This window comes from Mytilus galloprovincialis, chromosome 14, assembly GCF_965363235.1.
Source record: "Mytilus galloprovincialis chromosome 14, xbMytGall1.hap1.1, whole genome shotgun sequence".
Taxonomy (NCBI): Eukaryota; Metazoa; Mollusca; class Bivalvia; order Mytilida; family Mytilidae; genus Mytilus; species Mytilus galloprovincialis.
In genome coordinates this window covers 40,217,078-40,282,687 of record NC_134851.1, presented here as the reverse complement: position 1 = coordinate 40,282,687, position 65,610 = coordinate 40,217,078, and the positions used below count along the sequence as shown (strand labels likewise).

The 65,610-nt window shown below is 31.5% G+C and overlaps 3 long non-coding RNA genes across 4 annotated transcripts in view; 1 reads left to right on the top strand and 2 right to left on the bottom strand.

The window, feature by feature from the left end:
* The first annotated feature begins 20,410 nt into the window (after positions 1-20,410).
* Positions 20,411-51,148, top strand: LOC143058247 (uncharacterized). Of its 2 annotated transcripts, none has more exons than XR_012972969.1 (3): positions 20,411-20,542; positions 49,618-49,826; positions 50,828-51,148. It is a non-coding gene; the product is annotated as an uncharacterized LOC143058247 (long non-coding RNA). The 2 variants fall into 2 exon arrangements; XR_012972968.1 differs by lacking the exon at positions 20,411-20,542 and adding an exon at positions 25,624-25,845.
* On the bottom strand, positions 21,797-33,273 carry LOC143058248 (uncharacterized). Its single transcript, XR_012972970.1, has 3 exons — positions 32,074-33,273; positions 27,747-27,833; positions 21,797-22,148 (listed from the first exon to the last, which is right to left on the bottom strand). It is a non-coding gene; the product is annotated as an uncharacterized LOC143058248 (long non-coding RNA).
* A 14,275-nt stretch (positions 51,149-65,423) lies between the features above and the next one.
* The window catches only part of LOC143058842 (uncharacterized), a 1,937-nt gene continuing 1,750 nt past the window's right edge, over positions 65,424-65,610 (bottom strand). Inside the window, exon 3 of the long non-coding RNA XR_012973252.1 lies at positions 65,424-65,610. This exon is cut by the window's right edge and continues 162 nt beyond it. This is a non-coding gene — a long non-coding RNA (uncharacterized LOC143058842).

Below are 65,610 nucleotides of genomic sequence, written 5' to 3'. Positions count from 1 at the left end.
TAATCCAAAACTAAATCCCAGCCTCCCCTTTGTTATAAGGGGCATTGTGGTACAATTGTAGAGAGATCCATACAATTACACACAAGTTATTGTCTTGAAACTAGAAAAATGCTTGTTTTTGGCCCCTTTTTGGCCCTTAATTCCTAACTTGGAATCCATGACCCATTAAATGAATCCAAACCTTCTACTTGTGGTTTTAAACATTGTGGTACAATGTCAGAGCAATTGAAATACTTATACACAAGTTATTATCCTTAAAATATAAAACGCTGGTTTTGGGCCCCCTTTATGCCCTTAATTCCTAAACAGTTGGGAACATCATCCCCAAAATCGATCCCAACCTTCTTTTTGTGGTATTGAATCTTCTGAAAAAAAAATCATAAAGATCTATACACTTAAACTTATTATCCTGAATATAAGTCTACTTTGATCAGTTTTAGTTAAAATATTATGGGGTAAAAACTATTACAATTGGTGCATTTTATAGATATTTTGGGAGCATTTTTTACTAACTTCCCATTATTTGCCAGGATAAAATTTTTTACTTGTCTTAGAACTGATATGCACCTTTAAAAAAATCCTAAAAGTTAAAAAAAATAAATATGATCTTGAGAGAAAACACCTACTAAGTACATGTACTACATGCAAGTTATCTAATACATCTGTTGCATGAACCTCTCTGGCAACCTGCCAAAAGGTAAAAAATTCTCAAAATGCATTTTTTTTTTTATGATGTTCTTTGTAAAATATAACAATATAATGTTATATTTAAGAGATATATCAACTATCCGGACCTTTAAAAAGTACCTAAATATATATATGGTGATTTGTTTTGCATTTGTTTTTAATAATTCACAAATATGCAAATAAGGCTGTTAAAAGGAAAATAGTGTGAATTAACAAAAAAATATTTTTTGTATCTTCACTTCTAAATACCCAAAGATTTTGAAATATACATAATGTTGCCAAGATGTAACTACCAATTTGGACGAAATTTGAGATTTTGCATGGTTTTATGGCAGACAGCTGGCTCTTAAGTTTAGTTGTAATAATTTCACCAATATGAGTGGTTTGTTGATACAAAAAATGTTCTAAATATGCAATAAAAAAGAACAACTGACATCAACACAAACAAGTAAATAGTTGCCTCATCAATTGATTGAATCATACGTTGTGTGCATGCCTCAACTCACCAGGCCAGCGATAATACTTCGAGATCTTAAAATTGCAGACAAATCGTCAAATTATGTCACTTTACCGATTATAACATCCAATCTACGATTTTTACATAGTTAGTGTTGATTTATGTTTCGGGTAAAGTATGCATACCAGTAGACGGTACGCCTTCCGATGCACTCGGTCAAGTATCTGCTGGGATTCATACGATTCGAATGGCTGGTGATTATAGGCATAGCAGGAGACGCTTACCCTTCCGATGCCTACGATCTAGCACATGTTGGAGTTCATACAATTTGCATGATGGCTAATATAGGCATAGCAGTAGACGCTAAGCCTTCCAATGTACTCAGTCTAGCACCTTTTTGAGTTCATACGATTTGCATGGCGGGTAATTTACGCAGAGCAGGAGACGTTTGGCCTTCCGATGCAATCGGTCTTCACCAGTTGGAGTTTATTCAATTCGCATGGCAGGTAATATATGCATTAGAGGAGACGTTTAGCCTTTCGATGCACTCGGTCTTCACCTGCTTGGGTTCTTACCATTTGCTTGGCGCGTTATATATGCATAGCAGAAGACGTTTAACCCTCCGATGCACACAGTCTAGCACCTGTTGGAGTTCATACGATTTGCATGGCAGGTTATATAGGCATAGCAGGAGAAACTTAGTTTTCCGATGCACAAAGTCTAGCACCGGGTTGAAGTCATGCGATTCACATAGCGGGTAATGTACGCATAGCAGATGACGCTTCGCTTACGCTTCCGATGCCTACGGTCTAGCACCTGTTGGGGTTCATACACTCGGATGGCGGGTAATATAGGTATAGCAGGAGACGCTTTGCGTTCCGATGCACTCGGTAAAGTATATGTTAGGGTTCATACAATTCGGATGGCGGGTTATAACTCATATAGGCATAGAAGGAGACGATTAGCTTTATGATGCACAAAGTTTAGCACTTGTTGGCGTTTATATGATTCGCATGGTGGGTAATATGCACAAGGTCTTCACCATTACTTGCATGGTTCATTCGATTACCTTAGTTTTTATTTAATTGATTTGTATCTTTGTATCAATGATAATTTTTTGAATGGATTTATGACATCTGGATATCGGTTAAATTGTATACAGATTATTTCAATGGGAGCAAATCTTAAATACTTGTGAAACAAAATGTTGCATGATTATTGACAAATCACTATTTGCAGCACGAAATTTGAAGAAGTAATGGCAGGATATGACTTTGTATTGTGTAATACCCTGTCTTGCAAACTCATGCGTGTCATGCTTTACTGCACATTTGAAGTAAACAAAACTGTAAGACAATCCTGTTGAAGATTGGACTAGGCTCTATAAACTCGTTCGATTAATGTTTTTCATATCAACATATAGTTCATTTAGGTCAAAGATCGTAATGTTAAAGAAAGCTGGTAAATTTAAAAGGTGACTATAAGCGGATATATGCAACATGTCAGAATGTTGGTGCAAGATATTATGTGTCTGTGTCAATGTAAAAACGGATCTGTGTATACATGTGTGTACATTTTAACGTTATTTTCTGATTTGATTATTCACTATTAACAATGTGAAAGTTCTATCAAAAACAAGATCATATTGGGCCAGAGTATTATAATGTGCATTTCATCCAACGACAAACAAAATATTTCCAGGTCGCAAACATAACAATTTGGATATTTTTTCAAACAACAATATCATTGGGGTTTACTTTCAGATCATAAATGTAGGAATCAACAAACAATATCATAGGGAATGCTAAATTTCTAAAATCAGTTTATTGCCTTGTGATATGCCTTCGTGTCCATTTAAGCAATCAATGATTACAATAAGATTGCTTCTAGATCATAAATCAAAGAAATTAAATGTCTTTTAAAACATACAATATCATAGGGGATGCTAATTTTGTATAATCAGTTTATTGTCTTTCAATATACCATCATGTGCATTTTATTGTCTTTCAATGTACCATCATGTGCATTTTATTGTCTTTCAATATACCATCATGTGCATTTAATTGTCTTTCAATATGCCATCATGTGCATTTAAACAATCAACGAGCAAAATAAGATTGCTTCTAGATCATAAACTTAAAACTTTATATGTCTTTTCAAACACAATATCATAGGGAATGCTAATTTTGTATAATCAGTGTATTGTCGCTCAATATACCATAATGTGCATTTAATTGTCTTTCAATATGCCACCATTTGCATTAAAGCAATCACCGAACAAAATAAGTTTACTGCCAGATCATAAATTTTAAACTTAAAATGTCTTATATAGGCATCATTTTAAAACTTAAAATGTTTTTTCAAACATACAATATCATAGGGGATGCTAATTTTGTATAAAACCAGTGTATTGTCTCTCAATATGGTATCATGTGCATTTACGCAATCACCGAACAAAATAAGTTTACCCTCAGATCATAAATTTAAAACTTAAAATGTCTTTTCAAACACACGGTATCATAGGGGGCTGTTCTTGTATCAGTGAGAATATAGATTAAACATGGAAAAGATGTTTATCTTATTTTTCAACTAAGAAAATTTCCCTTCTCATCAATTATCTTTAGTTATTAACTTTTATTTATAATTTACAATAATAAAGGTTATAGAGAAAATCATTAGAGGCATGATACAGTTTTAATTAAATAAACATGACTGTTTTGACAATATCAATAAATAACAATAAGACCTTGATGATTAGTGTTTTATTTATTTTTAGATGGTCCCATCTATTTGTCAGCATGTTGTATCCACATGCACATTATGGACTATTTTTTTGTTTGTTTTGCAATGCTCTCTAGCTGTGTGATTCATATACTCTCCTTTTGTTTTAGCACCACTGGAAACTTTTGAATAGTCTGGAATACTAAAAAAATATAATGGTCTTCTCGATGACTTCTAATATCAATGTGATACAATCACAAGTATCACAAATATTCTGTCCATAGGTCGTTCTCACGATATAATATTTCGGACTATAAAGTGAATCGGTAGGTGTTTATGTACCTTCAAACGTCCTAAATACTCAAAATGAGTTACAGCTTTAAAGTCAATTTAAGGATCTGAAATTATGTTGAAAAATAAATTGTCAGAAATTTCTGTTTCATTTGATTGAGAACTGTTCAACCATTTATCAAAAACGTAGAAGATCATAAAAAGGGGTGGTACATTTTATTTTCTATTTTGTAAATATTAGGCTCACTGCGACATCTTGAATAGTCCTTACTGTTTTACCCATGCGCCAGATTTTTGTTTAATCAGTCTGATTATTATTATCATAGGGGTAAATTCAGTAAATAATTAAAATAAGAGTCATCTGGGACCGCAAATTTTAGGGAGAGCTATCTATGAGTTTTTGATTGGTAGATAATCTTTGTAATAAATATTTTTTAATAGGCTGATCAAAACTACAGTTAAAAAATGAACGGTAAATGCACTTATTTATTATGCCCAACCTACGATAGTAGAGGGGCATTATGTTTTCTGGTCTGTGGCTCCGTTCGTTCGTTCGTTCGTCCCGCTTCAGGTTAAAGTTTTTGGTCGAGGTAGTTTTTGATGAGGTTGAAGTCCAGTCAACTTGAAACTTAGTATATAAGTTCCTTATTATATGATCTTTCTAATTTTAATGTCAAATTAGAGTTCTGACCCCCAATTTCACGGTCCACTGAACATAGAAAATGATAGTGCGAGTGGGGCATCCATGTACTGGGGACACATTCTTGTTTTACTACTGTTATGAAAAGTAATGGGGATCAGTAAAGAAATTTATTGCAAATCTACAGTGTTTGTAAACAAGGTCATGTTAATGCAAAAACATAACATTTGACTCGCCGTTTTGTACTTTAATGACTGGTAAACCACAGCTGATGATTTCTAAAGGTAAAGTAAGAAATAGTTCATGCAAGGTATACTTTATTGTAGGTTTAAGATGGGTAGGCGTTATAATCATGATTATATTTTTGCCCGAGCGATAGTGTAGAGTAATTGCTACTCACGTTTAAACTGCAATAAAGTATAGCTTGCATCAATTATTTCGATTCTGATTAGGACAATTAAGGTAATTTATATGTCTGATGTGTAAAAGTGTAGAGCCTGTGTAGGCTGTTCCATGAACGTCCCTTTTTTGTATGTAAACAAGCAAAAGACTGGCAACGTAATTTTTCAGAGGTAGGAGTTTTGAACAGCCAGCATGAACGGTTTTCGTATCTAGGACAAATATGTCAATTACAAATTAAAAAACATTACAGTCATGATAAAATTAATTAACAACATGTGCATTCTTTAAGAGTTTGGTTTTTAGGTTAAAGAAACATATTAAATGCATGCCAATTTGATAAATTCATTTTTATGCAGTAGTCAATATACGCATGCGCAAACGAATTCTATTAGATTTAGAGCATGGGTTTCTTCACAAAGCGAAAGCAGCACGTCATATTAGAATCAGGTATACATTTTTTTTCAAAACATAGATTTGTTTTTAAGTCAATTGAATATTGTTTACTGAATTTAACCCATCTCAAATAAATAGATATTCGCACTTTCTGATTATTACTAAACTGACACTATTTGTGATTTCTGAATATAGACTGACCTACCAAATATAACTAGCGTATTTATTTATGTACATGTAGTCGTAAAAAATTGGTTCAGACCCGACTGACGATATAATTTATTCAAATTGTCAGTGCACAACGTTTTACTATATAATCGTATTTCAGATTGAGCATAATGTATAGGTAGTGAATACTTGAAGAATCGACAGAACTGTTGAACAAATGTTTAACCCTTGTTTTACTTTCAATGTTAACATTCGTTTCCTTTAACTAGATGAACACGCCTAAATCATGAGCAACCTATCACTCGTTGAGAGGCTCAACTAAAGGTTTGATGAATAATGATTTAATGAGGTCAAATAATTAGCTTGGAAGTTAATTATTCATTAGCGATGTTTCTTTGCTTTTTTTTTTTGACAAAACTGAACCAAACAGGCTTCCTAAAACAAATTTTTATTTTACTTTGTCACTTTCATTAATGATAAAAAAAATTCTATATCACATGATCAAGTACCGGCAAAGTTAACTTTGAAATTATAAGAATGTTATTTTAGAAATGTTTTATTCAAACACGGCAATACAAAACAATATATTACACAACGTACTATTGGTTCAAATACAATAAAGATGTTTCTCTGTTTTTGCGTGTATTTGTCTCTATAACCCAGACCTTAAACTTTTACTATAAAAAATCACTATATTCTTAACCAAGTATATCGGCCGATTATTTAGATTCGGCATGTATGATCAAAATGATCTGCAACTTATAATCGGTTATTGCATAACGCGCATTTACTATTTAGATTAAATCAATTTCAATTTAAAGAAATGAAGAGCTTTTCTACTTTTCAATTCAGAGGAACAGAAAGTGCCTATTATCATACACAATTCAGACAGTTCTCTTTTTGTGAAGTGTTTTCAAAACACCATATTTATTTACAGGGTATTAGCAAACTCTTAACACTAAGTTTTGCAAATTTTTTTCTTTGTTTAGGTATTTGAAGGTCCTTGTGAACTTCCTGTGTGTAAATTGAACGAAATTTGTCAACCAAAGGAGCCAGTGGATATATGTGTTCCGTTGTTCGCACCGTATGGTGAATTTGAAAAACGTAAGTAAAATGAGAAATTCGAGCACTTATAATATAAGTTCCATCTACTTCTCTATCAATAGTATTGACACATTTGAGACTTCACTTTTGCATAACTATTCGTCATTCTCATTCTGTGGTTGAATAAAAAAAGGATTACAGACTGTTTCAATTTAAAAATATCAATCTCCGATATAAGCTAATTATTTGATATATACGGCTTTTGTTAAAGAAGGCTAAATATACTAAACAGAGGAACAAGTGATCAGTATGCTTGAATTTCTCATTTCCAACTTATTTGTGGTATTTGAAGATAAATTTTGAGCAAGTTATCGGCATCCCTATCGGAGCAAACTGTGCGCCTCTTTGACGACTTCTTCTTATTTGCATATCAGTCGGAAGTCCTCCTGATACTTGTCAAAACAATAAAGTGTCGCCAGGGCAGAGATTCCCATTGATACATTTTAAAGATCAATCTTTTTATCTCTCTTTGGAGTTTTTTCGGATATTTTTTGTGCATATAGCACAATTTACTGCTTAATGAATTTTTTTCTATAAATTAAAAAAATACAATTATCTCGAAGCTCCATACCATATCTAAAGTAAAAAACATAATGATCCCAAATTTGGCATACCATTTAACTTTTTAAGCCCATAAAACAATTGTAAAAAAATCATTTTCATCAACGTGGCCTTTTTTCTTCTCTTACAACGAAAAGCTTATACAAGATGAGATAAGGTAGCTATATAATCAGGTTAAAATCCACCATTTTCTACATACGAAATTGCCTGGTTTTGCAATCTTAATAAAGACTTTGCGTTTAGAATTTCCCTTGGAGTTCTGTATTTTTTTTTTTTTTTTATCTTTTACTTAATATTTCTATGTAGAAATAATTATCTAATGCGAAAAATCGGCATTGTAGAAAAAAGAATAGTTATACCATGTATACTTCGTTTCATTATTTTTTTTAACTGTTCTAATTCTAAATCTGACATTAACACAGTGATGACTGCTGTACCAATAATTTGACAATTTTACCTATAATGTTTGTTTTGTTTACTCATCGTTGTAAATATAATTAAATTTGATACGACTGTCATAAAAATGAAAGGTTTAGAGGTATAACACCAGGTTCCATCTATCATTTTCTACATTTGAAATGTATGTACCAAGTCAGGAATATGACAGTTGTTTAATGTGTTTTATCATTTGATTTTGCAATTTGATTCGGGACTTTCCGTTTTGAATTTTCCTCGGAGTTGAGTATTTTTGTGATTTTAGCTTTTATCTTTCCTGAAAAAAAACCTAACAGCTATAAGTTGATCATTTGTTTCAGGCATTTTGATAATGACGGTCGACAATGGTGGCATGTTGGGTGATTGGAGTGAGACAGAACTTTGTTCAGAAGGACACTTCGCTATAGGATACGTAATGAAGGTTAGCCAAGTATTCATTTAGTATATATGATAATTAAGATTAAAAGTCGAGTTTAATGTTTCGATATTGCACTTATATTTTTTTATGACTTGTGATCGAATCACTTGCTAGAATCTAGTTTTAACAGCGTTTTACTTCTGTTGCCTTTATTTATAGTGGGAGATATTATGGACATAATTGTGCAAATCGTGATCCAAGCATAAAATTGGGTATAAAGGTTGACTAAATGATACTTAAAAAAAATCCGCTGCTGGCCAGAAAAATAAATCATTTTTTCAAGATGGCTACCACACATTTCGGAAATGGCGTCATTACAAATTGACAATAATTCGTTTATCCTTTAAAAGGTGTGTTATATGTAAATTTTAATGTTAGATTTGATAAAAAGTAAATGTTCCTAAATTACGACTAGAAAATACATTAATGAAACTAAAGGTGACTTCCGCTTTCAAAATGCCGGCAAAAAAGTAAAAAATTTCAATTTTTATACTTTCAAGCAACTTCACATGGGATGTAAATCCGTGAAAGATGTGCTATAGGTATAATCCAATGTACGTTATGATAAAAAGTTTACAAAAATTCCTAAGTACGACAAAACAACACATAAATAAAGAAAATAGTGACTTCCGGTTCCAAAATGGCGGTAAATACGTAGAAAATATTTTTATAATTTCCATTAATTTGTTAAGTTTAAATGCCTAGTTTGGTTAGAAAGTCAGGTTGCTTATTTCATAATTATCTGATAGTTGCCTATACCACAACCCGTACAAGGAAGGCCAGAACGGTAGCATCTACAGTTACCAACACAGCTGGTATTTCGCCTCCGCATTTCAAACTTTTCTGACACGAGGATGCAACGGCAATCAAAGAAGTCCATTTTGGTTTCCAACTGTCATTGATTCTTTCTTTCATCCAACCCCAGTGTTCATGACTTGGAACACGTACCTGTCGAATACATGAATCAGGTTGAGCCCAAACAACTCCTCCTTGATATACTTCTCTTTTTATGTGCTCTGAAGGAAGCCATCAAAAGTCGTTATTCCTTCCATAACCTATCCACAATTTGTTTTATCTAATTTTACGATTGCTGCAATTCTTGATACTATTACATCTGTGGCAGTACTACCTAAAATTACATTTTACAACACTTTTCATAATCATACCGAACATGGACAAACATTCGTGTATCTGCTTTTCATGATTACAAGGTGATAGATAGGAAGTATCTTTATTGAAATTGCAAAGAAAATTTTAACTATGAGTAACACACACATTTTTATTAGCCTCTTAAGAAGCAATTATCTCAGCAATAAACTTGAACAATTTCGTTTTGTTGTCATCTTCACAGAGAAAACTACTCCATACCTTTGGTGTTCTACCAGAACCAACACCTTTTCATTTGGCACAAGAACCTTGCCTTTGTCTTGTCACAGCCTTTAAATTATTCATTTAGTAAACATCAAATACAATGTCTACTTTTGAATACTTATCGATGCAAGATTTTATATTAGGCATATGGACTGTTTGAAAAGTACAAAATAAGAAGAAGTTCTTAATGTATAATTGAACGCCAGGAATTAAACTGTACCAGTCTTTTAAATCATTGAACGTCACAGAGTCATGACATAATTATATATTCTGAGTTTAGCTTTCATAATCTGAAATTAACAAATTTTAAGCAAAATACAAGTCATTTCAATGTGCAATCCACCAAACATGACGATACACTTATAATTTCCTTACAAATCAGGCCATTCCCACTGAATTTGATTAGGTGTTTTCGAAAGTGGCTGATCTGCAGTTACAATTGATGTTTCTCCGGGATTAACCACATTTGAGAATTGCCTGGTAGTGCATACAAATCGCTCTTGATGTCTATAAATAGTTTGCACATGCGCAAAAGTTTGAAACATATGTGTATCATAACCTTGAAAAATGTTATTAAACCAATTCATAATATCATTAGAAATCCAAAAACACTAAATATATAGTAAATAGTTCAAATGTTTTTTAAAGAATTTTGTTACATTTTCGCGCATGCGCAAATACTGGATATGTCAAACATTCCTTTTTAATAAATATGTGATGTAAGGAAGGTAGCCACCAAACCTGGTAATTGTTTTTACTAAAAGAAGTTTCAAGAAAAGTTTTCCAGAAAAATCAGTATTTTCCAACTAAAGAAAACAGCCATTTTAACAAATGGCCGTGGCCATCTTAAAAAAATATTTTTTTTAATGGCCAGCAGTTATTTCTTACATAGTATATAATAATGGTGCTTTGTGGTAATTTTCATGCTTGTATCATCATTTGTACAATCCCTCGATTTTGCTTGCTAATATCTTCCACTATTATAGATCAAGAGTTGAACATAAAAAAATCTAAAATCTTCCATCAACACCAAAGTTTCCAACAAGAAGGATAACCTGAACATGTTGAGAAATGACAATTTCACATGAAGCTCTTGGCACCAAAGAAAAAAAAACAACCAAACCATGTCATAACGTTTAAAATAAGCTACATGTTACATTCAAATTGAACATGTAATGGTAAAAATTAGGATTATGTGTATCATGAGATAAGTAATTTAAACGTTTCGAATATCCTTATTGGTGGAAATTGCACAACAATATGTTTTTTTAAGAAAATACCCGAATGAAGTCTGTTGGTCGTTATACTATGTATGTTTTGTTTGAAATATGCCGTATGTCATTGTTTTTCTATTTCTCATAAGGCTTGCTAGATCATGCAAATACCGTTAAGAGTGTACAACATATCGCAAAATGAACGACGTTGCTACTAAACCAATTATTACTATGAAATAATGTTAATCAGAGAAAGCAGTTGTTAAAACAAAAGTCCGAAATAGGATTTGTTTGTATATTCATGTGTTTTACTATGGTTAAATTCAAACTTCTTAGGAAACGTTACAATATAGTTTGTGTTTCAAAAACTGCGGATGATTACAAACAAACAAAACAAATCTTACAACTGCGTAGTATGCTGTTCAAACCGAAAGTGTTTTTTATTGTTATTATTTTTTTTATCAAAAGATTGAAAAAAATCAAGGTGGTGGAGATGATACTTCACTAAACGCCATTCGTCTATACTGTGCTAATCCGGATTGGACACACGCTAACAACAGTATGACAATCATGGGACAAGATTCAAGGTTCGGATTCTGGAGAGACGTAGCAATGTGTTCTTATGGTGAAGTTATGGTGTCTTATTCTCTTCAGTTTGAAAGATTGGTAAAATACATTTTGTAATATATATTTTTTAAATTTAGGTTTTCAAATTCTACTTTATTTTAATATCATATATATTTTTTTAAAATTCGTTGCAATAAATATAACTAATCTTGCTTGATTTTGTTTTTTGTCATTTGACGACAATTCTCTTCGATTGCAATAAAGTTTGAAATAAATCTAGGCGTGTCTTTATAATATATTCGTTCGTTTGATTATCTTCATAAAAAGGTTTATATTTTAAAACAAGCTAATTTTTAATATATTTTGTTATAATATATTTATCTTACCTATAATTGTTATATACGTTTGTTTATTTTTTCCAATATTTTGATGGCGTATTTTCTTCCAGTATAATACAACACAACTTATATTTCTTCATAAGGGAATAATTTTCTAAAAGGGATTAATGTCGGGTAGCAATTACATTTTATTTATTAGTAGATTGAATGAATATAGATATAGGAAGGTGTGGTATGAGTGCCAATGAGACAACTCTCCATCCAAGCAACAATTTATAAATGTAGACCATTAGAGTACAAGGTACGGCCTTCAACACGGAGCATTGGCTCATACCGTACACGAAGCAATAAAGGGCCCAAAAAATATACTAGTGTAAAACCGTTCAAACGGGAAAACCAACAGTCTATAATCTATATAAAAACGAGAAAACCACGTAAATAGACGACAACCACTGAACATCAAATTTCTGACTGAGGACAGGTGCAAACAATTGATTTGTGAAAAAAAATCAGTTATTGATACTAGTACCTACCCTTTTGATGTCTTCTATAAAACAACGTAAAATAATTAAATAGATACAAGTATTACTTTTGTACGTCAGACACACGTTTCATCTTCATGCGAATGATATCAAGATATAACTGATCAAAGGGAGAACGATATTATTTTGTAACAATTTAGAATATGCGTATGGACCTGTTATCGCTTTCATAAATAATAAACATTTTTTACAGTTTAACGGAGATAACACTGCTGCAAATTATGTTAGATTTAAATGTAGAAACATCAACAGTGCGAGTTTCGGTACAACATTGGGAACAAGTGGATTATGGGGCGACTACGGTGCATGGAGTGAGTATTGTGCTGTGGGGTCAGCTATCTGTGGCCTAAAAGTAAGGATACAGCTTCCCCAGGGAGTGAGTATTGATGACACTGCTCTCAACGATGTTCAATTCTTTTGTTGCAAGAATTAATCTAAACTTGATCATTTAATTCAAATATTTTTCTTTAATTTTGTGCTAAAGTAAAATAGAAAATTCGTGTGTTTACATACATAATTTGAAATTTGTATTTTATTAACCTTGTAGTTTTTCTTGAACATTTCAATTTTACGAATTAAATGACGCATATTTCTGGATCTAATTGTTTTGTTTATTTTCTTAATCTGTGTCCCTATATTCAATTACAACATAGTAAAGACAGAGGAGCTTCATTTCTTAATCTTCATTCTTTTAAGCCAATTTTTAACAATTTTTTTCTGGTATGCTAATTTTTCTATATTTTTTGTCTTATTCTATATTTTTTGTCTTATTCTATATTTTTTTAAAACTGCACAATTTCCCCATCATCCTACATTCTGTTAACCCTATCCACACCCTCATAAAATATGGACACAAATTTTACACTGTTGTATAACCATTACATATAATTACATACTTGGTATTAATTTTGATGTACAAGACGTTTTTGTCATACAATGTTTCATCAGTGATATTGATGCAAAATTCGAACAAACCATACAAACTTTATATAAACAAATCATTTCAAGCTTTCAGTTTACAAAAATGACATGTACGAGCCAAAACAGATACAGGTATAATATGTTACAATGTGAAATACAGTTTCAGAAATCAATAATCTGCTTAAGAAATCACCTGGGTTGAGCAAAAACCTGTGTAATAAAGCCATTAATTTTAGATTCCTCTGAAGTGAACCTCATAAAGATGGAACATGTATTTAAAGACAACCTGTCGTATCAGACAGCTATTTTGCTTTCATTTTTGTTCTCTTTAAACGGCATTCACAGTTGTATAAGCTGAGTTTTTTTTAGATAGCGATAAATTACTGGAATTAAAATAGGACGTTAAAGCTTTTTTTTTCTAAATCATCAAATCTCAAATTTATAATTCATAGATTTTTTGTGAATGAAATATATGCTATTGATACATAAATGTAATAGATATATTCAATAACATAACATAATAATATTGTCTCTGGCTTCCTTGTCGTGGTAAATAAACTCATCATAGATACAAGGATTGAAATTTTAATTTAAGACGCACGCTTCGTCTACAAAAGACTCGTCAGGGAATCTCGGATCACATCATTCAAAGTGGATTTTCGAAACAAAAGTGCACATTAAGTTGAAATGAATGCACGTCATTAAGTGGTTATTGTTTTATCTTTTTTTTTTAAATTAACTATGCAGCATACTAGTAAATACAACCGCAACGAAGAAGGTGACAATACAATAAATTGACGTAATCAAAATGGCAATTTATGTATAATTTTGTGGATTTAAAATTAATTAACTAAGATTGTCAGTTTTCAGATTTTATCTTTCTTAAACAAAAAATGCATTTAACTTTTATATATCTAGTGGATGCTAGGCATTAAAACTTTAGAAATAACACAGGTAAGTCTGTACACAGAGTAGTTTTTGTGGTGAAAATACGGCCATATTTGTCCATTTGTTATGATGAACCTTAAGGGAAGAAAGTCACCTCACCCCACTGGTAAAACGCCCCACTTTTTAAACAGCACGATCTGTTTTTTTTTAAATTGCTCCACTCTTTTTTAGGGAGCTTAGTCTCATTCATATACCATTTGAATTGTATGGGAGAAAAGGTGGATGAGTTTTGAGTAAAAATCTAAAAACTAGGACCCCCCCTCCCCAAAAAAAAGAAAAGAAAAAAAAAGAAGAGTAACGACAATGCAGGATAACATTTTCATCATAGCCCCTAAAACCCTTGAAAATCCAAGTGGTAACTACCTTACCAACTCACCACACTTATCATGCTTATGCAATTTTGGATTAAATCCAGTTAAATATCTAGGTTTAAAATTAGCAGGGGCCCACTTGCCCCTAAAATTTGGAGTGGGCTTCTAAAACTTCTGCTCTTCTTTTATAGAACTATATAAATTGTGTAAAAAATATAAGATGTGGGTCACTATGCCTACAATTGAACTTCAATCCCTAATTATACTCCTGCCAAAAGTCATGACAGTGCCAACTCGCCTGGAATACAACATTAATATATGTTATAAAGGTCTGTCAACTTGCCCTACTTTAAAAAATGAAAACTTATCTACCCAGGTTTTAAAATAAATGTGACTGTCACTACGAGTCAGTAAAACTGCATTTGCAACCGTCAAATCCACAATTGACGATGACAACTCTTCAACTACAGTACTGTTATTCCGATTCTACTGCATAACAAAAAGATATAATACGATGGAGTTTGAAAAAATGTATAAATCTGACATACAAAAAAAAAAATCTGTGAAACTTCATGAATCATTTTCGCGCAAAGACGTCATGGCTAAATGTGACTTCATACTTAATTCCGCTCCGCTGATTTTTAATGACATTAAAGGTTTAAAACTTTGAACATTGTTAAAAATCACAGTTATACAGACTTAAGGTGAGACTACCATCATGTTTGTGTCCACATGTGTTGTTGAAATTACAGATTTTTCAACTTTTTAAGACACATGAGACAGGGCCATTTGTGTAGTTAAGACACATCTAGTTTCTCCATTGGTTGTATTAACTTCCTTGACTTCAATCCATTGCTTTTTTATATTTCAAGTTAAATATTAGTAAAAAAAATGTATAAGCTAGTTCTTTACAAAACTCTTTGAATACTTAGGCCAACCATAAAAATATGTTTATTCGCAGTTTTTCCGACTGTATCTTTAGACTGAAGGGTCGGTAGGTAGGATTTTTTTTTTTATTTTACCAGCCAAAGAATGACGAAAGATACCAAAGGGACAGTCAAACTCATAAATCCAAAAACAAACTGACAACGCCATGGCTAAAAATGAAAAAGACAAACAAACAACAGCACACACGACACAACATAGAAAACTAAAGAATAAACAACACGAACCCCACCAAAAAACTAGTGGTGATCTCAGGTGCTCAGGAAGGGAAAGCAGATCCTGCTGCACATGCGGCACCCGTCGTGTTGTTTATGTGATAACAAATCCGGTAAATAGTCTAATTCGGTAGGTCACACTCATGAAAGTGAAGGGGATTGTAGTTACGACGTAAGGAACATATCCGATATCATTTGTGAAACGGTTATTCCATAACGGTCAACCAACTCGTGATGGCGTCTGTAAAATTTACGAAGGGATGATTTCAACTTCACCATTTGGAACTCTTGGTTTAATAGCTTCCTTGCCAAAGAGTTTAAACAAGCAGTTACACAAACCAAGTTTCTTTTTAAGAAAAAAAAACTATTTTAAAACAACAAACACTGAAAACCAAGATGAAACGAACCGGTATTGTCAAATAAAAAACCCCTTTATCCAATTTATGACATAAGATATGGTATTATTAAATACTGAAACACTGAATCACTAGAACTGTTTCAAAGAAATATATTCACTGGCATATATATATGCTTCTTAACTTGAATTTTTTCATGAGTAGAGTATATTCATAAGATAATAAAGATTTATAAGACAATGTATTAATAAAGAGTGTATTTTTAATTTAAAAAAAAATCAGTCATTGAATCATCCTCAATTGAAAATAAAAAGGCAACTTAAAAAAGAAGACTGTTTTTATGTTTCTAACACTATTTAATTATATGTAATAAGGTTATATTTTGAAAGATATGTAGATGCCAGGCTTAAATGAAAAAAAAAAAGAGCACTAGTTTGGAGATCTACACATTAATAAAAGTTAAAATTCAACTCTCCCGTAAATCCATATATATTAAAGCTTATGTGCAAATACAAATGTGAATTATGATGTACTAGAATATAAATAAATGTGGTGTATTTACTATCTTTTAATTGGTTTAAAATATTAGTTTTATTTTCAATGTTGTCAGTTTTTATTGCGCTACGCCTGGTTTGATGTTGTGTATTCACACGCCAACATGTACGTTGTTATTGTTAATATTAATAATAAAAAAGTTCTTTGACCCTTATTTTTGATAGAAATTTATTTATTATGAATGGCAATGATTTATTTTGAATTTATTGAACCATGAAATTCGCGAATTATTTAATGTGCATAGTCATAATTTTTTTTTATAGTTCAATAAATTCATATTAAATAAATGCAATTCATTAAACATTGTTAAATAAATTGATAGAAAACTACAGAAAGAACTTATATTCATATTATAATGCATAACACATATTATCAATGCATAACATATTTCAAAACATGTACAACATTCAAATTACTCTGCGACATAAAACATCTCCAGGTACATGACGTCATACCAATTGATGCAAACTATATAGCTGCACGCAGCAATAATAGTTGTGGCGATAAAAAATCGTCATTTGAGAAAGAATTTGGCGAAAGAAATATATATAAAACGATTTATTTTCCTCCATCTTGTTTATTTTTTTTTCGAGTTTCTCGGAATTTACCCAATCAGACAATACTCGGAATTCACCTTGAGCTCAGAAAATCAATAATCAGCTGATTGCATTTTAAAGCTATCGACAACAGAGGACTCATTAATAAAGGTGTTGATTGACAAAATGATATGGTTAAATGGCTTCCGCTAAATGTCACATACAGAAATTATTGACCACTTTGCGACACACGTGTTTTAAGCAAAGTTTTGACGTCTCCTCTCTTTTTAAAGACAGTTTAGAAAAGAAAGCTGAATTTAAACTTTAATTATCCTTTGACTTTAATATCATGAGGTAATTGAGTAGGGAGACTACTTTAAAGTTGTTTGAGTGACACACGTCTTTCAAGCATAGTTTTACGTCTCAACTTTTTCATTTATAATTGTTTACGATGGTCAAAAAAAAAAAAGAAAACTGTCGTTATGACGAAATATATCCAAACGGTTGGAAACAACCCCTCGAATAAGAGTAACTCCTCAATGTCATGATTACACATGCAAGGAAGGATCAATTTCATGTGATAAAAGCTTTTGTTTTGTTGTAAAAACCACTTCATAGTACAAAAGGGCACATCAGCATTTTTCTTTTAAAGAAACTTTCCCTACAAACTATACTGGTATTATTATTATATGATAAACAAAAACATTAATTTGTTATATTCCAGGACTTATATCTTCTTTATTATTATAAATGTATACAGCCCCCTCATTTACAAAAGTTGTTTAAAAAACTATGACTATTTTTCCCTTTTAAGTTAAAAAAAATTTCTGATGTTTAAAAGTAAATGTTAAGTGTTTATTCATTAAAATGTAGACTCTAAAATAAGTTTGAGAGAATAATCATAGAAACAATGGGACAAAATCATCTTATTTGAGGGAGGGATGGGGTAGAAAAAAGGTAAATTTTAAACGAAAAATATGTTTATGTTACTTGGCGATAAAAAAAAATAACGTGGCGAAAGAGGTGGCGAAAAAAATTATTGACCCAGGGGAAACCCTGGCTGCACGTTATTTCATAATTTACAAAAGAGGGACGAAAGATACCAGAGGGACAGTCAAACTCATAAATCCTAAATAAACTAACAACACCATGGCTACAAATTAAAAAGACAAACAGAGAAACAATAGTACACATGACACAACATAGAAAATTGAAGAATAAGCAACACGAACCCCACCAAAAACTAGGGGTGATCTAAGGTGATCCGGAAGGGTAAGCAGATCCTGTTCCACATGTGGCACCCGTCGTTTTGCTTATGTGCATAACGTGCAACCTTAAAATATGAATAGAGGAAAATTCTACACGGAAAGTTCAAAACCAAATCTCAAAATTCAAAATCTCAAACACATCAAACGAATAGATAACATATTATTGACTTGGTACACACATTTTCTGGTGTAGAACATGATAGATTAAACCTGGTTTTAAAGCTAGCTAAACCTCTCTCTTGTATAACAGTCTGATAAAATTACCTTATATTGACAACGATGTGTCACAAAACAAACAGACAAAATAGGTAAGAGTGTCGACAATTGGGCTACAGCAGTCAACATTGTGTTGTAATATTAATCACAAACAAATATGTAACAAAGAAGCACAAAATGGGTATTCTAACATTTATAAATTCCAGAAAGTCCGTCTTGTTAAAAAATGTCAATTGTGGATTTTGAGTTGAATATTAGCCAACAAAAGAAAAGATTTGGGATGACAATCATAAAATTTAAACGTGTTTTCAAGAACATATCTTAAAAAACGTAGATGCAAAGTGAAATTAATGTGATATATATTTTGCTTGATCCTACAAGCTGTCTCTGATCATGGTATTTGTGAAACCAACCGCTTTTTAAAGGGAAGTTGATCTAGTGTGTTTCTGAAGGGTACATGTAAGCAGTTCGAGCTTTAGCAGTGCCCCATGTTTTGTTGTCAAAAGGAAGTAAATTACATTATATACAAATAGCTGTTTGGGTTAACCTTATAATCAATGGGATGCATGTGTTTGTTTTGATAAACACCTTCAGTGAGTTTAAGAATTTTCTTTTCCCTATTTGATTATAGTTAATCGCGTTTTAAAACATTGTTTTAAATTAGTCGTGTTGATATTAAATCAATAACAGAGCTTTAAAAGCAAAAACAATGACGGGTTTTTGTCCTTATTTTTGAAATTCAAGCGATTTGGAATTCGGCGGAAACAAGTTCTCAAAACAATTTGAATGATACTGAACCGCTTTGCATTACTATTTAAGTTTGATTTTTTTTTGTCTTGATGTGAAATACTGGTAATAAAAAAACAAACCCGAAGAACATTTGGAGTTCATGTACTTTTCCAGATATCTGTGCAGATTTTTACGGTCATCGATTTTTCTAAAGGTAAACCCAATATCCTTTGTAAACAAGGTATTAAATAAAACTGGAAATCAACATCAATTCTAGAAAACCTCCATTTCTTCTTACCTCTTAATTTCATGGTGTTAGTTCAATTATTTTTTAATTTGATGTAATTACCTTTTTTTTCTGTTTAGTTGGTTTTTTTCATATTCAACCTATTAATTATGTTTTACATACATATTGTGCATTATAACTTACCTTAGGAAATAAATTGCAAAACTTGATAGTATGGCTTAACCTTTTCATGATTTGTAAACATGAAAACTTAGAAACTAAGCTTACTCCATGCATGCATGGACGAAGGTAACTAACGTTAACTTAGTCCATGCATGCATGGACTAACACAACAGACTTAGTCCATGCATGCATGCACTAACACAACAGACTTAGTCCATGCATGCATGCACTAAGGCAACTAACCCTAACTTAGTCCATGCTTGCATGGACTAACACAACAGACTTAGTCCATGCATGTATGGACGAAGGCAACCAAGGCTAACTTAGTCCATGCTTGCATGGACGAAGGCAACTAAAATTAACTTTTTTAAAGTTTAAAAAATTTATAAATGCAAAATATTTCAAAAAAATCAAATTTTTCAAAATTAAAAAAAAAAAAAAATATTTTAAAAAATTTTTCTTTTAAAATTTAATTCTTATAAAAATAAATGAAAAAAACATGAAAAATTTACAAAATTATTTTTTTCTCCAAAATGCTGAAAAAAGTTAAAATTCCATTTTTTTTTTCAAAATTAAACAAAAAGAAGAAAAAAATGGTTAATTATCACTGTGTATTATCACCACCGGATATAGGTACCCTTGCATATAGGTATAAATGCCACATGAGAATATTCACGTCTGCCAAAAGATTAGAATGTGTTCACATTTTATTTAAATGATAAAAACTCTTCCCTGAACAGATCAGTTGGAGCTGAAAATTTGTTTAACATAACCTGGACAGTAGCTGCAATTAGTTCCTGAAAGTTCCTAATCATTTAGTAGTGGTAAGTGTTATTTTAGTTTATTGTTATTATATCTGTAATAAACATGTTTAATCAGTTTAATTAATTAATGAGGTCTGGAGCTGGCATGTCAGTTAACTGCTAGTAGTCTGTTGTTATTTATGTATTATTGTCATTTTATTAATTTCTTTTGTTACATCTTTTGACATCGGACTCGGGACTTCTCTTGAACTGAATTTTAATGTGCGTATTGTTATTCTTTTACTTTTCTACGTTGGCTAGAGGTATAGGGAGAGGGTTTAGATCTCATAAACATGTTTAACCCCGCTGCAATTTTGCGCCTGTCCCAAGTCAGGAGCCTCTGGCCTTTGTTAGTCTTGTATGATTTTAAATTTTAGTTTCTTGTGTATAATTCAGAGTTTAGTATGACATCCATTATCACTGTACTATTATGCATATTTTAGGGGCCAGCTGAAGGACACCTACGGGTGCGGGAATTCTCGCTACATTGAAGACCCATTGGTTGCCTTCGGCTGTTGTTTTCTCTTGTCGCTTTGACATATTCACCATTTCCTTTCTCAATTTTATTTGTTGCACTATGATTTTTGCCTTTGTCTCAATAGCAGCTAACTTTTTGTATATATTGTACATGTACATGCAAGTCTTCAAAACATCAACCCAAAAATGTAAGATCTGTAAGTTTGCTTTCGCAATTTTTTTGTTCTTCCCATGCCGGAATTCTAACCCATGTTACTGAGATATTGTGACACCAAATCTGTACAATTTTTAAACACCAGAGAAGAGCAGATGATTTAAACACTTTTGTGTAATCCAGCATTATATAAGATGTTTTTGTGTCTAATGTTATAGTGCAGTTTGAGCACTCAAAAACATGTTCATTATGTCAACTGGTTGTGTTTGGTTGCTGTCTGCCATATTAAATGGATTTCCTTTTTTTTTGTTTTTTTGCTTAAATTTGTCTATTAGCTTTCTCTTTTGAAATTAAAAGAAAACAGTTCACAAATTAGGTGTGCTGGGCTTATTTTAATTAACCTTCATCAGAAACATACAAACAAAAATTTGACAGCAAATGATGTAGATACCATTATCTTGGGACTTAATAAGCCCATGTATAACAATCTTTAAATTAAGGCTTTTGCTTATTGTTGAAGACTTCAGGTGACCTGTACTTGTTTACATCAGTGCCATATTATAATGGGCTAGTAGTTGTCTCAATTGCAATCATTCCATGTATCCTTGCTTTTGTATCATTTAAAGACTTCAATTCTTAAATCATTTAAGTTAACACATTTTAATTTCAAAACATTCAACAGATATTTCCAAATAACAAATTTTGTAAACAACAGATATAATTGGTAACTGGTAATTATTTTACAGTCAATATGTTTTTATATTTATCAAGAGGCATCATAATCATGTTCATTAAATTCTTTCCTTGTCAGACTGTTACTGATCTCAAAACCAGTGAAAATTGCAAGTAGCTTTTAGTTTCTAGTAGTACTATTTTGATAAGATGTGTAATTTTTCGTCATTTCTTTTGATGTTCTGTTATAATCAGTCAGACTATTTCACCAAGATGTTTTCAAATTCTCCTAGTACTTCAAAGTGCTCTTTTTTCAATAATAATCTGAAATACACAAAATCAACAGGTTAGTAACTTCATAATGTACAAACTTTAACATGTCAGATTAATATGATTAAGAAAATGATGTGCAGCGCAGCCTTGTTATTTGACTGACCAGTTGGTGCATGTTTGGACACAATATTCAAGCTTGATAGATTGTCTGTATTTGGATTTTGATCAAAATTAGGAGAAAAAAAATCCCCCCTCCCCCAATTTTTTTCAACCCCCTTTCAGTAATTACCCCAAAACTTAATCCCATCCTTTTCCTTTGTGGTATGGTACTTTGCAGTACAATTTTAAAGAAATCCATACACTTAAACACAAAATATTGTCTGGAAATTAGAAAAATGCTTGTTTTTGACCCCCTATTTCCTGAACGTTTGAGGCTATTACCCCTTTAAACAATTCCAGTCTACCCTTTGTGATATGGAACCTTGAAGAACAATTTCAGAGAGATTAGTACACTGGCACACAAGTTAATGTCTGGAAACTACAAAAATGCTTCTTTTTTGCCCCTAATTTCTAAACTGTTGATACCATCACCCCAAAAATCAACCCAACCTTCCTTTTTGGTATTAAACCTTGTGTAAAATTTCATGGATATCCATTCGCTTAAACTATATAATTATCCGGAAACCATATGTGTCGACATACATCGCTAACAACAACATCATACCATAATATGACTCAATTTTATTCTTCGAACTTATAAAGATCAGGACGCTGTTTTTTACTTTTTAATTGTTTAACATTTTACAATGGGGGGCTTTTATTTATAGCTTATTACAATATATATGGTAATTATTTTTGCTAAAGGCTGAAAGCAAACCACTGAACTGTCATTGTTCATAAAGATAGTTTTCATGGGCAATCTTAGCACATCTCTTCATTTTTACATGATGATCATTTTGAAAATCAGTCATTGTTATTTGTGGAAACCCTTCTTGGAATTTAGTGAAACTTGAATATATAAGCATTACCATTTTTATGATAAAAAAAATTCAAAATATTTTCATTTCCTGTATCTACATGATCTAATTAATAAAGGATTTTAGTATTTTTGCAGTTAACATTAATCTGTAGCTTCTTTCTAGGGTTTAATATAAAACAAAGAGTGCACACGCTGAAATGTCTCGCCTTCTTTTGTAGTCCTTAAAATAAAGCTTTATTACAATTGAAACATAACCTTAACATTAACCTAAAAAACTAAAAATTGACCACTAAACCATGAAAATGAGGCCAAGGACAGGCAAGGTGAGATGAACCATACAAGGCACACATCTATACAGCTAATAATTCTTCCATACAACTAATATATTTCCATACACCTAATATAGTTATTATAGCAGTAGACTTATTGCATATATTATTAGATAAAAAGACAAAAACTCAAAAACTTAACTTTGACCACTGACCATGAAAATGAGGTCAAGGGCAGATGACACATACCAGCTAGAAATGTACACCTAACAATCATTCTGTTATTATTTCCATACACCAAATATATTAGACCTATTGCAAATAGTATATGAAAAACAGAAAAAAAAACACAAAAACTCAACTATAATCACTGAACCATGGAAATGAGGTCAAGGTCAGATGACACCTGCCAGTTGGACATGTACACCTTATAGTCCTCCATACACCAAATATACTAGACATATTGCTTTTAGTATCTGAGATATGGACTTGACGGTCACCAAAACTTAACATGTTCACTGATCCATGAAAGGAGGTCGAGGTCAAGTGAAAACTGTATGACAGCCATGAGGACCTTGCAAGGTACTCACATACCAAATATAGTTATCCTATTACTTATAATAAGAGAGAATTTCACTTTAAAACCCAGATGCTCCGCAGGGCACAGCTTTATAGGACCACAGAGGTCGAACCCTGAACAGTTGGGGCAAGTATGGACACAACATTTAAGCTTGATACAGCTCTGAATTTGGATTGTGATTAAATAATTGACACAAGATAGGTTTCTGACACAGAATGAATGTGGTCTAAGAACTTACACTTAATAAACTGTTATCACAGAGATATGTATCCCCTTTTTGTAATTTTGATTATGCAATGTTGAAATTAAATAGCAATATTTTAACATGTAAGTTATGCAAATATTCATGTAATTTTGATAATGCAATGTTGAAATTAAATAGCAATATTTTAACATGTAAGTTATGCAAATATTCAAAGTCTATGAACAATGACTGAAGGTACATGGCTAAACAATCTCCATGGAATGAGATGTGCCAATGATAAATATAATACAACTGCATACCAATTACCATTGACTCATAATAAGTAGTTCCCTTTAAACGAACCTAAACACAAACATTAACTTTTAAACTATGTAAAAGTTTCAAAGTCAATGAACCATGATCAGGGGTGGGGCTATATAATCTCCATGAAAACAACACTTTCAAATGACAATAAATTTGCATACCAAATATCATTGACTTAACATTAGCAGTTCATCTTAAACTGATATTATCACAAACTAATACATGTAAACTAAGCAAAAGTTTCAAAGTCAATAGACCATGACTGAGGGGGCAGGGCCAAATATTCTCCATGGAAATGAGATGTGCTAATGTTTATAAAACTGAACACCAATTAACATTGGCCTACCACTAATGGTTCCCCTTGAACTGACCTTATCACAAACTAATACATATTAACTTAGCAAAATTATCAAAGTCTATAGACCATGACTAAGGAGGCGGAGTCAAAAAATCTCCATGAAAATGAGATATGCCAATGCTTATACAACTGCATACCAAATATCATTGACCTACCACTAGTGGTTCACCATAAATTGACCTAATCACACACTAATACATTGTTGATGCTGTCGCCGCGGGGAACACCATACCTATGTCTCATTTTTTTACTCCGTCAAGGCGAGAAAAAAACTTATAAATTTTAAATTGGACATTTACCTATTATGGTCAAATATCCAAAATATAAATACATGGTTAGATTCAGCATATCATCATGATCATAGAACCCCAAGAATTCAATTTTTGATGAAATCAAATAATGTGCAATTTTAGTCCCTTTAGACCTCAAGCATGTCAATGTGGATCAATTTGATAACCAGGCCCAAATATTAAAATTCTAAATACACGGTTAGATTCAGCATATTAAAGAACCCCATTTTTGTTGAAATCAAACAAAGTTTAATTTGAACCCCGATTTGGACAAAGTCCATAATCAAAAATCTAAGTACATGTTAAGATTCAGCATCAAAGAAGTCCAAGAATTCAACTTTTGTTAAAATCAAACAAAGTTTAATTTTGGACCCTTTGTACCTTAATGTAGATTAATTTGAAAACAGGACCAAAAATTAAAAATCTAAGGGTGCTATAAACAGTTTCGTATAAAAAACTAGGGGTAATTCCCCCGACTAAAAATAGACTTGGAGGGAAGTCCCTTTTTATCAACATAATTGGTATAAAAGTATCATGTTTTTTATATTTAATTGTAAAATTAAGTTAATTAGCTTCAATTAAAACAGGTTGAATGATTAAAATAATTTTTAAAAATTAGATTAAATACACATGTTTTAAGGGGAGACAAACTGTAAACATCCTGTTTTTTTGGCAGTGAAAAGTGCAAAACTTATTTGCACCCACTGTATCTCTTTTCGAAGCAGGCGAACGTAGCCTGAAGCATAAATTTTTAGAAAGACCAGGTAAAAACCTATGAAATTCATACTGTTTTGAATATGAAAAATGTGCATGTATCATGTCTGCATGGGTGTGCACATGGCCTGATTTCATGTTTTTTATGCATAGATTAGGCAATGTTTTTCCCATTGTCTCTGGATAAAACTTTTTGGTACTATTAAAAGTACAATTTATTTTTATTTCATTATAAACTAGAGAAAATTCTGATTCTAATGATATAGTTTTATACAAGTATATTCATTAACATTAACACCACTAAGGGTCAATTATAGATGGTCCCTCAAAATATGACGTCATAGAAAACAAGAATGTGTCCCCAGTACACGAATGCCCCACTCGCACTACCATTTTCTATGTTCAGTGGACCGTGAAATTGGGGTAAACCCTCTAATTTGGCATTAAAATTTAAAAGATCATATCATAGGGAACATGTATACTAAGTTTCAAGTTGATTGGACTTCAACTTCATCAAAAACTACCTCGACCAAAAACTTTAACCTGAAGCGGGACAGACGGACGAACAGACGAACGAACGAACAGACGGACGGACGCACAGACCAGAAAACATAATGCCCCTCTACTATCGTAGGTGGGGCATAAAAACTGTTGATTGCACCCTAAATACATGGTTAGATTTGACATATATACAAGAACCCAAATAATTCATTTTTTGATGAAATCAAACAAAGTTTAATTTTGGACCCTTTGGACCCTCATTCCTTAACTGTTTGGGACCAAAACTCCCAAAATCAATAACAACCTTCCTTTTGTGGTCATAAACTTTGTGTTAAAATTTCATAGATTTCTATTCACTTATACTATTAAAGTTATGTGCAAAAACCAAGAAAAATGCTTATTTGGGCCCTTTTTGGCCCCTAACTCCTAATCTGTTGGGACCAAAACTCCCAAAATCAATTTGAAACTTCCTTTTCTAGTCTTTAACCTTGTGTTTAAATTTAATAGGTTTCTATTTACTTATACTAGTTATAGTGTGAAAACCAAATGTCTTCAGATGACAACGACGACGCCAACCTCATACCAATATACGACCAAAATTTTGAATTTTTGCAGTCGTATAAAAATCTTAACTTTTTTTTCAAGTAGACACTCAACCATGAAAATTAGGTCAAGGATATTAGACATGTGACTGAGAGAAACTTGGTAACCTGAGGCATTTTGGTATATATTCAAAGTATGAAGCATCCAGGTCTTCATCCTTCTAAAATATAAAGCTTTTAAGAATTCAGCTAACTCCGCTGCTGGCCCCCAGAACATTATATATATGTCAAGCTTTCTGCAACAAAAGTTGCAGACTCGACAATAAGATGATGTGGTATAATAGTCTATTTTCACATTATCAACTTTTGACTTGGATTCTATGTTTTTTCAACAGGTTTTAATACCTTCTCTGTGGTAAGATATCTTGGTACTCTGTCACTACAAACACCCGAAAGAAGTAAATTCAAAAATATAAATGGTGCAATTTTGGCGGAAGGTTTACTGTTTTCTGATGATTTAGTCATGTATAGAAAACATAATGGCATATGCATTAAACAGTTAACTTTCCTCAAATTTGTTCCGATTAAAGTGGGTACATGTAAATAGGAAATTTGTCTATTGCCAATGACACAATATCCACCTTGAATGACATGGACATCAAATAACTGATACCATGGATACTGTGTCATACTTTCACAGATTTCTATGAAACTTTGCAGATGCTTTTATGATTGCATTTTTAGTTGTGCTAATGTTGATGGTATGTTTTAATATACATGTACTGCCCACTTTAAACAAATTTTATTGTTTCACATACAGTTATTACCATCTTACCCAATACATTTGATGCATACTCGAGGTACATGTATTAATACAAATATAAACATTACTTTAAATTTATGTTTACCTTCATTTGATATCCTTAATCTTCAGTCAAACTTTCCGACTGACCTCAACCATTTTTTTGTCAACAGAGGAAATTTACCTCCTTTATCTACAATAAAATTCTAATTAAAACTAGACCTTACAAAAAACTCTGTGGCTAATTTATTAAATAATTAGGAGTTGACTGACAATTTCAACCATTCATGATACTTATTTGATGATCTTTTCTTGTTGGTCATTTTTGCGACTTAAACTAAAATTTCTCTCCATCTATATGTTATTTGTTTAGATGACATCAAGTGATGGCTATAATCATTCATTTATAGGTCTAGGTTAGCTTTTAAGGGCATACGATACAGTTACAGAGGAGGTAATGACGTTGCTAATGCAAAATGTTATTTTCGCGACATCAAACTTTAACATACCAGAGAAAAATGCATTTTTCGACTGATTTTTATCATTCAAACTGAATTTATTTGAAAACGAGTTCATGGAACCCCATTTTTCAAAACAGCAATTTGTTTGACTTTCAATTTGCAGGGAGATTATGTGACCCAAATTTGATAAAACTTTAAATAAAGGATTTTTTTTAATTTTGATAAACATAAAGCCAAAAATGACATATTTTTCCTAAATTCATGAACATTTGATAAATACGAGTTATTTCGGAATAAAAAATGCATAATTTTTTAGGATACTTATAAAATACAGAAATTACCGATTATTTAAAATCATAAGAAACCTCAAATTAAAAAAAAATATGCATATGTTTTTTATAACTAAATGGTTAGTTTTCATTAAACAACTTATGTACATATACTTTTTTCTGATGAAAATTCTTTAATTTGTCCACATTTAGAAGAAGAGTACTTATTTTTAATTGCTTGCTGCCAGCAAGCAATTTGCCGACATATTTTCAGTATGCATAGTGACCCGAGCGTAACCCTCCTCGTAAAAATCTGGTGACCACAATACGCATGGATCTGTCATTGAAATAAACAAATATCTGATTATACATGTTAAACACGTGCTCAATACCCATGCTTTTTGTGATTTGTTTACTATAAGGTGACAATTGGTTAAACTCGGCTTCAAATCACGGCATTTAATGAGCAGCCATATTTGTTCAATCATAACAAACAGAGAGAGAAAAAAAATGGCGATTAATATATGATATATTTGTGAAAATAATGATAAAATCCTGCACATAGGACTAAGTTTATGAATGTATACATCCATTGGTTCAAGAATTGGACAAACATTATTTTTCACCACTCACTCGTTTCATATGACTTTAACAAACTAGTGTCGCTCACCTTGGTCTATGTGAATATTAAACAAAGGACACAGATGGATTCATGACAAAATTGTGTTTTGGTGATAGTAATGTGTTTGTAGATCTTACTTTACTAAACATTCTTGCTGCTTACAATTATCTGTATCTGTAATGAACTACGTCCAGTTAGTTTCAGTGGAAAATTATAGTGAAAATTTACAAATTTTAAGAAAAATGGTTACAATTTGACTATAAAGGGCAATAACTCCTTAGGAGGTCAATTGACCATTTTGGTCATATTGACTTAATTGTAAATCTTACTCAGCTGAACAATATTGCTGTTTACAGTTTATCTCTATCATGTCTATAATAATATTCAAGATAATAACCAAAAACAGCAAAATTTCCTTAAAATTACCAATTCAAGGGCAGCAACCTAACAACTGGTTGTCCGATTCTATCATTCATCTTAAAAAATTCTGGGCAGATAGATGTTGACCTGAATAATAATTAAACCCCATGTCAGATTTGCTCTAAATGCTTTGGTTTTTGAGTTATAAGCCAAAAACTGCATTTTACCCCTATGTTCTATTTTTTGCCGTAGCAGACATCTTGGTTTGCCCGGTCACAAAACACAATTTTTAAACTAGATAGCCTAATAATGATTCTGGCTGTGTTTGGTAAAATTTGGCCCAGTAGTTTCAGAGGAGAAGATTTTTGTAAAAGTTAACTAAGATTTACGAAAAATGGTTAAAAATTGACTATAAAGGGCAATAACTCCTAAAGGGTCAACTGACCATTTTGGTCCTGTTGACTTATTTGTAAATCTTATTTTGCTGAACATTTTTGCTGTTTACAGTTTATCTCTATCCATAATAATATTCAAGATAATATCCAAAAACAGCAAAATTTCCTTAAAATTACCAATTCAGGGGCAGCAACCCAACAACAGGTTGTCCCATTCATCTTTAAATTTCAGGGCAGATAGATCTTGACCTGATAAATAATTTTACAACTTGTCAGATTTGCTCTAAATGCTTTGGTTTTTGAGTTATAAGCCAAAAACTGCATTTTACCCCTATGTTCTATTTTTAGCCATGGCGGCCATCTTGGTTGGTTAGCCGGGTCAAAAAACACAAATTTTAAACTAGATACTAAATGATGATTGTGGCCAAGTTTGGTTTAATTTGGCCCAGTAGTTTCAGAGAAGAAGATTTTTGTAAAAGATCATGGAGATTTACGAAAAATGGTTAAAAATTGACTATAAAGGGCAATAACTCCTAAAGGGGTCAACTGACCATTTTGGTCCTGTTGACTTATTTGTAAATCTTATTTTGCTGAACATTTTTGCTGTTTACAGTTTATCTCTATCCATAATAATATTCAAGATAATATCCAAAAACAGCAAAATTTCCTTAAAATTACCAATTCAGGGGCAGCAACCCAACAACAGGTTGTCCCATTCATCTTTAAATTTCAGGGCAGATAGATCTTGACCTGATAAATAATTTTACAACTTGTCAGATTTGCTCTAAATGCTTTGGTTTTTGAGTTATAAGCCAAAAACTGCATTTTACACCTATGTTCTATTTTTAGCCATGGCGGCCATCTTGGTTGGTTAGCCGGGTCAAAAAACACAAATTTTAAACTAGATACTAAATGATGATTGTGGCCAAGTTTGGTTTAATTTGGCCCAGTAGTTTCAGAGAAGAAGATTTTTGTAAAAGATCATGGAGATTTACGAAAAATGGTTAAAAATTGACTATAAAGGGCAATAACTCCTAAAGGGGTCAACTGACCATCTTGGTCGTGTTGACTTATTTGTAAATCTTACTTTGTTGAACATTATTGTTGTTTACAGTTTATCTCCATCTATAATAATATTCAAGATAATAACCAAAAACAGTAAAATTTCCTTAAAATTACCAATTTAGGGGCAGCAACCCAACAATGGGTTGTCTGATTCATCTGAAAATTTCAGGGCAGATAGATCTTGACCTGATTAACAATTTTACCCCATGTCAGATTTGCTCTAAATGCTTTGGTTTTTGAGTTATAAGCCAAAAACTGCATTTTACCCCTATGTTCTATTTTTAGCCATGGCGGCCATCTTGGTTGGTTGGCCGGGTAAAAAAACAAAAATTTTAAACTAGATACATCAATGATGATTGTGGCCAAGTTTGGTTTAATTTGGCCCAGTAGTTTCAGAGGAGAAGATTTTTGTAAAAGTTAACGACGACTGACGACGGACGCCAAGTGATGAGAAAAGCTCACTTGGCCTTTTAGACCAGGTGAGCTAAAAACAATTTGTGTTTATCTTTTATAACAAAAAAATTATGTCTTTTCTTCGAAAAAAGAAAATACGGCCACATATCTGAATTTTGAGCAAATATACAAAATTTCGACCTCATTTTTCTCAAAAAGTAGCACATGAAGGTATATTTTTTTATTACATTTTTGATTTAATCAGGTAAAAAATAGCCTATGCAAATTTTCACGAACTTGTAAATACAGGATCAAAACTGTACGGTGTGCCCTTAAGAGAAATTCAGCCAATTGTGTAAGGACAAGGATAAAATATTGATTATTAGAACATGCTTTCAGTAACTGCTAAATCTCAGATTTGTATTTCATGTGTTTTTGTTTTAGGATTTTTTATTGTGCTTTGACTTTGTATTGATCTTAGAATTAAGCCCTTTTCAAATGGTTTATATAGTTTGCTAGTTGGAATGTTGCACCACTGTCATAGGTTAGAAGGAGGGTTTCGTGCCAGCAACCATTTTTAATGTTTTACAAACTCCATGTGTCTGTCTCAATTCAGGAGCTTGTAATTCAGTAGTTTGTTGCTGTATATCATAACAGTTTATCGTTCAATGTTTTGTTAATAAATCAGGCCCTAAGTTGTTCACTGGTAATTTCAAGTCCTTGATGTTGTATAGCTCATTGTTGAAGGATGTACAGTTACCTATGGTTGTTAATTTTTGTCTCACTGGTCTCTCATGGAGAGTTGTTTCATTTACAATCATACCACATCTTCTTATTTTTACAAAACATTTAAATAAGTATACTTCACCTTAGAAGCTGCAAACAAACTGGTACAGTCCAAGTTCCTTTTCTCTTTGTTTCTTCAACATCATTTGTATGAATGTATCTGCAACATCTACAAGGAAAAATTGTTTCTGTAAAAATGATAAACGTACTTCAATCTTATACTTAATAAAAAAAAAATGGGGTCACCGTTCACAACCTGCCTTCGAAAGAAGCATACATTTTTGTAAAGGTACCTTTTTTCTGTTGAACTAATAGCAGAAATAGAGGTACATGTAATACCGAAATAAGAGAACTTAATTACAGAAATCGCTCAAATTTTACAATAGTTTAGTTTAAGAACAGCTTAATTGAAAATAATAATAAAAAAAAAGGTCACGGATGAGTTCCAAAAATGGCATTTTTATACCAAAGGGAGATAATTTTGAGCAATTTTAATGATATCTACATTTTACAATTCATCTGAGGCCATCAAAAATTGATTTTTTAAAATTATTTTTGTACCATATGATAAAGTAACAACTCTTGCACGTTAAAGACACCCTTGTAGATTTCGAAAAAGAGTAGGCTAATGCTGCTACAAGGCAGCACTCGCACCCGCAAAGTGGAAAGGGATTGATATAAGTTGTAAAACTTGTTTCCCAATCCACTATAAATAAATATGTTTAAACTAAAGTAACAACTACTTAAGGTAACAAATAAAAGAAGTAGGTAAGGTTCCGATTTTGGCCTCACATTTCAAATTCATCTAACGAAAGATTTTGGACACTTTTTAAACTCTTAACTGTCTATTTCAATTGATTCAATTAGTTAATGTGAAAGATTTTGACTGACTTAGTCATTAAAAACGCTCAGATTCAAGCTTTCGTATGAAAAATCTATTGAATTTGCCAAAAAATGTCACTTTTCTGATGGTTTTTGTCAAAAAATGAAAGTGGCCGCATCTGTGTTCATCAACCTTTACATGTATATATATATTATGTATTATCATTAAATACAATTAAAGAACCTTAGTGAGCACACTTACATACCCCACGTCCCCACATTGTCATTGGAGAAATTAAATTAGTGTAAGAAAAAAAAATTGTATAAGAAAAATTAATTTCCTGCCAATATGCACATCTAAATAGTATGTCCTTATTATCTACAAAATTTCATGAAATTCTGTTGTGTGGTTTCAGAGGAGTTGAGATGACAAACTGTTGCAGAAGTACATTGAAGCAAATAAGTAACTCCTAGAAAAAAAATTGAATCACAATTTCCCGTCGATATGCAGAACTACATCGTATGTCCTTAATATCTGAAAAGGTTTCGTGAAATTCTGTTGTGTGGTTTGAGAGGAGTTGCCATAACAAACTGTTGCAGTAAAACATTGAAGTAAATAAGTTCAAAGGGGCGTAACTCCTAGGAAAAAAATTGAATCGCAATTTCCTGTTGATATGCACAACTACATAGTATGTCCTTATTTCTGAAAAGGTTTCATGAAATTTTGTTGTGTGGTTTGAGAGTAGATGAGATGACAAACTGTTGCAGTAGTAAAAGTAAATAAGTTCAAAGGGGCGTAACTCCTAGAAAATAAATTGAATCGCAATTTCCCGTCGAATATGCACAACTACATAGTATGTCCTTATTATCTGAAAAGGTTTCGTGAAATTCTGTTGTGTGGTTTGAGAGGAGTTGCGATGACAAACTGTTGCAGTAGTACATTAAAGTAAATAAGTTCAAAGGGGCGTAACTCCTAGAAAAAAATTTGAATCGCAATTTCCCGTCAATATGCACAACTACATAGTATGTCCTTATTATCTGAAAAGGTTTCATGAAATTCTGATGCATGGTTTGAAAGGAGTTGTGATGACAAAAAACAGGACTGACGGACAGACGAACAGGTCAAAAACATTATACCCTCCGCAACTCGTTGCATGGGGTATAATTAACATTTCAATATTATAAATGAACACGAATAATTACAATATCATAATGTAAGGGGAAAATTTACACTTTCATTTAAGACAGAAACCGTCTAAAATTTACCAAAAAATCTAAAATTTTGAAGATTTCAGTAATTTAGCATAACTTAATGATGCTACATGTAGACTAGTACCTGATATATGCATTGTATTGTCAAAAACATCCTATATCTATTTAGCAGAAGCATGCTACTTTCCAATAAATAGCTTAAGGATCACATTTTCACAATTTTGTAAAACTGCTATATTTTGTGGCCAAAAAGGGGTCTTACTGAATCTACTCCTTTGTAATGAAAAAATAAATGTTTATTTTTCTCTTAAATTTTTATACATGTACCCTTGAGCCTCCTTATTGTAACTTATAGTAGTTTCTGGTTTTATCATTGTTGCAGGCCATACAGTGACCTAAAGTTGTTAATTTCTAATGTAATTGTGTCTATTGTCTAGAGACAAGATTTGTCTCATTGGCAATCATACAGTATACCATATTTTCTTTTTAATTTGTTGACTTAATATTCTGAATATTTCAACACCTATTCACATATTTTTAAACTAGAAATCAATGGTGGATCTAGAAATTTTCATAAGAGGGGGCCCTTTTACTGCCTAAGAGGGGGTCCCTACTTGAGTCATTCCCTATACTCTTGATTTGAGAGACCACCATACCGTTTCATCAGATAATAATCCCTGACAGTAGTTTGTCCATATACATATATATATATAAATATCTTATATTGTGTGTTTTAAGTAAATATATGAAAATCTAGAATAATACTGAAATATAAGTCTATGGTATCAATATCAGTTTATGATGTATTTGTATACATAGAATTGGCTTGACTTGTTCCATGAATCGTTATTTCATTTGTGTGTTGTTTTAATATTATTTATTATCTGTATTTGGATCACGCCTCTATTGAGCTCTTTCCAATAAAATATTGAATTGAATTGAATAAACAGGAATCTCGGGAGGGGGCACTTCCTATACATATAAGGTGTCAGCTGGGAACAGTATATTTAATACATGTACACATGTTCCCAATGCATAGTCGGATCCTTGTCTGTTTGAAATTACTATTACAATGCTATTTTTTGCAATATATTTCATTAATTCAGATAGTTTATAAGACCATGAATTTTCTCTATTTGTGAGAGTTTTGTCCACTTCAAAAGCAGCCTTGAAAATTTCATGCGGACCACCAGACCGTTCACCAATATCACTGAGACGCTCATAATATTTATACATAAGTTGATAACATTTAATGCGAATGGGTAAAGTGCCTAATTCACACCGCACTGCTAGATTGGAAGACTTTCCATGAACCACAAGTATGTTTTTAAATATGGAGTTTTGTGTTTTGTCTAATTTACTTTTGTCTATAAATGCTTCAAAATTTGGTTTGAATTCTGATAACCATACTTCTGATCCATAAGTTAAAATAGGAGTTATCATTGAATTAAAAAGCTGGAGCCAAGTCTTAACAGACAAATTTTCACTATATGGTAGTTTTGACTTCAATGCAAAATATGCTGTTTTAGCTTTATCTAAGAGGCTTGACACTGCTTGTATAAATTTTCCAGAGCTACATGTATGAAAATCAACTCCTAAGTATTTATAACAATCAACAATTTCAATTGCATTAGAACTGTAATAAAAGTAAACGTTTTTTTAATTTACTTTTAGTTTTAGAGAAAATTATAATTTTTGTTTTCTTAAGGTTCAAGTCCAGTTTCCATTCAGTACTATGTTTTTGTAAAGAATCAAGAGAGTTCTGGAGACCATCTGCATATTCCGATATCAATAATAAATCATCAGCATACAATAAATGGTTCACTTTTTGACCATTTAAATTTACTGCACTAGTTAAGTTTGTATCTAAAGTATTTTTCTATGTCATCAACAAATAAATTACTGTAAATTCAGAAATTATTGCGTGCATTTATTATTGCGATTTTGTCATTTTAGACTTAAATGCGATTTTAATTATAATGATTTTGAGAAAAATCCTGTTTAATTCATATCAATGATTTTAAAATGCGAGTTAAAATTATTGCGTTTACAAGTCTGTCGCATTTTTCGCAATAATCAAAACCTCGCAATAATTTCTGAATTTACAGTAAATAAAGTTGGACTTAAACTGTCACCTTGTTTGACACCCTGATTATCAAGAAAAGGCTTGGTAAACATATTTTGATATTTACATGAATATAAGGTATTAGAGTACATGTCATGCAGTATATTATAAAATTTGCCTTGTATTTCTTTATTTTGTAATTTTAAGAACATAGCTGATCTCCAGACACTGTCAAAAGACTTTTTAAAATCTACAAAACACACATATAGTTTCTTTTTACATTTAAACAAATATTTGTTTATTATTGTTTTTAAAATAAAGACATGATCTACAGTTCTGTAATTTTTTTCTAAAACCACCTTGATTTGAAAATAATAAATTATGTGTTTCAAGAAAATCACCAAGTCGTTTTTGTAAAATGGATGTAAAGACTTTACCAAGACAGCTTGTTATGCTTATACCTCTATAGTTCCCACAATCAGATGGGTCACCAGATTTATAAATTGATGTCAATAGAGAAATGTTCCAAATTTTGGGGAATTTTTCTGAGTTAACTATCTTATTAAAAAGTTTGGTCAAAAGTAAAACTAGAGTGTTTGACCACACCTTTAGAAATTTATTAATTATCAAATCAGGACCTCCAGATTTTCCCTTTTTTAACTTCTTAATACAGTCTTTGATTTCTTTACGTGTAATAGGGACATTAAGGGATGTATTAGAAAAGTTGTGATTTTTGTTCTCTATATTTTGATTTGTATCAGTTGTATCATTATTACTTGAAGCAAGCAAATTTCTATAGTGAATCTCCCATTCTTTGGCAGAAATAGCAGGCTCACAATTATTATGACGTCTTGTAAGTTGAACGGCTTTTATATTTTTTTTCTTTGACGCCTTACTTAGTTCGTCGAAGTAAGGCTTCAAAGAAAAAAAATATAATAGCCTTTCAAGCTGTCATAATTATTTGGACTAGGACATTTTTACCTAGGAATTCAATACTAATGACATGGACATGATTTTCTAGGAAAATATGACATGGACATGATTTCCTACGAAAATTAGTCTGGAGACAAATTTTATTTAGGCCACACCAATTTTATTTCTTGTTCTACGGATTTTTGGACTCCGAAATTTGGGGCGAGCGAGCGATTTGAAAATTTCAATAAAAAAATATTTAATTTGCAAATTTTTGAGGCGAAGCTTGAAAAGTAAAGGCGAGCGATTATAATTTTTTTTTGTAAACATAAAATAGTGGGTTTTGACAATATTAAAACTTGATTTATCACTTGTACTTTGACATTTTTTTAATTTCTAAGGTATTTTTTCCCTGTTCACCAAGAAATAATTACAAAATGTAAATCTGGTCTATGTACATTGTATGAGTGACTGACAATGAGACAATTCTCCATCCAAGTCATAATTAGTTTGGGGGCAACCCCTAATGTTATAAATATCCCTTTTACATGTTTTATAAGGGATCAATATAAGTTATAATATATTTGTTTGTACAAAAGGGCTCATATTTTCTCATAGAACTATATATCTATCTGGTATTAAATGGTCAAAACCTGTCAAAGAATTTTGTAATATTCCTGGACTAACCATGTTAACACATTTACTTTAACAACAGTTTAATATTATTCAAAATAAGTGGACCCCTCTTTTAGAAAAAGTTGTTTAAAATATAATGTAACTCTCCTCTTTTTGAGTACGGTACAAAATTCTAAGTTTTCAAAGGTTTTGTATAGAAGAACTATACAAATCCTTGGTATTTCTATTTTCTTTTCTACATCAGTAAAATGACCCCTTGTCTGAGAGAGGGTTGTTCTCAACCTGATAATAACAAACACAGGTCAAAGTACGGCCTTTTACACAGGGCTTTGATACATATCAAACAGCAAGCTATAAAGGACCCCGACATTATTAGCGTACACAATTCTAACAGGAAAACCAACAATCTAATTTATATATCCAAACGGGAAAATACCAACCCGTACGAAATTATAAGGCGTATTACGCCTGGAAATAAGGCGTAAACCAGGCGTAAGTGGTAGTTACGTGTCTAGATCCAAGCGTAAGGGAGCAGGAAACGTAAATTTGTAGTCCTTACGGGCGTAGAAAAAAGCAGTTAACCTGGCGTAAATTGAAATAAACAAGGCGTAAGTTTTCTTACGGGCGTAAATTGAAATAGGAAAGACGTAAATTTTCTTACGGGCGTAAAACTGTTGGTATGGCGTAAATAGAAATACCCATAATGCTTTGTTTAAAGGATCATGGGATTTTTTTTTCAAAATTTGGCTCTTTGGTTTTAGTGTGTAAAGGTTGGACACATGGCATCTTCATATATTCAGGGATAATTTGCTTGTTTTGTGCTTTTTGGAAGAATCTGAAATTGGAAATACTGAATCTAATAAATAAATGAAAATTGTGAAATAAAAGGAAAGTAGTTATGCATGGTAAATAATAATAATGTGAGTATAACTAAGTTATTTAAAAGTATTATGTTCTATCAGAATTTTTTAAATCCCAAAACCTTTATCCTTGGATAAATAACATTAAAATCTTTTACTTAAAGTTAAATTGCAGTATTATCATTTATAAATTAGTTCAAAAGACAATCATTTTCAAAAACAACTTAGTTAAAATGCTATTTCAAGAAAAAATAGTTGTTATAATTCTGATTTAAACTTAAACTTATTTGAGCCATTGTCTGCATAAAATGTATTTATTTCTATATTAGCTTCTTCAATGGTTAATATTTCAAGTTTTTTGTCAAACAATAAGAAATAAAAGCAACAGTACAGAAGTTTGTATCAATACACAAAAGTACACAGCTTAGGGTTAATACACTGAACTAAAATAAGTGTAGTATTATGTAAGGATATTACGCCTGGTTTATTTATTGACCAGGCGTACTCATTTGCATATTACGCCTATTTTTTTGTGAACCAGGCGTACTCATTTAAATATTACGCCTAATTTTACGCCTGGTTTACGCCTTAGTTACGCCTAATTTACGCCTGGTTTACGCCTGGTTGACGCCTGGACATGCATTCAGTAAACACTGCAATGCCGCCAGGATAAAGTATGATTTTTACGCCTGGTTTCCGTGTCATATACGGGCGTCACAGTTCGTACAGGTTTGAACAACATCAACAAAAGATAACTGCTGAACGACATGCCCCTGAATCAATCAGGACAGGTGCATAAACATGCAGCGGCTATGGATAGTTTTGTTTCACCAGCATACAATATAATTGCAGTTGAAGGCAAATCCTTCAGAAGTTTTTTGTACTTTATTCTAACAACGAACATTTTTTGATAGGGAATATAAGTAAGGGGGAAAGAAACCAATTTTTTGTTCTTCACAGGTATTTCCGATGTTATAAATTCATATCGTAGCACTCCCACTTTGGATAAATAGGTTTCTTGCTGAAACAAATATTCTCACAGATATTTACACAGTGTGGTGGGGTGCTTTTATGTTTAAAATCGTTATATACAGGTTAGACTGTGATTTTAAAAACAAATGTTGATATCTTTTTATAATATTTACACAAAAAAAAACGGTGCGGGAAATGGACATGATTACATTTCCGGATGCGGGAAGCGGGAATATAAAAAAAAAATCGGTTTTGAAAAAAATAGGTGCGGGCGGGTCCGTCGAACAAGGAATCAAATTGGTGTGGCCTTACAGCTAATTTCCTATAAATGCATGTAATGCAAAACTTTGGTTGGCTTGCCTTCTTTGTTTGTATAATTGTTTATACAAGCTTTGCTAATATGATTGACATGATGGTCATCTTTATATAATATATATACCCGTATGAGAATATTAGGAGGATTCCGCTTAAAAATAGCAGGAACCCAGGCGGAATCCACCTAAAAATTAAGACTTATAGACGGAATTAAGGCGGACATGGAATATTGAAAAAAATCCGCCTGAAGTATCAAAGACCTTAGGCGAAATATTTACTACTTTCCTGTTGAGTTAACAGGATTTCTTTAGTAAAAGAAATATCATAGACGGAATGCTGGACTTAGTATATTTGTTCAAGTTTGTTAGGAGGAAATTGGACTTAAAAGATTTTGTTCAAATTTATCAGGCGGGAATTGTACTTAGAAATTTTTTCTAACTTTTGAGGCAGAATTGTTCTTTTAATTTTTTTTTCAAATGAAAATGTATCATTACTGATGAGAGAGTGCATGCATGGTGATTATTTGGGCCATAAAGCCAGTATTTGTACCCCCCTGAAATCCAACATATTTAATATTTTTGTCGAGCCTGCAACTTTTGTTGCAGAAAGCTCGACATAGGGATAGTGATCCGGCGGCGGCGGCTACGGCGGCGGCGGCGGCGGCGGCGGTGTTAGCTAACTTCTTAAAAGCTTTATATTTTAGAAGGTGGAAGACCTGGATGCTTCATACTTTGTATATAGATGCCTCATGTTACGAAGTTTCCGTCAGTCACATGTCCAATGTCCTTGACCTCATTTTCATGGTTCAGTGACCACTTGAAAAAAAAGTTCAGATTTTTTGTAATGTTGAATTCTCTCTTATTATAAGTAATAGGATAACTATATTTGATATGTGCGTACCTTGAAAGGTCCTCATGTCTGTCAGACAGTTTTCACTTGACCTCGACCTCATTTCATGGATCAGTGAACAAGGTTAAGTTTTGGTGGTCAAGTCCATATCTCAGATACTACAAGCAATAGGGCTAGTATATTCGGTGTATGGAAGGACTGTAAGGTGTACATGTCCAACTGGCAGGTGTCATCTGACCTTGACCTCATTTTCATGGTTCAGTGGTTATAGTTAAGTTTTTGTGTTTTGGTCTGTTTTTCTCATACTATATGCAATAGGTCTACTATATTTGTTGTATGGAATGATTGTAAGGTTTACCTATCTAGCGGGCAGATGTCATGTGACCTTTACCTCATTTTCATGGTTCAGTGGTCAAGTTAAGTTTTTGAGTTTTGGTCTTTTTATTGTCAAGCCTGCAACTTTTGTTGCAGAAAGCACGACATAGGGATAGTGATCCGGCGGCGGCGGCGGCGGCGGCGTTAGCTCACTTCTTAAAAGCTTTATATTTTAGAAGGTGAAAGACCTGGATGCTTCATACTTTGTATATAGATGCTTCATGTTACGAAGTTTCTGTCAGTCACATGTCCAATGTCCTTGACCTCATTTTCATGGTTCAGTGACTACTTGAAAAAAAAGTTCAAATTTTTTGTAATGTTGAATTCTCTCTTATTATAAGTAATAGGATAACTATATTTGATATGTGCGTACCTTGCAAGGTCCTTGTGTCTGTCAGACAGTTTTCACTTGACCTCGACCTCATTTCATGGATCAGTGAACAAGGTTAAGTTTTGGTGGTCAAGTCCATATCTCAGATACTATAAGCAATAGAGCTAGTATATTCGGTGTATGGAAGGACTGTAAGGTGTACATGTCCAACTGGCAGGTGTCATCTGACCTTGACCTCATTTTCATGGTTCAGTGGTTATAGTTAAATTTTTATGTTTTGGTCTGTTTTTCTCATACTATATGCAATAGGTCTACTTTATTTGTTGTATGGAATGATTGTAAAGTGTACATGTCTGACGGGCAGATGTCATGTGACCTTGACCTCATTTTCATGGTTCAGTGGTCAAAGTTAAGTTTTTGAGTTTTGGTCTTTTTATCTAATACTACATGCCATAGGTCAACTATATCTGGTGTATGGAAATATTCTATAATCTTTATGTCAGTCGCGCAGGTTTTACTTGACCGTGACCTCATTTTCACGGTTCATTGCACAGTGTTAAGTTTTTGTGTTTTGGTCTATTTTTCTTAAACTATAAGTAATGTGTCAACTATATATGTTGTATAGAAGCAGGATTAGCTGTACATGTCTGCCTGGCATGGTTCATCTGACCATGACCTCATTTTCAAGGTTCATTGGTCTTTGTTTAGTTATCTTGGTTAATGTTAAGTTTATGTGACAGTTGTAATCAAGTTTTATACTTAGGACTATCAACATAATATCAATGATTAGTATAGAAGGCGAGACATTTCAGCGTGTGCACTCTTGTTATATTTAAAGAGTCTTAAAGATGGCATATTAAATTCAATTAAATTCAAATTGTGATAGCATTGTTAGGTAATTTATAACTTTATGTTATGTGTTGCTATTTATATACATTTAAACATATAAAAAGTGACTAGAATATATATACTTATTTCACTAACAGTGATAACAATAACTTGTTTTTGAATTTTCCAACATAGGAATTGCAGGTTAAATTAATTTATTTTCAAGTACAATTAATTATTAAGTGTATCTCTATTTAATTAAGTAATAATCATGATAATACACAAATAGTATTTCCATGCAGTCTCTTTCTTATCAGTTAGTGATAGAAATGTTATGTAGGTCCCCCATCTGTTTTCCATTTGCCTCTGTGAAATGGACAGGAAATGATATGTACACACTCAAGAGTTGGGGCCTCATGAAGGAGACCACATAGCTTTGTACATTTCTCTTAAATTGCTACAGTCCAAAATATAAAAATAATAGATAAAAATTGGTGAATATTATTTATTTATTATTATAAATCAAATATTTAAGATTTAGGTAATTAATAGTATAATGATTAGGGAAACATTTCAAGGAATCAAACAACTCCCAAAATAACCCCAACACTCAGGTCAGATTCAAAATTTGAACTTGCAGACATTACAAGAAAAGATGTCTTAAATATTTATCTTGACCAAAATATGAATTTTACCATGGATGTAGAGTTGTGGACTAAAAAGAGCCAAAGTAGTCTATTAACATTAAAAAGTGCAGATGTATATATTCTTCTGATGACATGACTATTGGATTTGTGAAGATTGATGTTTTCATATATTTTGGATTGAATCTTCTGGTAAGTTGAAATTATGAATATAAGTATTTCAACATTTTTGAATATTATGAAACTGCTATTTCCTTCAAATAACTTGTGACATATATATATATATATATATAAGTACCATGTAGGATCAAGAAAATAACTATATAAGACCATTCAATTTTTGCATAATTACATCATGTTCATAATTACTGTGGTATTTGTGTATTACACAAGACTTATATCTTTAAGACAATCTCTTTTATATGATATTATTTGATAGCAAAATTGGAGATCTGTTGTATGACTGTAATAATTAAATATATATAATAGACATCTATTCCGAAAAATCATAAAGTGTTATCTTTTAAAATTTAGTACATATGTACTCAATTATCATGATTATGGATCAAATTTAAGATTTTTAAAATGGCAAGACAAACATTTTGTACATGTAAATGCGGGCCTATGATGTTAAAGTAAAATAAAAGACCAATACTACATGTACTAATCAAAGTAAAGAATAACCTATACACTTCATGCACAGTATATGTAATAATTATTTTGTTTAATTGTAATAAGACAATTTTTTTTATATTTCAGAACTGGTGAAACAAAAGAAAATTGTTTTCTGATAGGACTGAAGAATGGACACATTCAATCAGACTTGGAGTAAGTAGTTTTATATGAAAGAAATCCTTATGAATGCTTTTTAAGTAACTTTTGCACATATTGGACTTTTAACAAATTTGAAAAAAATCAAAAGTTGTAAACCATCTGTAATATTTTTTTGATATAAACATGATATATATCTTTAAAATTAGCAAATTGAAAACAGGGGTTACAGCCCACAGGTCTTATTTTATTGAGAAAATCCCCAAAACAGGTCATAGTAAATTCATTATAATTATCTGCCCTTGATTTTACAAGGATTTTTTTCTTAAAATATAATTACTCTTTAAAACATGCTTAACATCTTATTTTTCATAGTTTAATCTTATAATTTCAAGTTTTAGATGTTTCTGTTGTAATATGTATATTGAATGATATATGGTAAAAATAGTAAATTCAGGTCAATATGTCAAAATGAAGGAAAACCCCACCTACTTAGGCAGCTCACAATTTACCTGTATAACATAGAGAAATTTGTCAAATTCCTTTTAGTTAAAACCAATAATGCATGGTAATTTTAATTTATGTCCTCTTTTTTTCAGGTTATGTTTCTGCTTGTTGCACAAAACACAACAGATCCATGCTGTTACAGAGCAAATCAGTTATGCACGAAATAAATTCAGGAACTTGTGATAATAATTTATATTCAAAGAACACTGAAAAACCCTTAAAAATATGACTAATAACTGAAAATGAAGAAATTGTGAAGAACTAAAAATGTCAAAATTATACATACATGTATAGTAATTTGTAGTTGCTTAAATAAATTCGATCAAGTTTGATAACATTTTTTGCATTTTATTGTATGAAGGCCTAGTTTTTCTTTGCAAGAAGGCATGGCAGTGGTAAAAACCTGAATCTTTGAAATGAAAAAATTCTTTCATTGAAGACAGAATTTTTTCATATTCTTAAGGCAGATTTTTTTTCATATTCTAAGGCGGATTTTTTTTCGAAGGCGGATATATTTTCCGTTTCATTAGGCGGATATATTTTCCGTCTCTTTAGGCGGATATATTTTCTGTCTCTTTAGGCGGATATATTTTTGAGAAAAACATTTTTCCTTTTAATTAGACGGAAATTTTTCCTCCTAAGACAGGCGGATAAATTTGCATATTTCGGCTCTATTCCGCCCGTAACCCGCCTGGAATCCATGTAAGAAAGATTCTTCGTGTAAAAGTGGACTTTAAACGGATTCCCTCTAAAATATCCGCCTGGAATCCGTGTAAAAGACGCCTGGATTTTTTCGTACAGGTAGGCATAGTTTAACCTGTATATTTAATATTTGAATTTAATTGGATATTATCCTAATGAGTGTACAATTTAAATACAAAGCAAGCAAGCTAACTTAAGTCTTGCTCTACATGCTTTAGGAAATTAGCTGTAACAGATTGATACACAACTCTTTCGTTTTGTCTATAACAATGTTAAAACATATTACATTCATATTCACTTTTAAAAATTAAAGGCATAGACATTTAAACCTAGGACTTCTAATGACATGGACATGACTTTGTGGGAAAATTAAAAGTCTGGGGACATAAATTTTATCAAAAATTTAACTATGTGACTCTTAAACATTACTAAAACATAAGATTTAAATTTGCAAATGCAAGTAATTGAATCTTTTATAGGATTTTATAGGACATGATTACCTAGGAAAATTTGTCTGGGGACATATATAACTAATATCGGACTAAATATATACTAGTAAATTCTGTAACCATGGACTTTTTATACTATATAGTAATATTTGTCCGCCCTGACATATTTTACCAGGACAAATTTATCACTCACACTTGTACTTGTTCGCCCTGGATCAATTTGCTCTGATTTTTTTTTGTACTCCAGTTGCATAATGTTAATTATTTGAACATTACATGTTAAAGTTTGTTGAAAAATTTGCTGAATTTTTGTATTGCCACAACCAATTTGTTATTTCCCCTATTTGCTTAGTCACTGTCATGATAGTAGAACACTGGAGTACAATGTATTAATTTATATTCATTGCTTTTTTTTAACAAAATATAAATTTGTTTTTTAATACAAGTCTCAGAATATATACAAAATGTATTTTTAAACGAACTTGTAAATCCTTGTATTAAATTCCTGTTTTCGTGATTTACAGTTCATACATCCATGACATCATTGTTTTTATTAATTCCAAGCTGACTACTAGCTTATAATTTACATTTGTTTAAATAAACCAATTTTTCAAGACGTTTCGGCCGAAACGTCTTGAAAAATTGGTTTATTTAAACAATTATATAAAGTATGTTCCCTATTGGAATTTTGAAAACAAGGAATAATTTACATGTTATTGAACAATTAACTTTCCTAAAAACTTTTAAATATTTATGTTTTTTTTTATAAATTTTAAGCTATACAATTCTTACTTGCATCTCTGAAATGTGCTTCTATGTGGTTTTGTTAGCAATTTCTGTACAGGTCTGCTAAAGGCTCAAATTGACATTTCACCCAATTTCACCATTTTCCCTCCAAAATTTGGGTTTTAAGGCAAAAATTTTATTTTTCCTTATTGGTGACCCTTGTATTTGCCAGGGACGCATACATGTATATATAAGTCCTTGTATTTGCTTAATATTTGAAGCTGTATTTCAGCTTTGTACATTACAGATTTGGACCAGGTCACACCTGAGGTGTCACAGACAGTTTTTATTTGATATCCCATAAAAATATGTCAGCACCTCTATTTTCCCTATCATTTCATTGAAAATGGTCCCTTTAACATGCTTGTACCTATTTAATGTAAAATTTTGAGCTTAAATGGTCTGGAACCCCTATTTTTTTTCGACAAATTTGAGGTACTCTTTGTAAAGATTAAAATAATACGGCATTCTGATAGAGACTTTGAATAAGTCTGAGCCATCTTAACTGTGTAAAATCAAAAGTAGCAGCACGAAATAAAGTTAAAATGATTATGAGTCCCCTGTATTATATTTTAAACACCGCTTTTTTGATGATCAAGTAATTCCTAAATGAATACTGGAAAATAGCTGTAGAATGCTCTCCGAACATAAAATTTGCATCAAATAATAAAAAAGCTTCATTTTAATCAACATAGAAATATGTTTCGAATTTGATGATTTATTGGGTATATATGATATTGCCTTCACTCAGTTATAAACTAGAAAAAAGTAATGTTTAGCTCACCTAGCCCAAAGGGCCTACTGAGCTTTTCCCATCACTTTGCTTCCGGCGTTGTTACCTTTACAAAAATCTTCTAGAACTCTGAAACTACTGGGCCAAATTAAACCAAACTTGGCCACAATCATCATTGTGGTATCTTGTTAAAAAAATATGTCAGATGACCTGGCCAACCAGCCAAGATGGCCGCCATGGCTAAAAAGAGAACATAGGGGTAAAATACAGTTTTTGGCTTATAACTCAAAAACCAAAGCATTTAGAGCATATATCTGACAAGGGTATAATTGGTATAATTGTTTAACAGGTGAAGATCTATCTGACCTGAAATTTTCAGATGAATCAGACAACCCATTGTTGGGTTGCTGCCCCTGATTTAGTAATTTTAAGGAAATTTTGCTGTTTTTGGTTTTTATCTTTAATATTATTATAGATAGAGATAAACTGTAAACAGCAATAATGTTTAGCAAAGAAAGATTTACAAATAAGTCAACATGACCGAAATGGTCAACAAGGTCAATTAATCCCCTATGGAGTTATTGTCCTTTATAGTCATTTTTTAACAATTTTCATAAAATTTGTAAATTTTTACTAACATTTTCCACTAAAACTACTGGGTCAAGTTCATTATATATAGAGATAATTTTAAGCAGCAAGAATGTTCAGTAAAGTAAGATGTACAAACACATCACCATCACCAAAACACAATTTTGTCATGAATCCATCTGCTTCCTTTGTTTAATATTCACATACATGTAGACCAAGGTGAGCGACACAGGTTCTTAAGAGCCTCTAGTTTAAAGTCTAGAATACCTTTTTATACAACCATAAAATTTTTGCAATCATATAATTATATTGGTATCACATTGCTTTGTGGTCAGCTGAGCATCGTTCGAAGACGGATGGTTTCCAGATAATAACTTTAGTATAAGTTAATCATGTTAATAGAAATGAATAGAATTTTAACACAATGTTTAAAACAACAAAAGGAAGCTTGGGATTGATATTGGGGGTTATGGTCCCTAAGGTTTAGGATAAGGGGACCAAAACAAGCATTTATCTAGTTTCAAGACAATAAGTTGTGTATAAGTATTTCAATTCCTCTGAAATTGTACCACAATGTTAAATATTATAAGAAGAAGGTTGGAATTTATTTTTAGGGTTATGGGGCAAACAGTCAAGAATGATGGGCCAAACACAAGCATTTTTGTAGTTTTAAGTTAATGACTTGTGTAAAAGTGTATGATCTTTCTAAAATTATACCCCAATGCTCTATACTACTATGGGATGGTTAGGATTGGCTAAGGATATAGATAAAACCATTTATGAATAAGGGGCAAAAAAGATGAAAAACAATTATTTTTCTGGTTAAAGGATAGTCAAGACAATTTGAAAGCTGTGTAAGGGAGGTAATCCAAAAGTTATATTTGAATTATTTCACACAACTTTTAAGGTGGTACCTAACACTACAGGGAGATAACTCTGTAAAATCAGCTAAATGTTTTAATTACGTTGTGTTGTTAAAGGGATATTAAGCTTTTCAATGATCAAAATGAGTGTTTGTCAAACTGCTATATAACCAGTGTAATTTTTCTGATAAAACGGTTGGTTCAAAAAAATTTTAATTTTTATATTTTTGTCAAAGAGTCAAAGTAAATACTTTGTCAAAATTTTAAGAAAATTAAACGAGCCAAATTAATTTTAGTTTAAGTGTTGGGTACCACCTTAAAGATGTGATTTTGAAATTTACCAACATTTTGTTTATATAGATTAGACCGTTGGTTTTCCCGTTTGAATAGTTTTACACTAGTAATTTTGGGGCCCTTTATAGCTTGTTGTTCGGTGTGAGCCAAGGCTCCTTGTTGAAGGCCGTACTTTAACCTATAATGGTTTAATTTTTAAATTGTTATTTGGATGGAGAGTTGTCTCATTGGCACTCACACCACATCTTCCTATATCTATATATAACTTCAGTATTAATAAAATCCATTGGAAATTTGCCAATAACTTAAGTTTAATTAAAAAAAATGCCAATAGTTTTAGCATAAGTAAATATAAATCTTTGAAGTTTGAAACCACAAAAAGGAAGGTTTGGATTGATTTGGGGGTTAATTTATGGTCCCTTTGGTGTAGGAAAAAGGGGTATAAAAGGGGCCCAAATAATCAATTTTCTATTGTCCAGACAATAATTTGTAGAACAGTTTATAGAATTGCCTGAAGTTTCCACACCACAAAACTCCAAAGGATAGTAAGGGTTGGAATATTGGAGTTATGACTCAATCTGTTTATGAATTAGGAGCAACAAAAGGGGAAAAACAAGGGTTTCCTGGTTAATGGACAATTACTTTAGATTTGTTTCTTTTTGTTGGTGCCTTTTTTTGCTAGTTCTTTTATGAATTTTTATGCTCTACCTACAATAGTAGAGAAGCATTATGTTTTCTAGTCTGTGCGTCCTTTCGTCTGTTTGTTTGTCTGTCCATCCATTCTTCCCACTTCAGGTTAATGTTTTTGGTCAAGATAGTTTTTGATGAAGCTGAAGTCCAATCAACTTGAAACTTAGTACAAATGTTCCTTATGATATGATCTTTCTTATTTTAAAACCAAATTAAAGACTTTTGACCCCATTTTTATGGTTCACTGAACATAGAAATTAAAAGTGTTCCCTCAGTTTCAGGTTAAATTTTTTTTAGTCAAGGTAGTTTTTGATGAAGTTAAAGTCCAATCAATTTGAAACTTAGTACACATTTATCATTAAAAAAGCTGATTGTGTCGTTTCATATTGATTAAAATTTATTTACCTAATTTATAATTTCAGCTTTTCCATGCATTGTAAGATTTCCAGAATATAGAACATGTAGTTCCTGATAAAAAAAAAACACCAAAAGATTGCTACGATAAAACTGTTGAGTAACTATTTGTAATACAGAATGCATCAAGATGGTGGTATGCTACATATATAATATTGATACTATGACAGATGAGAAAAGAAACTGAAGACATAATGAAATGCTGAAGTCAGCAAAGGTATGATTATAACTGTTACTGATGTTTGAAGAAGTGTGTCATTATAGCATCGACAAATATTTCAATCAAACATGGTTCAGTACTTCAGACTAGTTTTAATTTAAAAGAATTAAATGGCTACTAACATCCATTGCTAATTACAGCTTATTAACCTCCTGTTAAAAAAAAGAGGGGTGAAATATACCATAGCAACATTCAAACTCATAAATCGAAAATAAACTGACAACGCCATGGCTAAAAATGAAAAAGACAAACAGACAATTAATAGTACACTAGAAACAACATTAAAAACTAAAAACTGAGCCACACAAACCCCACCAAAAACTGGGGGTGATCTCAGGGTCTCCAGAAGGGTAAGCAGATCCTGCTCCACATGTGGCACCCTTCGTGTCGCACATGTTATTACAAACTTGGTATATATAGTTTATTTCGGTAGGTCACATTCATGAAAAGGAAAGGGGATTGCAGGTACGAAGTAAGAAACATCCGATATCATCTGTGAAATGGTTTATCCATAATGGTCAACCAACTGTGATGATTGGGTAACCTGTATTATATTCAGGGGTGAATTCAGACATTTCTAAAGGGGGGGGGGGGTCAAACTAAATGTCTCCATTCAAGTGCATTGATAGTCTCAAAAAAAGGGGGGTTCCAACCACCGGAACCCTCCCCTTGGATCCACCACTGATATTTGAGAAATTGCCACAATACATTTTGTTGATATCAAATTAAAGTTGAGAAGCTACTGTAATCTATATATGTTTATCTACTTTTCATTGTCTTCTCTCACCTTGATTAGTAAATAAATAAAAATCATGTTGGAAGAAAAATTTAGTCATGTGTATATGTTTTAGGAACTAATTGTGGTATATTCTTCAGATTGAAACATGCAACAGAAAGTTCAATCATGACCATAAAGCAGGCAAGACATTTCAGTATGTACAATCTTGTAAAAATATGTCAAACTATGTCAAAGCATATTTTTTGTTTTGTTTTTTCAGATAAAGATATAAGGAGTAGATATTTTCCTGAAGATCTCATTTATGTCTCGAATGTGAAGGGAACAGAAGCTATCATGATGATTCTTTAAAGAAAAGATACAGAAACACAAGCTCCTGTAGACACTTATGAAAAAGAAGATGTTTTTGCAATGAATATGTGTGAATGTGATAAATTATGGCAAATCAACATGGTCAATTAACAACAATATGTTCTACAATTTTCTTAGATTTATAAGTTTCATAACATTTAGTTGAGGCAAACTAAAGTTAGATAACGGAAAACGAAAAAAATTGCAAATAAATATTGTTATTAAATACTCAGTTTTAATTATTTTTATTTTGATATTAAAAAATATACTGTATTAGATAAAAACTAGTTATACATTTAAAAAATTAGTAACCCTCATGTCTCCCTGCATTAGAAGTTGCATAATTTAGCATTTACAGATGAAATATAATTGTGAGTAAAGTTCAACATGTGAAATAGTCTGACTGGATATGACAGAACATCAAAAGAAATGACGAAAAATTACACATCTTATCAAAATAGTACTACTAGAAACTAAAAGCTACTTGCAATTTTCACTGGTTTTGGGTTCAGTAACAGTCTGACAAGGAAAGAATTTAATGAACATGATTATGATGCCTCTTGCTAAATATAAAAACATATTGACTGTAAAATAATTACCAGTTACCAATTATATCTGTTGTTTACAAAATTTGTTATTTGGAAATATCTGTTGAATGTTTTGAAATTAAAATGTGTTAACTGAAATGATTAAAGAATTGAAGTCTTTAAATGATACAAAAGCAAGGATACATTGAATGATTGCAATTGAGACAACTACTAGCCCTGCATAGTAGGGCACTGATGTAAACAAGTACAGGTCACCTGAAGTCTTCAACAATGAGCAAAAGCCTGAATTTAAAGATCGTTATACATGGGCTTATTAAGTCCCAAGATAATGGTATCTACATCCTTTGCTTTCAAATTTTTGTTAGTATGTTTCTGATGAAGGTTAATTAAAATAAGCCCAGCACACTTAATTTGTGAACTGTTTTTATTTAATTTCAAAAGGGAAAGCTAATAGACAAATTTAAGCAAATAACAAAAAAAGGAAATCCATTTAATATGGCAGACAGCAACCAAACACAACCAGTGGACATAATGAACATGTTTTTGAATGCTCAAACTGCAATAATAACATTAGACACAAAAACATCTTATATAATGCTGGATTACACAAAAGTGTTTAAATCATCTGCTCTTCTCTGGTGTTTATAAATTGTACAGATTTGGTGTCACAATATCTCAGTAGCATGGATTAGAATCCCGGCATGGGAAGAACAAAAAATTTGTGAAAGCAAATTTACAGATCTTACATTGTTGGGTTGATGATTTGACGACTAAATGCATGTACATGTACAATACATACAAAAAGTTAGCTTCTATTGAGACAAAGGCAAAAATAATAGTGCAACAAAACATGTTTATTACAGATATAATAACAACAAACTAAAATAACACTTACCACTACTAAATGATTAGGAACTTTCAGGAACTAATTGCAGCTACTGTCCAGGTTATGTTAAACAAATCACCTCCAACTGATCTGTTCAGTGAAGAGTTTTTACCATTGAAATGAAATGTGAACACATTCCAATCTTTTGGCAGACGTGAATATTCTCATGTGGCATTTATACCTATATCCCAGGGTACCTATATCTGGTGGTGATAATTAACCATTTTTTTCTTCTTTTTGTTTAATTTTGAAAAAAAAAATGGAATTTTAACTTTTTTCAGCATTTTGGAGAAAAAAATAATTTTGTAAATTTTTCATGTTTTTTTCATTTGTTTTTATAAGAATTAAATTTTAAAAGAAAAATTTTTAAAATATTTTTTGTTTTTTTTTAATTTTGAAAAATTTGATTTTTTTGAAATATTTTGCATTTATAAATTTTTCAAACTTTAAAAAAGTTAATTTAAGTTGCCTTCGTCCATGCAAGCATGGACTAAGTTAGGGTTAGTTGCCTTAGTGCATGCATGCATGGACTAAGTCTGTTGTGTTAGTCCATGCATGCATGGACTAAGTTAACGTTAGTTACCTTCGTCCATGCATGCATGGAGTAAGCTTAGTTTCTAAGTTTTCATGTTTACAAATCATGAAAAGGTTAAGCCATACTATCAAGTTTTGCAATTTATTTCCTAAGGTAAGTTATAATGCACAATATGTATGTAAAACATAATTAATAGGTTGAATATGAAAAAAAACAACTATACAGAAAAAAAGGTAATTACATCAAATTAAAAAATAATTGAACTAACACCATGAAATTAAGATCGAGGTAAGAAGAAATGGAGGTTTTCTAGAATTGATGTTGATTTCCAGTTTTATTTAATACCTTGTTTGTATCAGAATCTACATAAAGAAATGGTCATACACATATAACCTATGCAACAGATAACTGTGATTTTGTTTGCAATAAAAGCTACATGTTCTTTTTTATCAATACTTTGGAAATGTTTAGTACTGTAAATTCCGAAGAGTGTGCGATATGTTTATTATTTATAAGAAAAAAAAAACCAACAAAAACAACAGAAAAAGCTTCACCCTTCCTCCACTCCCACCCCTCCAAAACAAACAAAAAAAAAAAACCGACAAAACCAATATCATTCTAAATTACCAAAATTGTATTTGTATTTGTACGTAACCTTAAAAAAATCACCACAAATAAGCTGACTCTTTGTTTATTTTCACTGTTTAACAATGGCAGTCAATTATGAATCAAAAACACATTTTGCCTAATTGAGTTTACAGTAATTATTAAGCTAAAATACTTACAAGATAACACTTCACCAAAACAACATTTGCATTCTTAAAGCAATGTATAAGCTCTTACATTTTTATTTGTTTCATTTAGTTGCTATTTCATTGACAAAATTATTTTTTGTTGATGAGTTTTTGTTATTTGTTCTCTTGTTGTCTAATTTTCTAACGTATAGACATAGTTATTAAAATATTTCTAAAGCCTCATTTTCGTTGATATATAAGCATTGAGGTTTAAACTAGGATTTTCATTATTGAAACTAACATTCTGCTGATCTCCTTATCATTGTAATTGTCAATTATCACCGTTTAATTGAAAGGCAATGGAAACTAATATAAAAATTGGATTCTTATTAGCACTATTTTTTACAAAGGCTTTATGTAAAACAGAGATTGTAAAAATACAAAGAGACAAACTATTTAGCGGTCATGTTATGTTTGAGACGTATACGCCGATGTGGTTACCGTGTGCAAAGCTATGTTCAAGGATAAAAGCATGCAAATCTATTAACTTTATAGCAGGGAATAAAACCTGCCAGATTAACAATGAAGAACCTGGAAATCACACAGATGGATTGATTGAAACGGTTGGGACTTCTTTTGTTGCTGAATCATCATTTCGAGAGGTATTTTAAAAATAATAATAACACGTAATACACCCCTTTTCGTGATCAACCATCATCAGAAACCTGACAAATTTGAAAGGCTAGGAATAATAGATATATTTGAATACCTATATATGACCGAATACTTTTTTATATTTCCTCCGAATCAGAACGTTCACTACATATGTTTTATTCAAGCACTTTAAATCAGTTACTAGTATCCATAAATTATACACGACCGACCAAAAAAAAAATCGATTGCTATCGCCATGCTAGGTATAACAGTTTTGATAACAGCAAACTTTAACTATGTCATGCTTCTAGCTCTATGTTGTTCTTTCCTAAGCTTGAAAACGATAACACGAAACAAATAAGGCGTTTCCCTTTTTTAAGCAGTTAACGTTAATGATAAGGAGGTACCGACATTTTTGACTAAAATAAATTTGATTCGTTTAGTTTTTATAACATTTTGACAAAATATTTACTTTGACCTGTTGACAAAGATTAAAAAAAATGAAGTAAAATTAAACGATTTACGGGAATAATTTCATTAGATGAATAACATTTTGACAAACATTTTTTTTTATTATTGAGAACCTTGATACTATGAGATTAAAACTTTCAGTGGATCTTTAAATAGTTATCTCCCTTAGATGTTATGTTCCACATTTAAAGACCTTTGGATATATATTATTGAATGATGTCAGTTTATAACAGTAAAAATAGCTTTATTCGGCCCCCTTTGAAAAAAAAGTTGCATGCAAGGCTTATTTAGGAGTTAAGTTATAATAAAATAGGTAAATTCACAACACTTTTTATTATAAAAAAGTACTGTATCTGAGTAATCTCCCCTTAGAAGGAAAGTTGAAAAAAAAATGAAGTAAACAAAATATTGTTGTTTTTTTTTTAGAAAATGCAGCCGTAAATATGACAAAACACATAGTTTTCTAAATTAACATGAAAAGTCTTGCTTATTAATTACAGACTACTCTTAAAATTTGCACATTCCATTTAAGATCTAGAACAATTGCCATATGTTTCTACAAAATCCAAGAGGAGGACACCCTAACCAACTGAATTGATTTATGAGATCTGAATATCGGTCAACTTGTGTTGCTTCTAATTCAGAACATTTAAATGGAAGCAACTCCTAAATTTTTGTAAAACACACTGTTCAAACAGTATGGGCAAGGAATATTTTACTGCATGGAATTTGAAGAAATACTAGCATGATATGAGTTTGTATTGTATGATAGACTTCATGGCAATCTTATATTAATCATTAATACGTGTTACACATCTGAAGTCAACAAAGTTGTTAGATGGGTATCATGAACTAAACTTCATGATCTATGAACTCGCGTGTGACTTGGTCTATCCCACTGCTGATTAAGTTATATCCCCAAAGGTATAACCAGTCCGGTAGTAAGCACTTCTGTGTTGACATGAATTATCATTGATATGGTCATAATTCTCTGTTTACAATCGTTTGATTTTTTTCGAAATACATGTTGTCCTAAGGATTTTCTACACCTGGAGTATATTAGTTTAAATTAGTACTTTATTTGACTCAGTCATTAGAATGTTTTTTGAGCGCCACTGATAAGTATTTTATAGGCGAAACGCGCATCTGGCGTACAAAATTTCAATCCAAGTAGCTATATGACGAGTATATTTGATTAAGATATTGATACAATAGTTTAACCTCTTTACCTGTAGTCTTCTTTGTAAAAATAAATCAATTCTGAAGGAAAGTCAGTAATCGGAAAGTTCTATAACATAAATTTATTGTTGTCAAATCTTTAGTGCAATATTGTATGTTTCAGTGTCATAGTAAACATGGAAACATCAGATTTATGCAGTCGTAAAAAAGTTTAGAAATTTATTGTTTCTGCACATTCGGCGTATTATTCTTTCTTTTAAAACAATGTAAATGCCCTTTTCAAAAAAATAAGATACAATATCATACAGGACTATACATTTTAAAGTTCAATCTTTTAGTACACCATTATGAGCATTTCATCCATCGACAAACAAAAATAAGTTAATTTCCGGATCATAAACTTTACATTTTTAATGACCTTTCAAACATAAAATATAATTGAGGGCGGTTAATTCTATATAATTAAATTATTGTACATTATGTGCATCTAAGCAACCAAAATCAAAATAAGTTATTTTCCAGATTATAAACTTACAATTTTAATGTCCTATAAAAAATTCAATATGACTGAGGGCTGTAAATTCTATATAATCAGTTTATTGTCTTTCAATATACCATCATGTGCATTTAAGCATCAATAAACAAGATAAGTTTTTTTCTCGATATAAAATTAACAATTTCAATGTCCCTTCAAAAATACTATTTCATTGGATGCTGCTAATTTTATATAATAAGTTTATTTTCTTTCAACATAACATCATATGCCTTTAATCCATCAACGTACAAACTAAATTTACTTCCAGATCATCAACTTAACAATTCAAATGCCTTTTCAAACATACAATATCATTTGGGGCTGTTAATTTTAGATAATCAGTTTATTGTTTTTCAAAATAAAATGTCGAATTCTGAAAGATAAACTAACATTTATGTCCAATAAGAAAAATCGATCGTATTCAAAGCAGATAAGCATTTTGTGAAACAACTCGAAAAGTTAATACTATATTGAGCTGAAATGTCTTAAATAAAATAAAAACAGGCCAGTCCCCGCATTAGCGAGAATATAAGTTAAGCTTGAAAAAAATAAGATATATTTAGATGTTTATCTAATTTATCGAATAAGATCAGGCCTTGAAGGCATAAAACTTTGCTCAGTGCTCGGAGCACAAGAATCATGCTCGAAACATGAAATCCAGCAATTTGATTGGTTGATTTTCGAGTCTGAGTACAAAAAACATGCATTCTTTTACTAAGCAATTATCTAATTAACTTTATTTATTGGAAGTCATAAGAAAATCATTAGTTGCCTCGAATAGTTTTAATGAAACACATATGACTGTTTTGGCTATATCAGTGAATGGAGAGTTGTCTCATTTGCACTCATACCACATATTCGTTATATCAGATCAAATAGATCTCAAATCAATAAACATTCGCATTTTCCGATTAGTACTATATTAACAACATTTTTGATGTTTGAATTTTGAATGAATTATTTATTTTTGTAGTCGTAAAAAATGGTTCAGTTCAGACTGATGAGAAAACTTTTCGAAATTGTTAGTGTAAATAAATTTCAAATATTAAGAGCCAGTCTGCCATAAAACCATGCAAAATCTCAAATTTCGTCCAAATTGGTAGTTACAACTTGGCAACATTATATATATTTCCAAAATCTTTGGGTATTTAGGAGTTAAGATAAAAAAAGTTTTTGTTTGTTAATTCACACTATTTTCCATTTAACAGCCTTATTTGCATATTTGTGAATTATTAAAAAAAAAATGCACCATATTTAGGTACTTTTTAAAGGTATGGATAGTTGATATATCTCTTAAATATAACATTATCTTGTTATATTTTACAAAGAACATCATAAAAAAAAAAAATGAAAAATGCAAAGGGGAGGCTGGGATTTAGTTTTGGATTAATTGCCCAAATTATGTAGGAATAAGGGGCCAAAAAAGGGCCAAAAAGAAGCATGTTTCCAGTTTCCAAACAATAACTTGGGTTTAAGTGTAGGGATTTCTCTGTAATTGTACTACAAGGTTCTATATTACAAAGAAAAGGATTGGATAGAGTTTAAGGGTTATTGCTTAAAGGGGGTTTCAATAAATGGGAGGGGGGATTTGTTTACAATTATTTTAAGGGATTTCTTTTTTTTCAACATTTTTCAAATTTCAAATTTTGAAAAGTTTAAAGAAGAAATCTTCGATTGCACAGTATTGTGCAATAGATTTGTTTGATCTTTGACCACATTTACTTTGTAACAAAAATCTTTATTTTGTAAAATATTCATTCACAATCCAAATTCCAGCATCAAGCTTGAACATTGTGACCAAATTTAGTTTGCCCCATCTGTTCAGGGTCAAACCACTGCGGTTGTATAAAGCTGGGCCCTGCGGAGCACCTGATTTTCAGATACTTTCAATTGATGACAGTTTTTTAAAAAGCTTATATGAAACAGAGTTGTGAACATACTTGTACTTCAAAAATATCTTCCTCTTTGAAACTTTTGATTGGAACGAAACAAATTATAGGTGCAATCACTCATTGAGTGTCTAGATTAGAAAGTTGTGTCTATTAGAGCGTAATTAAAAAAAAATGTGGCCCTTTTTTTTTATCTACGAAAAATGTTTATATGTGCATATATAATGTGCCACATAAAAGTTTTTCATTTATATCTCAGATTAAATCCAGATAAAAAAAGACAGTTGAGGTGACCCTACTTTTTCAAAATCGAAAGCTTTTCCAAAATTATCTTGAATGTCCCCTCTCCAACCTGTCTACGGCGACTTGTTTTAATTGTTTGTTTTCGATCATGTCGGTACCGAAGCAAAAACAACTGAATGCTGATTATACACTTGAAGAGAACCTTCAGAAATATGCGAGTGCTTCTGATTAAGTAAATTTGGACTCTTCAGTTACCTTATCATTAAGACAAAAGTATTTAACCGAAGTTCTGGTTCGTTAATGTCAATTGTGATAGCCCTATGTCACAGATTTCAAAATTCACTTATTTGACTTAAAATGGCCATTTAAAAAATAATAAAGTTTAATATGAATAAGAAGCTTGGACAGATATAATTATTGATCATTTATGGCAAGATTGGTACTCATATCTAAATGATACAAAAAATATGAAAATGGAGTCATTTTTATTATGATTTTTCATTTTTCAAATTGATACAGCAGTTGATAAAGCTTTGTCGTGTTTTGTTTTTGTTTAATTATCTTTTTTTTACAACTTTCACTCTCCCAATAAACTGGTCGAAAAAACAGTTTATTTTTTTCAACCAAAGATAAATAAATGTCATTTATATTAATCTATAGTCAGCATCAATTTGTCTGGACCAACAATGAGAATCAAGTTATAAGAAAATGAGATAAAAAGAAAAGAAAAAGATGTCATTTTACCTCATTAAAATTTGATAGAAGCGTTAACCTTATTTTTGTTTTTATGTAAGCGCTAACCTGATTAGCAATATACATGGATATTATTGTATCTCATATCAAGGTTGTTGTTTGTTTCCCAATCTTTTGACATTTAATAATTACAGTGACAATCTAGATTTCTTTTCCACAAACCTGTTGGCTAATTCAAGAATTAAGTATATTTTGAAAGATTTAGCATTTTTGATTTTCAAACTAGCGAGATCATGTCAGTACACGTTTTTTTGTCCAGATGGCATTGTCTTATATAATATTTTTGATAAAACACAACAGAATACGATCTTTTATCATCAAAGACAATTCTGAAGATTTCAACATCTACGATTTTTAGAGAGCATATATACACATTAAAAGCATATATACACATTAAAAGCATATATACACATTAAAAGCATATATACACATTAAAATGAAATAAAAATACTACATTACACACATATAAAACTAATCTCCAGAAAATTATCCTTTAATATTGAATTTACAAATGTCAATTTTGACAACTAACGGACAATATGTCTTTGTTTGACAGTCGAAATTCCAATGTTTATCTGCGTAAATAAAGACAATCGTGGTCAATCAAATGGACATATGAGTAAAACTAGAAAAAAAATAGCACATCAACCCAAATATCTTGATGAATTCATTAATATAAAACAACAGCCCTACTTTCAGCAAAGCATTTACCTTGCAAAATGTCTATCTACAAAATAATTACCTCGGGGTAAATCTGGTGCAACAGTATTAGAAAGTGCATAAAACTAAAATTGAGAGGGCATTTAAAAGAACCACCACATAATCGTTTACCTCTTGTCCGAATCGAACAAGAGGAATTTAACTCTTTTTTTTATTTTTTTTATCGCCAAATTATTAAGAAAACACATGTATCAATGAACAGAGACAAGATGGACGAGTAGTAAACATTTTTAGTACTTTTACGATAAATGTCTTAATTGCAAGGGTTGCATTCATGTTGAGTCTCTATCTTTTATATGTTAAACAGTTTTATGAATCATGATCAAATACAACATGTTTTAAAAATTGAAGACTGAACTCAATTGTGGCCACTTTGAATTTAGACAAAAAGTGTCTAAAAAGTAGAATATTATAAAATGCTAAAATTGTGAAGAACTCATGATGATATTACCTGTTTAGTGGGCATAGTATTGTAAATAAAACAGCCAATTTTTAAGTTACTAAAGTAATTTTCTTTTGAATAAGTTTATATTTTAAACATATTGTAAAAATGCTCAGTTTAGGGGCAAAAAAGGGGTCTTACCGGGTTTGCTCTTTAGTATATTTTCTAATTTAAGTTAAACTTGGTTTATTCAATTAATATAACCAGTAAACATTAGTTCAGTCAATATTTTTCTTATATTTTGACTATCACATACTTTTGAAAAGTTTCTATTGAAACATATAAAAAAATCAAAATTTCGACAAAATTGCCATCATGACTATCTTTAATTATTATTTTTTCGTAAGAAGGTATCATTTGCATTTTGTAGATAAATATATAAGCTTCATAAAATATTACATTTTATTGAAAATAAAACAGGATCTTACACGATTCAACCCTTTAAAAATATACAAATTTTGCTGAATCGGCACTTTTTCAAAACCATGCAATTTCAACCTGTCAGTAGGGGTATTGAGAAATCTCAGAACTTTTTGAATTATCATAATTTCCTTTCATTTTAAGTTGTTTGTTCAGATATTTTTCATCATTAAGCTGTAATTTTACTATAAAATAATAAAAAATCAGGTCAAAGCACCCTAAAATAGGCTTAAAATGGCCTTTTGTCAGTAGAGAAATGGACAATTATCGAATGTTCGGCATACACAAATAATGGTTGAATATTTTATGAAAATATTTTGCACAAATAGTTATTACATATGAGGTATCTAAAACACAAAATATCAGTCTGATTGGAATATTTTGGATTTGGACCATTTTGCATGGTTTTATCACAGACTGGCTCTTAAGATTATCATTAATGTTTATGTTTACAATTAGAAAAATAAAAGAAAAAGAACTTCGTTTTCAACCAATAAAATGTCGTACACCATCATTCAAACCATTCCCGATCGCACGTTACACAATCGCACCATTCCTCAAAAACCATTACACCATTCCCCTTACACCATACAGCATCGCACCATACACCATTGCACCATACACCATAGCACCATACACCATAGCACCATACATCATAGCACCATACACCATAGTACCATACACCATAGCACCATACACTTTATACCATTGCCCCATATGCCATACACCACTACACAATACAGGTTTTTGTTTTAAGTTTACACCATCCAAGGGCTGTCAACAGTGATTCTCTTAAACTGACATCAACAAGGTTTTGATTTTATTACCTACATAAATGCTACGTATTGATGACATGTTTTCAAACTGAAATCCTAGCTTTAAAATGGGAAACAACTCCTTCTCTTGTTGACATATTTTTTTGTTTATATCAGGCATATACTACACATATGTCTTCTAATGAAACATTGAAAAAGCTAGCATAATCATTTTACTTCACATTCAGCTTTATTAAGGATTTCTTCTTACTTATCAATTCAAAATTTCGCAACTATTAACAAAGAATAAAGCTGATGGTTAGGAAACACCTTAAGACTGACCACTGACCAATGTTATTATTGCAATTCTGTCCCCGTGTACACCATTTTGCTATCATTGATTAGACGTATCACCAAATTTAAATATAAACACAATGAGTGTCATAAGCTCTTGTTATCTGACGAAAGCACATAAGACAACCAAGATTTTAGTAGCATGTGCTATGCACAGTCTCTGGTTGTATATACAGTGTTATAGAATTGGTTGTTTGTCTTTCTGTTAGTTTTCGTTTTTTTAAATCGTGTTGTCGATTTCAATTCCACTTCAGGTCTTCGTTGTCCCTTTTTCCAAATGTCCTGAACGTATTTAAACACCATTGAACGCAATAACTATGTCTTGTATACCAGAACTTTTTAAGTATTTTAGAGCATTTAGGATCGACATCATTTTCTATGGAATTTCCAGTTGTAAATCTGTAACCTTTTATGCCGTGATTTAAGGAACAGGAGAAATGTTGATGTCTTTTTTTAATTTTTGATAAATTATTTTTTTTCTTATAATTTTAAATATTTTTCTTTAATTGTATGTGTTTTTTTTACGTTCCACATAATGACGGCTGAATAATTTTGTTTATCCTTCTTCGTGAAAGTTAACATTCTTACTTTTTCGATCTTTCATTCTTATTTGAAGTAACAAATATCAAATATAAGTGTTCACTGAAGAAAGGAAAATGCTTTAGACACGGTTTCCTTTACCTCATTTTTAGACTTCTACCTCAAATTTGACATTAGCTGTTATTTTTGTACCAGAATCTATGACAAACGAGACGATTTTAATTTCGAAAGTATCAATTTCCCCTACTTCAGTAGCAATATACCAACTTCACCTGTATATGGGATATACATTTCCCAACTCATTCGGTATCAAGAGCTTGCAGCTCTACTCATACTTTGTAAGACGTCACCAGTGTCTGAGCAGACAGTTAATGAACCAGTGGTATGTCACGTCTCGTCCTTTTTCTAAAAATAGTTCATCGGAAGATACCAAGACCTTGTTGGTAAAAATTCCGTTTCAACTGCACAAATAATACACGATGGTCTTGAAGTATAGATTCTAGGTACTGACGTTGATTATGATCTTAATGACTTGTTATAGTATTCTTTTTTTTGTCTTTGTAATTTATTACTGTAACTGTTTAGTTTTGTTTTGCCAGTATGCATTTGACCAGGCTCGGTACTTGTACATCCCGTCATTGTGTTGGTGTGCTATTGTAAATTGTTGTATTCTTGTCACTCGTTTTTACTAATATATGCTTTGTCTATTTACGGTTTTGTTTGTCTTTGTTGACATAGTTGCTTGTTTTGCAGTGATTCATTTGATGTGGCTTGGTACTTGTACATCCAGTCATTGTGTTGTTGTGCTGTGGTAAATTTTTGTATTTTTGTCTCTCGTTTTTACTAACGTGCGTTGTCTATTTTGCCTTTTTGTTTGTCTTTGTTGACATAGTTGCTGGTTTTGCAGTGATTCATTTGACGTGGCTTGGTACTTGTACATCCTGTCATTGTGTTGTTTTGCTATGGTAAATGTTTGTATTCTTGTCTCTCGTTTTTACTAATATATGCTTTGTCTATTTGCCGTTTTGTTTGTCTTTGTTGACATAGTTGCTTGTTTTGCAGTGATTCATTGACGTGGCTCGGTACTTGTGCATCCCGTCATTGTGTTGTTTTGCTATGGTAAATGTTTGTATTCTTGTCTCTCGTTTTTACTAATATATGCTTTGTCTATGTGCCGTTTTGTTTGTCTTTGTTGACATAGTTGCTTGTTTTGCAGTGATTCATTTGACGTGGCTCGGTACTTGTGCATCCCGTCATTGTTTTGTTTTGCTATGGTAAATGTTTGTATTCTTGTCTCTCGTTTTTACTAATACATGCTTTGTCTATTTGCCGTTTTGTTTGTCTTTGTTGACATAGTTGCTTGTTTTGCAGTGATTCATTTGACGTGGCTCGGTACTTGTGCATCCCGTCATTGTGTTGTTTTGCTATGGTAAATGTTTGTATTCTTGTCTCTCGTTTTTACTAATATATGCTTTGTCTATTTGCCGTTTTGTTTGTCTTTGTTGACATAGTTGCTTGTTTTGCAGTGATTCATTTGACGTGGCTCGGTACTTGTGCATCCCGTCATTGTGTTGTTTTGCTATGGTAAATGTTTGTATTCTTGTCTCTCGTTTTTACTAATATATGCTTTGTCTATTTGCGGTTTTGTTTGTCTTTGTTGACATAGTTGCTTGTTTTGCAGTGATTCATTTGACGTGACTCGGTACTTGTGCATCCCGTCATTGTGTTGTTTTGCTATGGTAAATGTTTGTATTTTTGTCTCTCGTTTTTACTAATATATGCTTTGTCTATTTGCCGTTTTGTTTGTCTTTGTTGACATAGTTGCTTGTTTTGCAGTGATTCATTTGCCGTAGCTCGGTACTTGTAAATCCCGTCATGGTGTTGTTGCGCTATGGTAAATTGATTTATTTATTTCGTTCGTTTTTAGTTATGTGCATTGTCCATATGCTTTTTTGTTTGTCATTGTTGACATATTTGGTCGTGGTTTTATAGTAATTAATTTTATAACACAATGTTGACTACTGTATTACACATATCCTCAGTGATTGATATAATCTTGCATCCAGTTCATGTTAAGTTATGGGCATAGAAAACTCTAGAGGAAAGAACCGAATACAAGATAATATCTTAACGTTTCAGAAACCAAAATGTGGACTACCATGCACAATGCAATGCAGAAGAGCTCACTGGATATAGTGCACAGTTGTTTTTCAGTTATAAAACTACTCTGGAGCTCATAAAATGAAGCATTATAATCAACATTATTGTCATCCGAGATATATAATCTTATTTTTACCATTGTAATGAAAAAGCAAACACAAACTGCCAATACACTTGCCCTAATTGACCTTTCCCTTGAAAATCGATAAAGCGAAGTTTTTTTTTGTCAACATGATACCATGGTAATGCTCATGTTTTTCTAATGCTGTCTCGTGCTCATCAACCCAAAATGCATTCATGTAATACCAATATTGAAATATAAATATAAAAACATATCCACATTTTGGGTGGGAGAGGGGGGAACTTATCAATAACCTCATCAACCCAAACAGGCAATATGTATTGCCTGACCAAACATAGCCCTTAAACCAACCACCACTTGGATATTGAAAGAATGAGGATGTATCACATGTACTTCCGCCAAAGATATCAACCAATGAGGTTATACACATATCCTCAGTGATTGATATAATCTTGCATCCAGTTCATGTTAAGTTATGGGCATAGAAAACTCTATAGTCCGTACAGCATATTTGCAGGCCAATCTCAAAATACACTACTAGCAAGGCTTTCCCTTAAGGAATAGTATTCCCAATACTCAAAACAAATTCAACACTTTTATTAAAAATTATTCATTTTAAAATTACTGTAAAACACTTCTAAACATTTAAAGATGCATGTAAACAGTTCTTTATAAATCGTTCATTATTCAATAAATTCTCATGAATTTGACCACATACGGACTTTTAAAAGTTGAGTTAAGGCAATGAACTCATATCAAAATGAACATTGTCATTATTCTAATAACATCTAAGT